Source organism: Sciurus carolinensis, chromosome 2, assembly GCF_902686445.1.
Source record: "Sciurus carolinensis chromosome 2, mSciCar1.2, whole genome shotgun sequence".
Classification (NCBI taxonomy): domain Eukaryota; kingdom Metazoa; phylum Chordata; class Mammalia; order Rodentia; family Sciuridae; genus Sciurus; species Sciurus carolinensis.
In genome coordinates, this window is record NC_062214.1 from 120233682 (window position 1) to 120305770 (window position 72089).

The following is a 72089-nucleotide window of genomic DNA, read 5'->3' on the forward strand; positions in this document are numbered from 1 at the left end:
TTTTAACTTTCCTTTTGTGTGTCAAAGTGGCAAAATATTTTCATGTTTCACAAAATTAACCTTTAAACAAGTCAGGCTCTAATGTTTAGAAATACATTTACATTTGAAATTTTTTATCTCAATGTAAAGTATAACCAATTTTACATATATCCTATTGATAACAGGTCCTCTAATAGAACACTAAATGATAGAAATTAATCCCCAATGAAATTTACTCTTTATAAGCTTAAAATTACCATTACAGACAAGTTTATCTGGAGAATAGCAGCTTGATAAATTTCCTGCTTTAAAACTTGTATACCTGAAAAATATGAACACATTTAATATACAACTAGAAACCATTTCACAATTACCTTGACACCTTTTTTTCTTACCAAATTTAGTTTTTAAAGAAAAATTTAGACTCTGTAACACAGTACAATACTTTAACAGTTGTTTAACCATAATTGTATACACCCCAATTTTTAAGACTAATTGTTCTAAAGAATAAAACTTAAGAGACTTGTTGAAACTTGTCCTTTACTTACACACAGACTTTCTTACTCAGAAACATTTCCTTTTTCTTTTTATTTACCAACCTATGAAAACACCAAGAATGTTTAAGTATGATACCCCATGTAATTTAAGAAGTTAAAAGTACTTGATGTTATTTAACAATTAGCATTTTAACTTTGTAAATTAACCAGACGTCTCTACAAACACATTTGAGTAATCCCATACATGTTAACTCCAATTTATTTATTTTATAAAAACCAAGATATCAGACAAGTGTCCTGAACAGGATCCGTTGCCTCTTTCCTGCTGAAGAAAAGTCCTAGAAGCAATTGATATTAGACATTGTTTAACAATAACATTTCATTAGTTTGACCACCTGGAGACTTGTAAGTTATTTTCAAAGATATTTTACTTTTATTAGTTTACCCAATTTAAATTGAACCTTTTTAAATCACGTGAATAAAAGTATTTGGATCCATTTTTAAATTTTAATTTTAAGAGCACTCAGTTTTGACAAAACATGACATTAGACAGCACGACATACAGATAACATAAAATTAAAGGCCTTGTAACTTTATAGGTAAATGTTCATTGCAATGAAACAGATGTTTAAAAACTTCAGTTGAATAAAAAATAGAACTGATCAAAAAGAAAAAAAATCATTAACCTAGGTATGTAGGATCAAAATTATGAGCTCAAAAATACAGCATTAAAGAAAAACAAAACAAACAAAGAATCCTAGAAAATAAGTTAGTTAAGTTTAAAACGGACACCCCTTTTTTTTTTTTTTTTTTTTTTCTTTAGGTTACCCCTCCTCCTTCCCGCTGAGACTGCTGTAATTTATAATCCATTGTAGGCTTTGACAAGGCCAGGCAGGGGGGAGGGAGGATCACCCAGGACTTTTTAACCCTTTTTTTACCTGGTTGAGAAATCAGATTAGGTTTGAATGCAGAAAATCATGAAACAATTATCTCCCAATACTTGTGGGGACTATGGCTACTATATTATGTTCCCACTCTTTTTGAAGACTGAGAACATGATCGTTCCTCTTTAATTTCTTCTAAGATCTGACTTCCTTCTTCTAAAGGCCCCTTTAAATCCCAAAAAGGGTTTTTTGATTTACCTTGCTGCATCAAACAAGATTATTAACAAGTGACCATATTGGCAGAGTTCCCATTGGCAAAGGCTCGTGTCTCTCCGCGTCACGCAGATCCTCTCCTAGCTGTTCCCACTGAGGAAGATTTAATAATCCCTCGTCTAAAAACCACGGAGAGACTTTCTCTACAGTATCTAGGAACTTGAAGGCCGTGTTTGCCTTCAATGGTGTTCTGTGATTTTTTTAAAAGTTCTCTAAGAGGCCGCTGCATTCTAATCTTAGACAGATCCGTTCCCATGACTACGAGGTAGTTTACTAGTTTAAACACACAAACAAAAGACAGGCGCGCGCACGCACACATGCTCACTCACACACGCACACAGTTTGGTACCACTTGAATCGTCCCTCCCACGGGGAACCTTTTATGATGAATCGTCCCTCCTCTGGGGAACCTCTTATGATGAATTGTCCCTCCGCTGGGGAACCTCCTGTGATGAATTGTCCCTCCGCTGGGGAACCTCCTGTAATGAATTGTCCCTCTGCTGGGGAACCTCCTGTAATGAATTGTCCCTCTGCTGGGGAACCTCCTGTAATGAATTGTCCCTCTGCTGGGGAACCTCCTGTAATGAATTGTCCCTCTGCTGGGGAACCTCCTGTAATGAATTGTCCCTCTGCTGGGGAACCTCCTGTAATGAATTGTCCCTCTGCTGGGGAACCTCCTGTAATGAATTGTCCCTCTGCTGGGGAACCTCCTGTAATGAATTGTCCCTCTGCTGGGGAACCTCCTGTAATGAATTGTCGCTGCTCCGCGAACCTCGAGACGTCTCACCTTTTGAACTCTCAAACTAATTTTTCTTGATTTGAAAACTTATGTGAACTTACCCTTATATTTTTTCTCGTTCCGGGTGTTTCGGCACCATCTATCGCGTCCCCTGCCCGCAGAGAAACACGAAACCGGATCAGGGCAAGTTCTTTATTTTCTGCAGTCTGCTTCTTCTGGCTGGCCAGCAGCGGCGGGCCGCTCTTGCAAGTGCCTTACATTACATACAACAACCAATCAGCTTATAGATCACGAGAGGAAAGCATGGACAGTAATGGAGCACAATAGTGTGGATATAGCAATCATGCAGTGTCCACGAGGACCCATGGCCAATCACATTAACTTCCTCAAAATACGCCACTTGTTGGCAGAGAGTATTAGTCTGCTGGAGGTACCTGGTTTTGTTCTCAGCACTTCCTTGGCACCTTGCCAGGCGCCATCTTGGCCACGCCGAAGGGCTGGGGGTCCGCGGCACCCCGACAATGAATGGATAAAGAAACTGTGGCATATATATACAATGGAATCTTACTCCACAATGAAGAATGATAAAATTATGGCATTTGTAGGCAAATGGACGAAATTGGAGAATATCATGCTAAGTGAGATAAGCCAATCTCAAAAAACTAAAGGACGAATGATCTCGCTGATAAGCGGATGAGGACATATATTGGGGGGTGGGAGGGGTTAGCATTAGGTTTAGGGTTAGGTTTAGGGTTAGGGATAAGGAGCGTGGTAAGAATGAAGGAAAGAAGGACTGTATAGAGGGAAAAGAGGGGTGGGAGGGGTGGGGGGGAAGGAAAAAAAAATAAACATCATTCCCTTATGTAAACGTATGATTACACAAATGGTATGCCTTGACTCTATGTACAAATAGAGAAACAACATGTATCCCATTTGTATACAATAAAAAAAAATTATTTTAATAATACAAAAAAAAAAAATCAAAGACTGCCTAAGGGATACAGAAGAAGATTTGCACTCTAAGTTGTACCACTCCACAAAGGCAAAAGCAACAATCTAAAACCAGAAATTTCAATTCCCCCACACAAAAATTTAAGTTTTTTTTTCTGACTACTTCAACTAACATTGGATATTTCCTTTGTCATTAGGAATGAGAAACAGGGAAGTACGAGGACCAAAATACATGTCTCAAGAGATTTCTGAAGACCATGACTATGCAGATGTAAATTTTTGCTGGCCTTCCAAGGCAAGGAAACCAGACCATATAATACCATCTGCTCAGGAAAATAAACTTCCCCCCATCTAAGCTGCCCTTTTGGTGTGACATGGAGGTCTTCAGTTTTAATCTCAAGTTAACTTTCATATGTGCAGAAAATAGGTAGTTTATGCAAATCAGAAAATCAGATTGCTCCTCAAGACCAAATTCAGTCACAGTTGTTTCATTTTCACCCTTATCTTCTCTTGTGCTTATTTTGTTAAATTAAGGTGCATTTGTTTAGTATGTGTCAGATATCAAGAGAAAACGATGTTGTATGAAGCCGATCCTTATCCAGCACGTGTGTGAAGATACCTGAGAAGTGTGTGATGCATGTCATAGAAGTGGAACAGATCCTTCACCATAAGTAGAATTGAAAGAGAGAACTATAGTGACGAGAGAAAGCAGTGTGGTGATGCGGCACTTGATTTATAGTCAAAAAGGATGGTAAAATTACAATACACAAATATCAGACCTAAAGAAATCATTTCAAGAGTTGGGTGAAATATTTTAAAAACAAGTAAGTTCAGGGTACACTAGGTTAATGATGAAGCAGGCAGACAGTCTACCTCATAGCAATGATGTCAAGGAACAGAGGAAAATACGATGAGAAAGATGGTTGAGATTCAATTTTGACTAACATTTGGAATGTCTCTAACATAGTTAAGAATTAATTATGTAAATTTAGGAAGACAATCGAGGCATGGGTGCAAGGAACTGACAATGAGGCCAATAAGGGGGAAATGCTCCATCTGTAAGAGATGAGTCAAATGAAGGAATGGGACTAGAGCAGTAAGGGGGCCTTAAAAGAATGCTGAACTTGAGCAGACTTGAAGGGTTATGCAGATGCCCCAGGACCATGGGCTTATCCATATGACTGTAGACACAGAAAATAGAAGTAATGAAAAGTAAAAACCCAGAGGAATCACTGGCTGATTAAAGTTGGAGTAAACATGGAGAAAAGCAAAGTCAAAGACGACACCAACATCTGAGCATGAATAGATAGGACAATAGTAGGTCCCTTTCTAAAAATATGGAAGTCGAACATGGAATTTGTGGGACTGGAGAAAACAGATGTATGTATATTACAAGCATATGAATTTTAGGTACTGCTGAGATGTCTTCGTGGATATATGAGATAATATATATTGAAGAAATAGAGATACAAGATAAAATTGTACATAAGTCAATATAAAAGTAATAGAATGCTTAAGACTGAATAAGAGCCCTGAAGGAAAGCAAATGGAGGAGAAATTTGCAAAAAGCAAAGATACAACAATGAAAAAGACCTGTGTTGATAATGTGAAAGGAGGTAAAGGAACAAAGATATGAGAAGGAGCAATTATAGAAGTAGAAGGATAACCAGTAGTGGGCTAAAAAGGAGCATATGAAGAATTAAGGAGTAGAAGAGAGAAAAAAGGAGGGGAGAAGGAGATTTTGATATGGTCAGTAAAGAATGCTAAGGTACAGGAGAAGAAATATAAGAATATAAAGATTTCTAATACATTGACATACATTTTCTACATTGTAAATGGGCAGTGTAGGCCTGTTGTATTGTGGGCACATATAAGTGTCAAATGAATTAATTAAAGAATGAATAGTACAAGGAACATGATAAAATTATCAAAGAATGAAAATATTAAAAGTCTCCATTGGAGGTGGATGACAAAGTTTTCAGAGAACATACATCAGCAATCAGCAACGGTCAACAGATTGAATGAAGAACTCCACCCATGAGACTGATGAGGGATGAGAAGGGGAGCACCAGGTAAGGCGGAAGATCAAAAAGAGGGGAAATTTTTCTAGTCATTAGACAGAAAGACCAGGCAGCTGGGCTGATCACTGAGTACAGACCTCACAGAGGCCTGAAAAAAGAAAAGGTGGGGCTAAGCCCCTGGGACAAAGTGGGGAGAAGTAGGAGTAGTCAAACTCTGCTTCTTCCCTGACTCTCTGCTCCAGCTCTATTCTCATTCTTTAAGGGTTAAGATTTTCACCCTCCCCTGCTGTCACGAGCACGTCGCAACACTTGCGGCCTGTGCTGGATCGGGAACCAGGTAGGGATAAGGTAACACTCACGTAGCCGGTTGTTGGTCCTCAGATGAGGTTTTATTGATGCTCGGTTCACAGCAAACGGCAATCAGTCATCGGAGTAACAGCATGCAGCGACCAGGGGCCTCGAGCTGGGGAGCACTATCTTGTCACTTGTCAGCGGGACATAGTGACAGACTCTGTCCGTGGAGTAGGGCCCGCTCGCTCCTGATCAGTCTGCAGTTTATATAGTCACATCAAAACAAGTTCACACATTACCTAATTTGTTTTTCAAGTCCTGGATTCTGCAAATTCATCTAGTAAATATTTTTACCAGTTTTACCATTAAAACTAATGTAAATTTGGTGTAAACAAACTGCCAAATGTTTTTCCTCAGCGGCTGCATAGTCACTATGTGCGTCACCGCTCGTCACTTTACTTATCTTAACACTACACACACATTTTGTTTTGATCTATCACAGCAAACAACATGTTTTTTATAAATTTCACAAAATGGGGGTCAGAAAGCAAAATGGGAGTTGTTTGGTTCACTTCAGCAATGTTCCATACAGTCCACCCCCTGGCACGGGAGACACCCTAAGGGGTGGCTTCCGCGCCAAAGAGAGCAGTCAGGTCTGAGGAGAGATAGCAATCACAATAAGTTTACACCCAAATGCTAGTGCACAAATACAGGAATGGGGCATATCTACATTGGAGTAGCGTCTTTCACCTTGGTAAGGCGAAGACCCCCCTTTCCAGATGTAGTCCAATAAGAGTTCCCTGGTCCTGGGGCAACGATGTTGGCAGGGGTGAGGCTAGAGTCCAGTCTGTCCTTGATAAGGATTCTGTCAGATGAAGGTGGTAGGTTGGGTGTGGTCCCGTCGAGAGGCTGGACATCCGGAGGGTAAGTTTCCTCAAAAGGGGAGCTGCGGTAAGCTCGTGGTCTAGAATTGAGTTCGAAGGTTGCTATAAGTAAGGCTTTATGCAGTGGGGTGTCAGATAATGATGATAACTTAAGTTTTAACAGTGCATTGAAGCGTTCAATGTGTCCAGATGCTGTTGGATTGTATGCCACATGGAAGTTCCATTGTATATTAAGATCAACAGCAAACTTCTGTACCAATTGTCCTGTAAAATGTGTGCCTTGATCAGAACTAATCATATGGGGGATCCCATGGTGAGCAATCCATGTCCAAAGGGCAAATATAGTGGCAATCTGATTAGGCTTGGAGGACATGGTATCAGACCCCAGGCCGGTGCAGCAATCCACTATAGTGCAAACATAGTGTTTCTGCCTGATGGGTCCTATGAAGTTTATTTGTAATGAGTGATTAAATGCTCTTGGAGATGATAAGTGTGATGGAGGATTTCTCCTAAACCTTTGCAATAGGTTAGGGCAATTAGGACAGCGCCTTATTGCCTCCTTACAGGCCCTCCAAGTGGTCTTTAGGTTTCTGTCATTACACCATTGGTATAGTCCATGGGTGCCTATATGTCCCATCTGTTTATGGAGTGTTGTAAGTTCAGGGCCCAAAATCTCCAGGTTATCTACCGGAGGTTTGTGCACCTCCCACTGCAGTTTTCTTTTTAAAGTTACTTTGGTGTCTTTATGTTTTACAACCTTCCAAGGTGCAGCATTAGTCAATCTTATAGCTGCAATTTTGGATATTTTGTCTACTAAATCATTATTTTTAGAATTTTCATCCAATCTATTTGTATGTGCATCTACATGTGTTACAAATATCTTAATACCAGAGTTTGCTAATTCCTTCCATACAGTCTGACCCCAAACGGGTTTTCCATTGATACAATAGTCAGTGCGTTTCCATTTAGCTGACCATATGGCTATGCCATTACAAACGGACCATGAGTCAGAGAAAATATGAATGTGCTTTCGGCCTTCCATAAGTGAATGTTTCACAGCCAAATTCACTGCTACAAGTACAGCCATTTGTGCAGAATCATCCACCCCCTGGTCTGTCAAGATAGTCTTATCAGCTGGGCGGTAAGCCGCAGCTTTCCAATGGGTCTTGCCATTAATCACAGAGGAGGAGCCATCCGTAAACCAAGCATTGGCATGGCTGTTTGAAGCTCCCCAATGACCGATAGGGGAGGAGGGCTTTTCCTTTGGAGAAATGGGCAACTTGGCCAGGGGTTGGGCACAAATTTCCTCAGTCAACCTGCCAATTGCAGTGTTAGACTGAACCAGGGAATCTTGTAGAGCATTTTGAAGATACCATTTCCATTGTAAAACTTTAGGTTCAATGGGAAGGCCTTTTAGTTGGTCCTCACTCATTTTAATCCAGTTTATGAGTGGGACAGGAGTTCTAATAATCAGGCGTTTGTTGATAAGAGAAAAGCCCATTGCCTGTAATGCTTGACATAAAGTCCAGATATACTTCTCAAATAGAGAGTATCTGGTGGGTGCATATGGGAAACGTTTGCAATAGAAGCCAACCGGTCGTGACACACCGGGGGTTTTAGTATATATCCCCATTACCATAATCATTCATGAACAAAATATCCAATAATAGGACTTCACCTGGTTGTGGGACATATAATTGTGCATACAGGGAAATATATTCCAAGGCAGTTGTAAAAACTAATTGCTGTGCTGGCCCCCACTCAAAATCACAAGCCTTTCTAGTTACTTTATACATAGGTTGAAGTATAAGCTGTAAGAAAGGGATATGCAGTCTCCAGTACCCAAATAGGCCAATAAGATGTTGGGTTTCAGTTTTATTTCTGGTGCTGGAATAGCCTGCAGTTTGTCCAGTACCGGGTGGGGGACGGAGGGCCATGTGGAGGACCACTGGACACCTAAAAACTTAACGGATTCCAGTGGGCCTTGCACTTTATCAGGATTTATGGTTCAGCCTTTGGATGTAAGAGTAGAAATTACCACCAGTTTAGCTTTGTCTGCTGCCTCTTTGCTATGTGCACAAATAAGTATGTCATCCACATAGGTGAAGACCTTCACATCAGAAGGAAGTGATTTCCATGGCATAGTTTGTTGGATAGCACCGTGTGCTATAATAGGGCTATTCTTATACCCCTGTGGGACTCTAGTGAACTGATACTGTTGAGCATTCCTCGTAAATGTGGTATACTCCCTAGAGTCCTCATGTAAGGGAATAGCAAAAAACATGTCAGAGAGGTCAATAGCTACAAACCACTTAGGTGCATAATCCCTAATTTCCTGAAAAATACCTTCTATGTCTGGCAAGGAGCCGGGCATTTGAGGGGACAGCTTATTAATATTTCTATAATCCACTGTAAACCGCCATGACCCGTTAGGCTTGCGGACAGGCCATATGGGGCTATTATAATTAAAGGATTGGGTGCGTTCTACTATGCCTTTAGCGAGGAGGTCTGACAAGGTTTTAGAAATATCCTCATGGCCACCTTTAAGTGGATATTGCTTCGTGAAGGATGGCGGGATCCGGGGAAAATGAATAGGTTGTATAGCCACGGTGGGTAAAAGGGTAACACTGCAGCATATAAGTCTTTTAAGGGGCAGCCATTTTCCAAAAAAGGACGGGATATAGTCCATACCAAGGATACAATGGGGGCTAGGGAGGACAAGCACAGTGCAACGTAAGGGTTGCCTGTCATAAATAAACAAGGTAACATTATAATGAAAAGCAGTAAGTATAGTGCCAGAGATGCCCTGCACCTGTGCAGGGGTTCCCTTGCCCATGTGAGCCTGAGGGATGATAGTAGGATCTATTATTGTAATCTGGATACCGGTGTCAATAAGAAAGCGGGAAGAGAAGGGAATGTTATCACAGACACCGGATATAAGAACAAAGGGACGGTTTTCATCTGGGGAAATGCTCGTGGGAAGCGGTGAAAAGGGTGGTTCCAACCGTTGGGGGTATTGGGGGCCCCAGGTGGGTTGCGATCGCGATTCTGACCCTGGGGCCTTCTCCTGATAGATTGTTGTATCCCGGGGTTTCTCCGGAAAGGATTTCTTACTTGGAAGCCCAAAGGTGGGCGAAACCTTTGCTGAGGGGGGAAGGGTTGCCCTTGGTGGCAGGGGAATAGTGGCCCCGGACAGGCTGCTCCACGTTGGCCAGACGGGGGTGCCTGAGCACCGTTTTTTTTGGAACAATGTTCCGAAATGACCTGCGAGGGACAGGGTGTGGGATGAAGGGACGCGGGGGAGTTTGCTGGACAGCTAAGGTGAATGGGGGCATCTGCTGAAAGGAAGCACGTACTGGGAAGGACATTTTATGGTCCATCTGAAGGTCTCTGCACTGTTTGAAATGTTCAAAAACCTCGAACAGGGTGTGCATTCCTGCAAGAGCCGTAGAGAGCATATATTTGAGGTTGTCTGGTGCTCCTTTCAAGATAAGACGACGAATGGAAGGAGTAAGTGGGACCCGCAGTGGGTTAATTTCGGGGTCCGAATTATATATTTTGCAGAGGACTCCAAGCTTCCGTAGCAAATTAATGCCATCGGCTGGTGTATGCCAGCGAGTACGGCTATCAAATTGGCTGAGATCCAAATGAGGAAAAGCCAATTTCCAAGCCATAGCTATCCAGTCAAACAAAGAATGCACATCTGTGGGCATAGATTCCAGTAAAGCCATAAGGGCTTCACAGACTGCTGGGTGCTCAATGGTTATTCCCGCAGTCCTCATCTCAGATGCTGAAAGGCGGATGTTATGGGCACCTTTCTGCCATAGCATGAGGAGGAAGTCTGCATCAGACAGGTTACACTGGGAAAAGTCCTGTCTAAGCTGCATAAGTTCACTTCTAGATAATTCTCTAGTCTCCACTACGTGGTCAGCGCCGGCAAGAGAAAGACCACGAGAAGGTGTAGAGGCCTTAATTGTGGAGACGGGGTCAGAGCTGTAGGTGACTTTTAAGGCCTCAGAGGTGGATCGATCTTGGGAGTCATATATGTCCTGCAGGAAAGGATTTTTAGATTTCTGAAGCGCTTCCCTTACCAAGCGTTTGCCCTTAAGTCTATCAGAATCAACATCATCTATTACTTTGCACAAAATACTAGGGATCTCTTGTTTACCTGCCCGGGCTAAAATAGGCTCGACAATGTCCCGACTGCTAAGGCAGACCTGGACAGAGTTTCCCTTATCATATTTAGGGAATTTATTTTGTACAATGCGTTCGCATTGCCTCCATGGAGATTGTGGTTTGAGTTCATGTTTATCAGACTTGCCAAATGTAAGCTTATTAAAGAGCTTATCTATCCCCAGTCCTGGAGCTATTTTATCAAGCGACTTGTACAATAAAGTTTAAATAAAATCCAATTCCACTTTAGAGTGCTAGCACTGTCGATAGAACAAACAAGTGTATGCAAAAGGCAATCGTATTTGGTAAGGAGGTGAGTACAGAGTCTAGATTTTAACCAGCACCGAGGCATAAAAGAGAAATGTAAAGCCTACCAGGTTTACAAGTTGGAGTCCAACAGGTCACAAAGTTCCTGGGTTTTGCTGTCGATGAGAATGTCGAGGAGGTCAATAATCAATTCAAGACAGTCCAGGAGCACAGTGATATGTAGGGGAGCCAGGGTGGAAGGCGTCCGACTGCCGACTACGCCAACTGTCACGAGCACGTCGCAACACTTGCGGCCTGTGCTGGATCGGGAACCAGGTAGGGATAAGGTAACACTCACGTAGCCGGTTGTTGGTCCTCAGATGAGGTTTTATTGATGCTCGGTTCACAGCAAACGGCAATCAGTCATCGGAGTAACAGCATGCAGCGACCAGGGGCCTCGAGCTGGGGAGCACTATCTTGTCACTTGTCAGCGGGACATAGTGACAGACTCTGTCCGTGGAGTAGGGCCCGCTCGCTCCTGATCAGTCTGCAGTTTATATAGTCACATCAAAACAAGTTCACACATTACCTAATTTGTTTTTCAAGTCCTGGATTCTGCAAATTCATCTAGTAAATATTTTTACCAGTTTTACCATTAAAACTAATGTAAATTTGGTGTAAACAAACTGCCAAATGTTTTTCCTCAGCGGCTGCATAGTCACTATGTGCGTCACCGCTCGTCACTTTACTTATCTTAACACTACACACACATTTTGTTTTGATCTATCACAGCAAACAACATGTTTTTTATAAGTTTCACAAAATGGGGTCAGAAAGCAAAATGGGAGTTGTTTGGTTCACTTCAGCAATGTTCCATACACCTGCCCATACCCTTAACTGCCCATACACAATGACTCTCCATAGTCGATGATTCCTGCCCCACCCTTTTCTCCAGCACCTAAAGCAAATGGCCGCACAGAAGGTCGACATCACAAGGAGTTGAGGAAAACACTTCTCAATTCTAGAAGACAGAAACCTTGGCTCACTGATTAGCTCACTATGGGTTTTATTTGTTCTTCTCACCTACCTGTTTTGTCAAGGAAACTGAGAAAACAGCATCCTTAAAGATTAAGAATGATATAGTTTTGCAAGATCAAAGAGATAAAAAAAAATCACTACAAACACACACCAATACCTATATAAACAGTAAAAGCAGCAACTGACAGCAGCCCCAGAGGGTACTGACCAAATGATGCTGCAGAGATCTGGAACTGGCTGACTGGGATCACTTGGCCTGGGGAATTGTCACCTACTTAGCTGCGGTTTTCCCAGGGCGACCAAGCAGTTATACTCTTAATTAATGGAAGTATGAGATATTAATTTTTTATGATGAAGAGAATTTTTTGCCATTTTCTATAACAACTTTAAATCTTTATATTATGATGACTAAAGATGAATTTCAGAATGACACTAAAAGACTACCCTTATCAGATTATAGTAGAATAAATCTAGAAATCAGCAGCAAGAGTAGAAACTACACAAACACAGCCACAGGAATTATATAAACACGTGGCGATTGAACAATACACTTTTGAAGGATCGGTGAATCATTGAACATATCAAAGAGGAAATTTAAAAATTCCTAGAATCAAATCAAAATGGAAATGGAAATACAATTGGCCAGAACCTGTGGGATGAAACAAAAGCAGTATTAAGAGGGAAGTTAATCCCAGAGGCTCAGGAGGCTGAGGCTGCAGGATCACAAGTTCAAAGCCAGTCTCATCAAAAGCAAGGCACTAAGCAACTCAGTGAGACCCAGTCTCTAAATAAAATACAAAATAGGGTTGGGGATGTGGCTCAGTGGTCGAGTGCCCCTGAATTCAATCCCCAGTACTCCCCCCCAAAAGAGGGAAGTTTATAGCTATGAGTGTCTATATTAGAGAAAGAGAGCCCAAATAAATGGGATACATCTAAAGGTTTTAGAAGGAAAAAAAAAAAAAAGAAAAAAAGAAAAAAATAAACCCAAAATCAGTAAAAGGAAAGAAATAATAAAGACTGGAACAGAAATAAATGAATGTGAATTAGTACAATCACTATGGAAAATGATATGGTGGTCCCTCAAAACCCTCAAAAAACGAAAAGGAGAACTACCATATGGTCCAGTAAAACCACTCCTGGGATTATATCTAAAAGAAATGAAGTCAGCATAAAAAAGAAATACCGATTTATCCATGTTTATTGCAGCAATATTTACAGCAGCCAACATATATAATCAGCCTATGTCCATCAACAAATGAACAGATAAAGAAAATATGGCATATGTACACAATGGATTATTATTCATACATAAAGAATAAAATTATGTCATTTTTTAGGAAAATAAGCCAGACACAGAGAGACATATATCACATGTTTTTTTCTCATATGTGAAAACTAAAAAAAAAAATTAGAATACCTGAAAGTAGAAGAGGAACTATTGGGGAAGCAAAAGGGAGGTAAAACAGCTGGAAAAGAGAGGGAAGGAAGGGAGAGAGTTAAGGGAAGGTTGACATGATCAAAACATGCTATATGTATATATAGAAATGTCTCAGTGAAACCCTTTAGTTTGTACAATTAACATGCATTAGCAATTTTAAAAGAACACTTGGAATCTTCAGAGTGTCGTCTCTCATAGGATAATGAGAGAATTGGAAGCCAAGGGTCCCTAGATAACTTCAGGATGAGGTTTGATCACCAGAAAGACTAAGGTATGATTAGAGAGGTCAAACTTGCAACCACATATATCCAACCTCCAGGAATGGGAAAGGGGCTAAAGTTCAGTTGATACTACTAATGAATGACCAATGAATAAATAAATCATGCCTACATGATGAATCCTCCATGGAAACTCAAAAGGAAAGAAAAAGTTGGATAAAGTCCAGATTGCTGAATCTATGGTGGTGACTGGAGGGTGGTATACCTAGAGAAGGCATGGAAGTTATGCATACCCTCCCATACACCTTACCCTATATCATTTTTCTGGCTGCTCATGGCTATCCTTTGTAATACCCTTTACAATAAATGGATAAATATATGCAAAGTGCTTCCTTCCCTGCATTCTATGAGCACTGTAACAAATAATGGAATCCAAGGATTATGGGGATCCAATTCTGGTCAATCAGAAACGTAGGTGATACTTGCAATTGGCATCTGAAGTGAAAGGGCAGATTTGTAGCTGTTCACTGTGGGATCTGACATTATCTCTGGTAGATAATTGTCAGATAGATAATTGATTTGAATTATAAGACTTTCTGTTGGTGTTCATTGAATTGCTTGTAAAACATGTACACATCTGGCCACAGAAGTGTTCTGTGTTGAATGTGAAAGCACAAGGGAAAAACAGTTCACTTTTTTCCTTCACAACCCTGAGGTGGTATTGCTGGATTGTTAGTGTTATTCAGGTTTCATTGCTAAGACCAAAATACCAGACAAGAACTTAGAGAAGGAAAAGTTTATTTGAGCTCATGGTTTCAGAAATTCAATCCATTGTTGGCTGGCTCCATTTCTCTGGGCTCAAGGTGAGGCAGAATATCATGGCATAAAGGGTATGGCAGACAATAGCTCATGGCAGTCAGAAAGCAGAGAGATCGAGAGTGAGCACTAGGAAGAAAATATTTAAAAATTACAAACTACTTCCTCTAACCATGAACTACTTCCTCTAACCATGCCCTACCTGCCTATATTTACCCAGTAATTTATTCAAAATTATTAATTCACAATCCACTGATTAGGTTACAGCTCTCATAATCTAATCATGTCACCCCTGAACATTCCTGCATTGTCTCATACATGAGATTTTGGGCAATACCTCATATCCAAACCATAATAATAGTAGTTCTTATTTTAATTTTTTGAAGGACTTTCATCAGTTTTCCATAATGGCTGTACCAATATACATTCCTACTAGCAGTGTCCAAGTGTTTCCTTTTCTCCACAACCTTTCCAACACTGGTCTTTTGTCTTTTTCATAATAGTCAGTCTTAGAGATGTGAGGTGACATCTCACTGAGGTTTAATTTGTGTTTTTCTGGTGATTATTAGTGTTGAACACCTTTTCATATGCCTGTTGGCCATTTTTAGTTCATTTTGAAAAAAATATTTGAGTTATTTTACTCACTTTTAAGCAGAATTATTTAGGGGCTTTGCTATCAAGTTGGACAAGTTCCTTATATGTTTTAGATATTAAACCCTTATCAGATATATGTTTTGAAACTTAGAAATCTCAACATTCTTCATCAGCTAAATTCCTTGTGTTCTCAAAAATCAAAACAGAAGTTTAGAGGTGCAAGCATGTGGTAATATGAAAGACATAATAATAGAAACACAAACATGGAGTCAAAGCAGATTAGAGTAAGAATGTTCAAACTAGTAAGTAGAAAGAAGAATTTGTCAAAGATAAACTTGTTAAAGAAATATTAATGAAAGAAATTGTAGATACAAGTGAAATTTCATCAAACAAAAAGCTGCAAGAAGAGAAAAACAAAGTGAAGAGAAAACATACAGAATGAGAGAAAATATTTCCAAATTGTACATCTGAAGAGAGGTTAATATTCAGGATATATGTGGAACTCAAACAACTAAATAGAAAAAAGTAAATAATCTGAATTTAAAATGGTCAAAGGCCCTGCCTAAATAGGCATTTATTAAACTAAGACATACAAACAGCCAACAGGTATGAAAAATGGTCAAAGTAACTATTCATCAGGGAAATGAAAAATCAAAACAGTAGTGAGATATCACTTCACCCCAATTAGAATGACTATTATCAAAAAGACCAAAAAATAATGCTGATGTGGTTGTAGAGAAATAAAAATTTTCATATGCAGTTGGTGGGAACATAAATTGGTATAGCCATTTTGGAAAACAGTATGAAGTTTCCTCAAAAAAATCAAAAATAAAACTACTATATGATCCAGCAATCCTACTGCAAGGTATTATCCAAATAATACAAAATCAATATGTTGAAAAGATATTTGTACTCCCAAGTTTACTGCAGCATTATTCACACTAGTGAAGATAAAGAATCAACCTATATTTCCATCAGTGGATGAAAGGATAAAGAAAATTAGTATATATGCACAATGGAATAGCATTTGTCCATTAGTACAGTAGTATCATGATAGATAACAATATCGTAGTGCATGTTTCACCAAAATAACTACAAGACAATATTTGGAATGTTTTAACTTTCCAAATGATAAACATTTAAGGTAATGTGTTTGCTAAATACAATGCTTTGATCACTAACATAAAATATGATCACAATGTATACAATTATCAAAACATCACATTCTATGTCATAAATATGAATGATTATTATGTCAAATAAAAACAAAATCAAACTTAAAGAAATCACCCAAACAATAAAATTGTAGATGACACAAATAAAGACACCCCATGTCCATGGATTGGAAGAACTAATACTCAGAATGTTCGTAGTACCCAAAGAAATCTACAGATTCAATAAAAATTCCAATAACATTTTTCACATGAAATCCAAATGAACCACAAAAGACTTCAAATAGCCAAAGCAGTATTGATAAAAAAGATCAAAGCTAAATGCACCATATTTCCTAACATCAAAATATACTATATATCTATAGCAACTAACATATTACTACATAAAAAACAACTCATAGGCAATGGAATGGAATAGAAAGCCCAGAGATGAGGCTGTGGGTTTGGGATCAATTGATTTTAGACAAAGTTCCCAAGAACAAGCAATGTAGAAAGGACAGTCTCTTTTGTAAATGGTGTTAGGACAACTAGATAGCCATAAGCAGAAAATCAGACTCTCATATTGTACACAACAAATAAACTAAAAATTCATTAAATATTTAAATATGAGCCACAAATCTTTTAAAACTACTAGAAGAAAACATAGGGAAAAATCTCCATGACATTGGTCTGGGCAATGATTTTTTTGATATGAATTCAAAAACACAGGAAGCAAAACAAAAATAAGACAGTAAAAGTCATCTATATTCTTCCTACTGGAGAAAAGTTACTATTAATATTTCAGCTTACATTCATACATTGTATTAAAAATAGATCAAATTTTAAATCTTACTTTATTCCCTTTTTTCTCTTATTAATATAACCTGGGAAACTCTCTCTCTTATTAAATATCATTCTATAATAGCTAACCTGTATGAACATAATTCTACAGTGTGTCCATAAAAATAATTTATTTAATTCAGAATTATTGTACCATGAACAAATTATTGACATAAATATAGGGATAAAATGGGAATAGAGAAATTGGCCCTAAATGAATAAATGTAACCTTAAGCTCATCAGTATGGATATTAAACCTGTTTTATGAAAAACAATCACGTAATGATTAGGAATCCAGGCTCTGGAGTCAGACAGCCTAGGTTCAAATCCAAATCTACCACCTACTAATCTTTGACAAGTTATTTGACCTCTCTGTGCTTCAGTCTACAGATCTTTAAAATGAGAATGGTGATAGTATTTATCTCAAAGACTGTTGTGAAGATTAAATGAGTTTATGGATAAAACTAAAAGCAATGCTGATGTTTGATATATGCTCTGTAAATATTAACCTTATTATTCTAACTGATGAACTGAAGAAGGAAGGAAATAATAAATCTTCAATTCTTCAGGTGACACAAAACAATGAAAGTATGCACCAGAATAAAATGAAAGCCAAGATCATGGAGACACATCACAAGATACTTCTGTATATGTGTGAGGCTTAAGACAAAGTTAATGTGTGATACAAAAATTAGAAGATAAAATGAACTTTACTTCCAAGTTGATAGACTCCAAGCAAATAATTACAGTTCAGGGAAGGAAGCCAGATGAATTTTTAAGCTGATAAAACCTTTGCAAATACCATCTGACTTCATCATCACCATAACTGTGAGTTCTATTGCCACCTGTAAAGAATTTCATTTCAGAGACGTTAACTCGGTTAAGATAACACAAGTTATTTGATGCTACTATGACCAAAATCTCTGTTTATTAATTGCAAATTTTGTGTTATAAGACACCTCCTTTCACTGCAGACTCTTACTGAGCTAAAGACTGTGATAGGGAGAATGAGTAAACAAACCTGTTGGGCACAATCTACTTCAGGAGTTAGCAGACCTGAACATTGGGTTGATCTGGCCTGCCGCTATTTTTGTGAAGAGTTTTATTGGACTTCAGCCATTAATTTTTGAGTTGTGTATGGCTATTTCCTAATTACAACAGCAAAAGTGAGTGACTACTAACAATCTAATACTTTGCAGAACATTTGCCAACACCTGATCCATTTGAGTAAACACAAAATAGGAAACACTCTTCAATGTATAGAACAAAGTGTGGAAGAAAGACTTCTGCGTTAGAATATGTAAGACATCACAAATCCTAAAGATGATTGCTACTGTTTGCTCATGACTAAGATAACAGAGCAGAACAGGTGAAGAGGAGATGTAGGACACACAGATAGGAAAGCCTGCTGTGAACAACTACACCAACAGTAGGGCAGGACACCTGAAAAGCAGTAGTTCAGATGTCCTGCAAAACAAACTTATTTACACCATCAATATAGGTGAAAGCTATTATTGGCACCATTCTTTAGGAATTAAATATAATATATGATATAGCATAACCTTTGATTTCTATGTGGTACATAAAATTCATCTTTCTCATCAAGAAAAATGGCACCCTTTCTTCCATGGGAACAAAACAGGTGCACCAGACAGTTGACGAATGCTTGTGAACACTCAATAATGCCTAGCAGAAAGTCTCATCCTCAAGAGGATTGGCTATTATGGACTTTCAACAGTCACTTTGATTTTGTTTCAACCAAGTCACTCAGGTGATCTTTCGAACACCCAGGAGCAGACTGAACACTCTCCTCATTGCTACCTTCATCTCCCTGTTCCTGAATGTGTAGATGACGGGATTTAGAAATGGAGTCAAAACTGCATCAAATACAGCTAGAAATTTGTCCAGATGTGTTGAAGGAGAAGGCCACACATAGAAAAAAATCAATGGACCAAAGAATAAAACCACCACAGTAACATGAGCTGAGAGAGTGGAAAGAGCCTTGGAAGAGCCTCCTGAGGAGTGCTTCTGGAGGGTACCCAGGAGGAAGACATAAGAGAGGATGAGCAGGAAGAATGCAGCCAGGGAGATGAGCCCACTGTCAGCAGCCACCATGGACTCCAGTTTGTAAGTATCTGTGCAGGCCAGTCTGATGAGTCGAGGTAGGTCACAGTAAAAGCTGTCCAATACGTTGGGCCCACAGAAGGGCAAGTTAACAACAAAAGCCTACTGGGCTGATGAGTGAAGGAGACCAATGGTCCAGGTGCCCACTAAGATCAAAATGCACCTCCGTGGGCTCATGATGGTCAGGTAGTGCAGAGGCTTGCATATGGCCACATACCTGTCAAAGGTCATGGCTATGAGCAGCACCATCTCAGTGCCCCCAACAGCATGGCTAAAGAAGATCTGAGCTACACAGCCCCCAAAGGAGATGACTTTCTGCTTCCTGAAGAGGTCGTAGTTCATCTTGGGTGCTGCAATGGAGCCAAATATCAGATCAATGACAGAGAGGTTGGCCAGCAAAAAATACATGGGGGAGTGCAAGTAATGGTCAGAGGTCACCACTGTGACTATGAGGAGATTTCCTGCCAAACTGGACACATAAAAGAGGCAAGAAAAACAAAGAAAAAAATCTGAGTCTCCCAGGAATTGGAGAGTCCCAGGAACACAAATTCAGACACTACAGAGTGGTTTGGTCCATTCACTGGCTCATTGGATAGGTTCACTTTCATGTTTCCTAAAGGAAAGAATGAGAAAATTAAAATTATTAGTATTACATTATTTTCCTCTGTGGAAAAGTATATAAATTATGGGTGCCAATATTACCTAAGCATTTCACAAAAATGTAAGATTCTGCTGAACACTAAATGTTGTTGTTAGGTATGTCAGCCAATGAGCTTCCTCGGGGTTCGCTAACACCTGGAATTCGAGCAGTCCAGTGGACTGGCACAGGAGTGGCACCTGATAAAACCTCAAAATGCACTGACATTAACTCGCTATGACAGTGTGATCAATACTAACCATACTCCCCTGGAGGAGGAGTAGCCAATCGTGTATTCCAGACACACAAAGAGGACTGTCACATGGTGGAGAGGTGTAGGATTCTATGACTGATTTTGTTGCTCACGACAGAAAATGTATTCTCTAATTTGCACTCTAAGGACATTATTCATTCTTTAATACTCAAATCAAATGGCAACTCATCTGTCACCCCTTCCTTATGACCCTCTTATACGTCCACATTTAATTACTGTACTTGTTGGTCATGTGTCTTTTCTTCTGATATGATTATAAACTAAACAAAACTATAAATCATCATTCTTTCAAGTTTTTATTTTGATAGTTTCCCTATACAGTGTCTTGAAAATACTAAGGGATTGAAAAGATATATTGGACTACAGAACAATAGTAACAAAAACGGCATGGTATTGGTACCAAAATAGGCAGGTAGACCAATGGCACAAAATAGAGACACAGAGACAAATGTACATAAATACTGTTATCTCATAGTAGACCAAGGTGCCAAAAATATACATTGGATAAAAGATAGCCTATTCAACAAATGGTTCTGGAAAATAGGAAATTCATATGTAACAAAATGAAATTAAATCTCTCTCACCCTGCACAAAAATCAACTCAAAGTGGATCAAAGACAGGAATTAGAACAGAGACCCCGCACCTACTGAAAGAAAAAGTAGGCCCAAATCTTCATCATGTTGGCTTAGGACCTGACTTCCTCAACAAGCATCCTAAAGTGCAAGAAGTCAAATTAAGAATCAATCAATGGGATGGATTCAAACTAAAAAACTTCTTCTCAGCAAAGAAATCAATCAATAACATGAACAGAGAGCCTACATATTGGGAAAAAAACCTTTACCACACACACCTCAGATAGAGCATTAATCTCCAGGATATATAAAGAACTCAAAAAACTTAACACCTACAAAACAAATACATCAATAAATGGGCTAAGTAATTGAACAGACACTTCTCAGAAGAAGAAATACAATCAATCAACAAACATATTAAAAATGTTCATCATCTCTTGCAAGTAGAGAAATACAAATCAAAAATACTCTAAAATTCCATCTCACTTCAGTCAGAATGGCAATTATCAAGAATACAAGCAATAAGAAGTGTTAGCAAGGATGCGGGGAGAAAAGGTACACTCATACATTGCTGGTAGGACTGCAGATTTGTGCAACCACTATGGAAAGCAGTCTGAGATTCCTCAGAAAACATGGAATGGAACCACCATTTGACCTACTTATCTCTCTCCTTGGTATATACCCAAAGGACTTAAAATCAACATACTACAATGAAGCAGCCACATCAATGTTTATAGCAGTTCAATTCACAGTAGCTAAACTATGGAACCTACATAGATACCCTTCAACAGATGAATTGATAAAGAAAATATGGTACATATACATAGTGGAATGTTACTCAGCCTTAAAGAAGAATTAAATTTTGGCATTTGCAGGTAAATGGATGGAATTAGAGAATGTCATGCTAAATGAAATAAGCCGATCCCAAAAAAACAAAGGCCAAATGTTTTCTCTGATAAGCAAATGCTGATTCATAGTAGGGGGTGGATAGGGAAGAATGAATGCACTTTGGATTATGCAGAGAGGAGTGAAGGGTGGGATGGGGCCGTGGGGATGGGGAAGGATGGTAGAAAGAGACAGATGTCATTACCCTACGTACATGTACAAAAAAAAAAGAAAAAAGAAAAAGATAAATTGAGTCCAAAAATGATTGTGGTGAAATAGTTCCTATTTATTATTAATGTATTAAAATGAATGACTAAGGCATGAAGGCGTTTGGAGGAGGAGCATTTCAGGCAGAGACAACAGCAAGAGCTAAATCCCTGAAATGGGAGTTCACATGCCATGTTCAAAGAACTATAAGGAGATTAAAGAGGCTGGACCAGAGTGTGCAAGGAACAAGTATGGATAGGGTTGAGAAGTCAGGGGAACACAGATCATGGAGACTGTTATAGGCCATCATAAGGACATTGGTTATTACTCTGAAAGAGATAACCAACAACTGGGTTTTGAACAGAGAACCAAAAAGCATCCAGCTCACATTAAGGGATTAATCTGACTGCTACGTCATGAATACACTTCAAAGCCTCAAAGATAGCAGCAGGAAGATAGGTTATAAACACATTATTTTTATCTTGACCACGCAATGATACAAGAGATGATGTTGTTCAGGTCATAGTGGCAGAGCTAGAGGCAGTGAAAGGCAGATTTGGGTTATATTGAAATGATACATAGTGAAGTGGCCTTTTGGAGACTATGAAACACTGCATTCCATAGGAGAATTTTCACATGAAAAATAAACAAAAAACCCAAAGCTACAAGAAACTATGAACAGTACTGATAAATGCACAATTACCAAATCTAATGAGGACTCTAGAATAAGGAAACGTTTGAAGCTTCAAGAAGGAGTCTGGGGTTGTGGTCAGTGGTTGAGCCCTGAGCATGCACAAGGCCCCAGTTTCCATCCCTAGCACCTCCTCCCCTCCCCAAAAAAGTGGGGAGCCTGAGGCAAACAAAAAGTAATCACCTACTCAGCCAGTAGAAAGCTATTAAATTCAGTAGCACAAGTAATGATATAGGCTGAAAGTGTTGTTAAAACCAAGTAGAAATTTGGAAGTAGAAAAGACAAAGTATTCTGTACTTGCCATACCATATTCTGAATGAGAGTTTAAGTGGATCACATTTCCTTCTTGAAGAAGTATTTTGGTTTTCAGACCAATTACACTGAACTCTTTACACTTATTTTCCTAAGTAAGAGAGTTTCTGAAGCAAAGAAAGTCATAGTCATCTCTCCTTTGGGTCACTTAGACCCCATATCTTCAGAATTTTTAAAAAGCTAACACAGAATTGTCTACAAAGTATGATGAAACTACCAATCCCAGAAAATTCAGAAAAGCAAGTAAACATCAAAATACTAGATTAATAAGAAAACAAGGTTCTACTTCTGGCCAGAAAAAGCACAGTTAGTAGAACCACCTCATATCAAGTTGAATTTAATATAATTTATTTTAATATTGCCATCAATTTTGTGACATAAACCATTATACTTGACAAATTATTAATATAAGAGTAGTTGGCATCATTTCAGTGTAAAAATATATTTTAAAAAATAGAAACGTAAGCTCTTTGCTGTTTGAAAAGAAAACCCCATTTTACTGAGTTTGATTACAAATCTCAATTATTCTCATCCCATTAGATAAACCAACCCATTTTAAATATTTGAGCATTAAATGAATTTTGTAAAAGAGCATTTCCACTGAGAGTCATTTTAATAGAAACTTCATAGAAGGAAAAACAGCAATAAAGCCTGCTTAACTGTTCAGTCAAATTTATAACAATTAGATCTATCATGTGGAATAAATAAAGTCACTATGGAGCAAAACAAGTCATAAGTTATGAGAATAATTTCCTCAAGTGTAAGTTCTCCTTTTGTTATTTAACTCATAACTACCTTGCAGAAGTATATTAGTAATGATCAGAGGTGGGGATCAGAGACAGAATACATCTGCTATACATCCCTGTGTACACACTTACTGTAGGAAATATCACAATGCAGGGAACTTATGTCCTTTTACAGTTCAAATGCAACTTAAAAGAAAAAATGTTTCTAAGCTTCTGCTAAATATTGCTGGGAACACTCAAAATCTAAAATGACCATACTTCATAAAAATGCAAAATTTTGGAGCAATTCATACCTTTAAGCAAAAAAATTGGTCGTTTAATTAATGCATTCTCTAATTTGATTGCAAATTCAGAAGTTTCCCAAACATAAAAGTAATAAATCTTGAGAATAATACTGATGTCTGCAAGGTTTTAGATAACAAGAAATGACCAGTCGCCTGAGCTGGTTCTAAAAGGGCATTTCAATCTTCTGTTCTCTAGCAAAAGAGACACACATACACCTTGCTTTCCATGACTATTATTATCTTTCCTTCTCTCTTCTTAATTAGAGGCCACTGACAATACAAATCACAATTCTTTAATATTTGCTTTCTAAATACCATTCCTTGTTTTATAAATTTACATGATTTGGTCAGCCTTCCAGAAGAGATTCTTATTCATTTTAAAGATCGTATTTGTAGAATATGGAGAAAATGAGAACCCTACTAGGAATAAATATATGAAAAGAATTTTCAATCCAGTTAATGTCAGAGGCATATCCAAATTATTTAAGACATACTACTGGAGAACTCAACATCTCTCCTTTTGGCCATGCCTACACTTAATAAATTCTGATATTCCAAATCTTCCCTGCTTCCAGTGGATTTTCTGGTTCTTTGTTTTAAATCTATGTCCACTTGCCTCTCTGTCAAAACAAAAATGTTATCAGGAACTCTCAATAAATCTTTGTTCTACTTGAATTAAGTAACCAATTAAGTTATCCCTTTCTTTCACTTTGCCTCTTAAGGCTCATTTCCATGCCCCTGGATTCCTGAATTTGTTGTTTTTCCTGAACTTTATTTACATTTACATTGCCTCAGGGTGACCAAAATTAGACTTCTCTAGAATAAAAACACCTAAATGCCCAACAGACACAGGTCATAGCAGAATTATGAACCCCCTCCCCTATGAATACCATTATAACAGCTTTTCTATGTCACAGTTGAAAATGACCATGTGGGTCTATAAACAGGCATTCAGGAAAGGCAGGTGGGGTGGGGTGTCTCAATAAAGAGAGCTTACCAGTCAGTCCTCCAAATTCTGTGTATGCTCTTTGGTTTTAGTTCCAATAAAGACCATAGAGTACTAAACTGTGTGAACTTTCCCCCTTTTCAACTTTTCAGAAAAGACAGAAATGAGACAAAGCAAGTAGTCCTAACTTTGAACTTCTCTAGGTTATTAATTTCCCTTCATTCCTGTTGAAATGGTTAAAGATGTAAAATAAATACATCCTTTACTAAAGCATTTCTTGAACTCCCAGATGCCCTGTTTATGCTGAAGATTCACATTTGCTGATCCCAGGGTTTCCCTATAGCTTTAGTATCACCCTTGAAACCAAGACACATTTTTAGTACAAAATGAAAGTCAAAGTCAGTTACTTACTTTTTCTACGATTTGTACTTGCTAGTATGATCTGTTCCTTCTTCCCAATATTATTACCTACCTGACCATAACCAAAAAGGTTATTTGACATCTGCAAATGCAGATTCTACCACTGGACTATTTTTCTGTAAGTGAATTTAATATATCAAGTCCAATTTTTTCCTATTGATATCTTCACTTTCCTTCTTTGCCCCTACCTGTTTCCAGACCACAGCATCTTCAGGTAATTAGGCTCCCTGAGTAGCTGAGTTTTCGACTTGCATGCTATTATTATATAAAAAACTAAAATAATCAAAAAGGTGGCTAAGACCAGCATTGGAGAATGACCAAGTACTTCTGCAGAAACCTGGATTTGCCAGCTTTCCATGTGGTCAGGGGAATTGTCCCTGGAACTCAATTGTTTTGGTAAGAATAAACAGAAGAAAAACCTTGTAATAAGTCACTGGAGAGGAAATAAAACTGAAACTCAGTGTTTTAAAGTATCACCTTGCTGGGAACAACCATGCATTCCTGTAATCCCAGCAAATCCAAAGGTTGAGGCAAGAGGATCACAAATTTGAGGCTAGCCTTAGCAATTTTGTGAGAACCTATCTCAAAATTTTAAAAGCCTGGGGATATAGCTGAGTAATAAAGTGCCCCTGGGTTCAATCCCCAGCACCACAAAAAAAAAAAAAAATGATGATTATATCTGTCAATTCGGACTTGCTCGTTTGTTGCTTGAAATGAGGCAGATTAGAAGTATGAACATGACTAGTCAAATTCATGTGGATTTCATTGTAAACGTTGGCTTAAGTACACATCATGCAAAACAGAAAATTTTACTTGAATTTCTTTTGCATCAAAAAACTAGCCTACAGTGTACAATCTCCAAAATAACACCAAAAACCATTTTTTTAAAAGATCACTAGATTGCAATTATTCTGAAAACTAGGTCTAGACATAGAGTTTATTCATTCAGCTCATTCTTCCACAAATACATTAGTCCCTGCCTACCCAAGGAGTTGGAGCCACACAAGCAAAGCATTTTAATCCATTCTGGATAATAGCTCTACTGAAGACGTCATCCATGCAGCAGGGTAGGAACACAGAAGCAAGAACCCTTAAGTCTCCCTGTGAGAATGTGGGCAGACTTCCCAGGGGAAGTGACATTTGAGTAGAGACTTGAGAGTTGGAGACCAGGATGAGGATGGGAAGGACAAATTCCAAGAATTAACAACTTGCAGAATGAGGTATGGTAAGGTTCAGCATGTCAGAGAAACTATGTGGTTTAGAAATAACAAGACAATAAGTTCAAGGTGGAGAGTGGTAGGAGAGATTTTACAAAATAACACACCCGATCCAGACTGTTTGAATCAAACTCTCTGAGTTTGGGCCAAGACTTGCTTTTTTTTTTTAAATTGCCTGGGGTAATTCTGATGAACAACTCACTGAAAGCTATCACTCTGCTCTGTCCCTTCTCTTTGCAGTCCCATTCTTTACCTTTCCCACTACACCAACCTCATGACGTTGAAACTCTCTCTCCACGCAGCAGAGTGAAAGATTCTCAAGGGCAGAAATATTACCTTATTTTTCTCTCTCTCCAGTGCTTTGTGCATTTTCTGCCATATGTTAGGCACTCTATAAATATTCATTTAGTTGAGAAAAACAGAAATGTGAAGAAGAAAATTAAGCCAAAGCTAAAAATGTAAAAAATGGAGTCCACATAATTTTAAAATAAAACCAAAGATGATTAAAATAGAATCAAATCATGATAGAATGTTCTAAAAATTATGAATTTTAGAGAGAAGACATTTAAAAAATAAGGTTGAAAAATAAGCAAATTACTGAATTCTTAGCACTGCCTATGCTGAAACTGCTTCCCAAAAAAGACTTCCCATGGCAGCAAAGCAGGGAAAGAGCCCCCGACCTCCTTCAGTGTCTGTCCAAAGTCACTCACATCTATGGTCCCAAATCCCTTTCCAAAACCTAGAAAAACAAAGAGAAAATGTGTTGTGATGCAGGCCTGTGATCTGGCAGCTCAGAAGTATGTGGCTCCTAACCCCAGGGTATTCTTAAGCACAGCAAATTCAGTGTAATCACGCTTCAGTTTAGCTGGAAAAAAAAAAAAAGAGAATATATCTAACATATTAGAGTTAAGAAAATCCTAACTTTAATATTAATGAATGATACATTGAAAACTCAAAATCTAGTTTAAAGTATCACACAATGGCTTGATAGCAGCAAAGATCACTACTTTTTATTTTCAAATAATTTTAATTGCATAGAAAGTGTATGAGTCTATTCTCATTTTTAGAAGTAGAACATCACAAATAAAATGAAAGACCCTTTGACAATGACCCATATTCAGGTCCCCTTCTCGCCTCTCTGGGGACAACACCACCTGACCATATTCTTCCAGACCTTCCTTATGCTTTACATTGATGTGTACTTGCCCTTGTAGACACATAGGACTCTAACTTCTTTTCATTGATTTATAGATACAGCAGGGAATTAATCAAGGTTCAGACCAGAAGAGATGTCACACTTGCCAAGCTCCACAGCCCAGTCCTGCCAGGGGATGGGTAAAGAAAGTGCCTGGAGGTTGCATGGGAGACCTAGGCTCTAGTGCAGAAGTGCCTACAGGGAAGGTCCAGGGGTGATAGCTGACCAGAAGCACCTCCGCCCTTGTGGTGCTTTGCCAAGCAGTGCCCTCTGTCCCTCGTGGCATGTTTTCCAGTGGTGGCTGGCTGAATGAGTGACAGATAACCTTTGCACAGGGTCCTCAGTTCTTCTCCAGTCACCACTGAGGGGGTCTATATGTCAGGCTGCAGGAGCAGTGACATCATCAGCATGAGCTTGCTGAGTTTGACTGTATATCTGGCATCCCAAGGGACAATGTTTTGACCTACATGCTAATAATAATAAGCAACTTTCTACAGATAAAATTAGTTTTCCCTAGTTCCCAGTGTGCACAAGAGAAAGCCATTGTCCTTCAAAACAGTATGCATCTGGACATTCCAGTCCAGGTTTGCTCTCAATGTATCCTTAACTTGACTAGATTTTTGAGGACAGAAAAGGGGCATTTAGGGACATGGTGTTTATTCTCCCCCTTTTCTTTAAATATGACACAACACTCAAATGGGAAACTGAAGAGAAGTGATTAAAGGAATTATATATAAGAGTTTGGGCAGACTTATGAGAACCAATAAGAGATGGAAAAAGAATCCAGGGCTAGCAAAGAAACAAGTTCTTAGCATCTTTAGGCTAACAGGGCTATGGAAAGGAAGGGGGTTCTAGAATCATGAGTAAGCTACAGCTGCGGAAGAGGGTGTCCCCATAGGATCCATGCACATAAGAGTAACAGCCTGATTCTGTAGCTTATTGTAGACTTTTCCTGCATCCAGAGAAACTACTTCATCATCTCAAAGTGTGGAGCCCCCAGTAGTATTGTAACTGAACTTTACAGACTATTCCACTAATCTATGGAGTCAATTGCTTGTAAGTGATAGGGCATGTGGGTAGATGAATAAGTTCCATGTGTTGTGACCTCATATTATACTTCATTTGCTATATAATGTGCCCTTTGGTCAGAAGAAATGCTGCATACATATATCATGATAGCTCACACAGCTTTTGCTCTTCTACCCCAAAACATGTACTTGATAGACTCCTCTGTGTGTACTCTCAAGATTCTGACCTCCATGAACAAACTAGCAGAGTCCTAAAATGGAGTAGAGTGTTTGCAAGTGGTAGGAGGGAGAAATAAGACCCAGTTCATCATCCCCTCAATATCCCCCAGTGGAGTGCTGCCAGAAATTTCTGTGTGTAAGACACATTCCTGTTTTTGAAAAAAAAAACAAGGAAGGTAGGTTTCCCTGTTCTAAAGATTTTAAAGTAGCCTGCCATCTTCTTTATGTCAGAGTTTTCTTCTTATAAATATTATTCCTTAGGAATTGAGGTTCAGGATTATTATAATCTTTGATTCCTAAATACTTTATATATAATTCCTTCTCTGTTTTCAGAAGTGATTTTTCTCCATTCTAACTAGAAGACAGAGTGATTTCAATATCAGTGTAGATATCATAAGATAAGAACTCCCTTTGTTCAACAAAAATATTGTTGCACAGTGTTCACAAAGCAGTCACTTAAGAGATCCTCCTATAAGTCACTAGCTGTCTGCATACTTTCCTCATTGCCACCTTCATTTCTTGATTCCTTAGAGTGTAGATGACAGGATTCAGAAAAGGGGTTAGAACTGCATCAAATATAGCCAGGAACTTATCCAAGTGAATAGAGGGATAGGGCCATGCATAGATGAATATCAAAGGACCAAAGAACAAGACAACCACAGTGATGTGAGCTGAAAGGGTGGACAGAGCCTTCGAGGAACCAGCAGAAGAGTGTTTCTGAACACTGAGAATGATGACAATATAGGAAGTGACCAGTATGAGGAAGGAGGCCACAGAGATGAAACCACTGTTAGCTGTGATCATGAATTCCAGTCAGTAGGTGTCTGTGCAGGCAAGTTTGATGAACAGAGGAAGGTCACAGTAAAAGCTGTCCAACACATTAGGGCCACAGAAGGGCAACTTTACCACAAAAGTCAACTGAACCACTGAGTGCGTAAGGCCAACCACCCAGGCAGCCACTGAAAAGAAGATGCACATTCTTGGGCTCATGATGGTCAGGCAGTGCAGAGGTTTGCATATGGCCACATATCTGTCAAAGGCCATGGCTGTGGGCAACACCATTTCCACACCACCAATGGCATGGATGAAGAAGATCTGTGTGATGCATCCTCTAAAGGAGATGACTTTGTGCTTCCTGAAAAGGTCATAAATCATCTTGGGGGAGATGACTGAAGAAAACCCAGGTCAATGAAGGAGAGGTTGGCCAAGAGAAAGTACATGGGAGAATGCAAGTGTGGCTCAGAAGCCACTGTGAACACAATGAGGGAGTTTCCCATCATGCTTGCCACATAAAACATGGAGGAGAACACAAAGAGGAGTAGCTGGATACTCCAGGAGTTGGTGAGTCCCAGGAACACAAACTCAGACACCACGGAGTGATTTGCTCCACCCATTGGTTTTTTTGGCAGTGCTTGCTACCTGAAGGAGAACAACAGAAGAAAATACAAATTATGACAACTACATTAATAGACCAGGAGGAGAGAAGTCAAAATCAGGAAAATCTATTTTTACTTTAGCATTAAAACCAACCTAAAAGACATGGCTCGCTGGCCCTCTAACTAGGCTCTGACTGAGAGCGACCACCCTCCCCACACTGGACCCAGCACCTCAGCTACCCAAGGTCTGACTAAAGTCGCCAGCAGTGCTGTGGGTTGTAGGGTGGACATAGGACAGGAAATGACAACATCGGCCCTCCAGGAAGCCACTCATCTACTGACAAAAGTCAAGAAAAGGATAAAGCCAAGAATTAGAAGGAAGCACTTCAGCTCTACCAGCCTGCAGTGGAGCACTCTCTCCACGCAATCACGTCCCAGGCTCACAGTGACAAGGCCCAGGAGAGCATGGTAGCCAAGTGTGTGCAGTATCGAGACTGGGCAGAGAGGCTGAAGGATTACTTATGAAACAGAGAAACACGGCAAGAAATCAGTAAAAGAGAATCAGAGTGAGGGCAAGCGCAGTGATGGTGACAGCCAAGGGGATAATCCAGAGGAAAAGAAATTGCAAGAGCAACTGAGGGGTGCCATTGTGATGGAGAAGCCCAACATAGGATGGAGTGATGTGGCTGGGCTGGAGCGGGCCAAGGAGGCTGTCGAAGAAGCTGTCATTTGTCAATTGAATTCCCACCCTTGTTCACAGACCAGCGCACCCTTGGTGAGGGATACTGTTCTTTGAACCACCAAGCACTGGGAAATCCTACGCGGCCAAAGCTGTGGCAGCAGAGGTCAACAACTCTACCTTCTCTGTGGTCTCCTCAGACTCGATGTCTGAGTGGTTGAGGGAAAGTTAAAAGCTAGTGGAGAGCCTGTGTGAGCTGGCAAGGCAGCACGAGCCCTCAATCATCTTCATTGAAGAGCCGGATTCCCTCTGTGGGTCCCAGAAGGAAAAGGAGAGGGAGGTTATCCCAAAGATCAAAACAGAGTTCTTGGTCCAGATGCAGGGCCTGGGGAATAACAATGATGGGACTCTCATTCTTGTGCCACAAACATCCCCTGGGTGTTGGATTCAGTTATTAGAAGGAGGTTTGTAAAGCACATTTATATCTCACTGCTGGAAGAAGCTGCCCATACCCAGATGTTCTGATTGCATCTGGGGAGCACCCCCACAACCTCACAGATGCCAACATCCACAAGCTGGCCCAGAAGACAGAAGGCTACTCGGGTGCTGACATCAGTATCATTGTAAGATACTCTCTTATGCAGCCCCTCAGAAAAGTGCAGTCAGCAACACACTTCAGGAAGGTCTGTGGTCCTTCCCACACAAACCCTAGCATAGTGATTGATGACCCCTTGACCCCATGCTCTCCAGGGGACCCAGGGGCCATGGAGACGACTTGGATGGATATCCCTGGTGAAAAATTCTTAGACCTGTGGTTTGAATGTTGGACATACTCCTGTCTTTGGCCACCACCTGGCCCACAGTGAATGAAGAAGAAATTCTCAGAGGACTTTGGACAGGAGAGTTAAAAGCTTCTTCGCCATGGGTGAAAGCGAAGGTAGGAGGTTGATTGGGACACATCTACAACATTCCCTACATTGGTGATCAGACAGGGCTCCAGGGCTCGTCCTAAAGTCACTACAGTGTCTTCCCGCTGTCTGACCACTAGCCAGGGAGCAGGAAGTGAAGGGTCTCCATAGCTGCAGATGCTGTGCTGCCATCTGGCACACAGGGGATACTGGCTCTTCCTACTTCTCTCTCCTGAATGCCAACCAGTTCCTTTCTTTGCTCCTCCATGTCCTTATTTTTTATTTTTGTTCCCCTAAATTGATGCTGCTTTGATTTGTCTTGTTTATAAGGATAAAATCCCTGGAAGCGTCAAGGAGTAGTAACCAGTCCCCAGGGCCCTGCTCCTTTTATGCCCAAGTTCAGTTCCTTGGAAACAATCTGATGAGTAGTAAGAAAAGCCATTCCCACCCTCCTAGGTTTGCATCCAGGGCCCTGTGTCTTCCTTGCAAGAGGAAGAGATGGTTTCTGTGAGCACAAAGCTGTGCTGACAGCTTTATCAGGAGAGAAGGCAGGTGCATCTTCATTGCTGCCTTCCCCCCAACCCCTCCGCCACCCACCCACCCCCAGTGTAAGAACACTAAACCCAGCCACTGCCCTGGGTCCCTGTCCTGGAAATGGTCTAATAATTCCTTTTTCCTTCTTTTATTTTTCCCCTTTTCCCTTTTTGGAAAAAAAAATCTAAAGATCAACAGGTATATGAACAAGTGTTTAACATCAATAATTATCACAAAGTGTAACACAAGAATGAAAGAAATGAAAAGAAAAAATTAAAAACAGAATTATTACATAATCCACATTATCATTTCTGGATTAATATCCAAATGAAATGACATCATTATATCCCAAAAATACCTTCCCATATTCATATTCATTCCAGCATTATTTACACTATCCAATACATGGAAACAAGTTAAGTGTCCATTAGTGGATCCCACACAGACACAGACACACACACACACACACACACACACACACACACATACACACAATGGAATATTCTTTAGCCTTATAGAAAAATGAAAACTTGTGTTTGTGACAATATGAATGAATCTGGAGGTTGGTGGACTAAGTGAAATTAAAGACACGGAAAGACAAATACTGAAAGATCTCATTTATACTTCTAAAATAAGTCATGGGTGGGGTGGGGAGGTGGAATGGAAAGATATCAGTTTAAAGGTAGAAATACTCAGTTAGGATGTTGAATTTCTGGAGATCTATTGGGCAGCATGGTCACTATGGTTAATAATAATAGTGTCCTTTAAAATACCTAAGAGAGTAGATCTTGAATGTTCTTACCACAGATAAGTATACGAGATGATGACTGTGCTAATTAGTTTGACTCAATAATTTCACTATACATGTATATCAAAACACCACATTGTGCACCATAAATTTATACAATATTTGTCATTTTTTGTTGGCAAGGATGTGGGGGAAAGGTACACTCATACATTGCTGATGGAACTTCAAATTGGTGCAATCACTCTGGAAATCATTATGGAGATTCCTTTAAAAATTTGGAATGGACCCACCATTTGACCCAGCTATCCCACTCCTTGGCCTATACCCAAAGGACTTAAAATCAGCATACTACACTGATGCAGCCACATCAATGTTCATAGCTGCTCAATTCACAATAGCCAGATTGTGGAACCAGCCTACATGCCCCTCAATTGATGAAAGGATAAAGAAACAATGGAATATTACTCAGTCATAAAGAATAATAAAATTATGGCATTTGCAAGCAAATGGATGAAACTGGAGAATATCATGCTAAGTGAGATAAGCCAATCTCAAAAAATCAAACAAGTAAATGATCTCGCTGGTGAGCAGATGATGATACATAATGGGGGGTGGGAGGGAGGCAAGAATGGAGGAAGAAGGGACTGTATAGAGGGAAAAGAGGGATGGGACGGGTGGAGGGAAGGAAAAAAGTAATAGAATGAATCAAACACCATTACCCTATGTAAATGTACAATTACACAAATGGTATGCATCTACTTCATGTACAGAGAAACAAGTTGTACCCCATTTGTTTACAATAAAAATAAATAAAAAATAAAAAAATTTGGAATGGAACCACCATTTGACCCAGTTATCCCACTCTTGGTAAGTATCCAAAGGAGTTAAAATCAGCATACTACACAGCCACTACATCAATGTTTACAGCATTTAATTTACAATAGCTACGCTCTGAAGCCAAAGTAGGAGCCCTTCAATAGATGAAAGGATAAAGGAAATGTGGTATACATACACAATGGAATATTACTCCAGCCATTAAGAATAATAACCTTATGCCATTTGCCAGTAAATGGATGGATCTGGAGACTATCGTGCTAAGTGGAATAAACCAGTCCTAAAAAAATCAAACGTTGAATGTTTTCACTCATATGTGGAAACTAATTCACAATAAGCAGGAAGAGGGGAAGAACTGATATTATTCAGTAGATTAGACAAAGGGGAATAAAGGGAAGGGAGGAAAAAAAGGAAAGACAGTAGAATGAATCCAAAATAATTTTTCTATGCACATCTATGAATTCACCATAGTGAATCCCATCATTGTGTGCATACACAAGAATGGGGTCCTAATTAGAAGAAGATATATTCCATTCTTGTATAATTATATAAAAATGAATTCTACTGTCATGTACAACTAAAAAGAACAAATAAAAATTTAAAATTAAAAAATTCATCATTTTTTAGATCTTAATGAAACTAGAAGGGGGAAAATCACCCATTAAACCTATAGATTTTGAAATTGTAACCACACAGAGAAGTTGGTGGCTGTTGTACAAAATTGTTCAATTCCATGCAATATTGTCTCAGAATTTAGTCTTTCTGCTTTCTCCCAGAGAAATTGCAGTAATGTTCCTCACAAGATAGAAGATTGGTCAACATGGGAAACTGTGATTCAACCCCAAATTCTTTTAATTTTTCCTTCAAAACGCAGCCTGGTTCAGTCACATGAAACTATTCACCTTTTCTCAACCAGCATATCTACCAAGACCACAAGATTATTCTGAAAGATAAGCCCTTACTTCCTATTCCCAATCTCTGGAAAACATTATCTTCAAAGTTTATTAAACTTTGAATAACAAATAGCTAGAAGGTCTTGCTTTATATTATTAGCATTTGTTTTACATCCTTTTAGTTTGGTGGACTGCTGACAAAACTAATGCACTAGTAAACTTCTTAGGGATAATGACCTATTCATGTTTAGATTCTCTGAAGCAATGAAGAAGGGGTCCACAGAGAGGGGCAGGGCCATGAACTGTCAATTACCAGTTTGGATCCCCTTAGAAACAGAGATGATTAATAAGTGTTTAAAGCTTCTCTAGCAATTTGGTTACAGAGAAAAACAAATGCCTGCTGTTGCAGTCTACTAAAGTGTCAGTCCATGAAGCACTGCGGGGGGAAAACCTAAGACAATGTGACAGTCACAGCCCTGGAGAACTCAGCACAGGATCTGCAGGCTTAACCCCGTGAGGAGCACTGTGGTGTACTAGATAGCATTTGTTTAAACCTCTCTGAAAGTACTTACCACATTATATTGTAATTTTGATTTTATTTAAAGAAAAACACATAACGTAGTGGACAGAATATCAGCTTTGGGTTCAGAAAAACAAGATTTATTCCATGGTACAGTCACTGACAAGTTAATATTAGGCAGAGTATTAAACTTTTGTTTAATACTCAGTGTATTTATCTATTGAACAAATTAAAAATAATGTCTTCTCATTGTAGGGATAAAATAAAGATCATACTTGTGCATTCAGTATGTGGGTATTCCATATGTAGGTTTCAGTAACTATTAATATTACTTTGCTTTCTTTCACCTATCCCTTATAGTACTTAATGCATGAAATAAATGAATAAATAAAAAGAGATGGTATTTATAAGCAAATAGCATTAAAGTACCATATCTAAAAGATATTTTAAAATATATTAACTGTCTCATTCTAATGTTATAATAGATTATAACATTTATTCTTTTAGTGATCAACAATAAACTTTTAAATGTAAATTAATTTTCTCTTCAAGAACATGGTATTTCTTTCTCATTCTGACTACAAATGTAGCCCATTGTTAAGTTCTCCTTCTTAACTAGACTACGATCCCCATAAAGTTAAAGACTGCATCTGTGTTCTCCACAGTGTTTTCCAAACTTAGAATCACAACACTACACAATAGGGACACCTAAATATTTAATGAAAGATAGAAAGAGATGTATTTGGTTTCAGTAAAAACATAAGAAAATGCATCTAATTATATGATTGAAGAAGATAGGCAACAAGACCATGCAGAGTTCTGAAGTGACAGAGAAAAACAGAAAATAAGGCATTATAAAAATGAGTAGGAGTTACAGAAAAATAAGAAATAAAAAGATTAAAAAGAAAATTCAAAAAACTATGAAAATTGGAAATTACATGTATTCTGTAATTCTGAAGACAAGAAAGAAAAAGCTCACTTTAAATTAAGTAAGAGAGTTTCTGAAATATGATCTACACTGCTTTTTGGACACATTCTTCAGAAATTATAGGATTATAAACAAATTGTAGTTCTACATCTCCAGGAGTCTTTTAAGTACTCTGGGGCTCTTAGAAGAGTTTCTTCATCAGCTGTTAAATTTACTTGTCTTTGGATCTCTGATCCCATTAACTAGGTAAGAACCAAGAAAACAGAATGAGATGTAACTATGGAATTTGGATGTGCCAAATGGATGAGACTATATCCATCCAAATATCAGGGAATATAAAAACTCATAAAGCTAGGGTCATTACAGTTTTAAAGTCACTTAACACAGGGTCAGAATCCAAATCACAATCCAGAGAAAAGTCATACAAAGGTTTCCATAGATATGACACTTATTCACAAAGAAGTCATTAATAGATTCAGGGGGAAACTCCTGAAGGGAAGAGGTTACCACTATCTTCTCTTATAGACTGGCTGTACTTCGAAATAATTTTCTTAAGTGTATTAATTGCATTCATTTTTAACTAATTAAATAACTGTGATGTAAAAGACAAGACCTCTTTACCTTGTGTTGTAATTAATCCCTTTCCTGAGCTATTTAGAATTTAGTAATCCTCCAAAACATATTCCCAGACATTTAATCCTTATAAAGAGAAAAAATGAGTAATAGGGTTTTAAATATAGAGTTATCAGGTTAAATGGAATCTATAGACATCTCTCAGATTTAAACAAGGTGCTTCTTCCTCCTCCTTCGTCTAGAAATACTGTAAGTTCATTGTTTCCCTAAGTTCAAACGTCTATATTTTTCCTCTTCAAATTGCCACAAAATCATCTTTAAATCCAAGTAAACTCTAGCTCCCCTCTGGTTTAAGAACACCTCTACTTTTTGTTTATTAATGTGGAAAATATACATAATCTGTATCCTTTCCAATAAGTGCTTATATACATGAATAAACAAAGTCACTCTATAGCTTTCATTTTGCAAGAAAACAAACAATACTTTTGACATTTACTCTTTGATTTTCTTTCTCACTTACTTGCAACCCCAGAAAAATTCCAATTTGTCAACACTCTTTAAACTCTTCTCCATTCTTCTTATAATTCAGAGATAAAATTGATACCAAAGTTGGGCATGGTGGCATACGCCTATAATTCCAGCAGCTCAGGAGGTTGGGGCTGGAGGATCGAGAGTTCAAAGCCAACCTCAGCAATTGAGCAAGACCCTAAGCAACTTATGAGACCCTGTCTCTAAATGAAAATATAAAAAAGGGCTGAGGATGTGGCTCGGTGATTAAATGCCCCTGTTTTCAATCCCCAGAACCAAAAGAAAAAAGAACTGATATGAAAACTCTAATTCTAAACCAGAGAAGAAACCAAGGAAAAATCAACCTGGTAGCTTTAAGAATTATTTCGTTTTGAAATTTTTGACATCACATTCTCAAAATTATGTTACATTGGAAAATATTCAGCTTTGTGTCTATCGTCTCCATGTCAAATTTTACTTCTGTTCAGGTGTTTCTGAGACTCTTTTGCACTGGGCAAACTTGATAAGTTCCTAGTAAATTTGCTTCTAGTTTACAAAAGATAATCAGTCTATACCCATCTCTTTTGAAAAATCAATGGAAAAAAAATATTACCTTTGTTTTTGCTTGGGGGGGTTGTTGTTTGTTTTAGTTTTCATGTGTTGTCGTGTGCCATTTTTTGCCTGTTTATCAAGTGGTAGAGGATGTGATCATTGTGGTAATCATCATTTACAACAGAATGATTAATTGCAACCTATGCAGAGTCTAAAATATTTTAAGTGTTTAAAAGCTTTTAAAATTTTCCTAATATTTTTCACACTTTCCCAGGTACGATGTGGTTCAATTCTAGCTCAAAGTCAGTTAACCTTTTCCAATATGTTCATGAATTTTTTCACAACTGTTCTCCTGTGCTGTTCAATTCCTTTTCCTGGATATGACTTCCCTTTAGGCTGGACTCACACAGACCCTTTAGGATCTGACTCGTGTTCACAGAAGTTCCTACAACAGAGTCATGTCTCAAACTAAAGCCACACTTCCCATTGATAATTTGTTTCCATACATCCATTTTACCTGTACAAAAAGAACAGCATCTTCTGGGATTTAGATTTTCCTCTGCTCTCTAACATAAAGGGCCACATAACACCCTGCCATAGAAAGACATGAAGCTATTTTATACACCAGAAGAGACAGTGACCAAGTGACACCAGAAAAATACAATAGCTCATGGCTCAGGGATTTTTCCCTAGAGAATTTTTTTTTTTTGATAAGTGCAACCAAAGGATCTAAGAATGCATCATAAAATGCTAGTGATAAAGAGGGAAATAAAAAAAATTGGGGGCACTTTTTGCTACTTTGTTGTAAATATTGATAATTTCACACCACAATCGATCTCCAAAAATAGGAAAATATTAACTCAAAAAATAAAAAAATAAAAACTACAATCAACTCCCAAAAAGCCAGTGAGCTAAATTTTTGGTATCATTTAAGTAGTAAAGAATACTTATAACTACTACATTTTACTACAATAATATATTATGGAATTAAGGATGCATATGTGCATTTTGCTGTACAGAAGCTCATAATGAGATTTTAGGCAAAAAAATCAAGTCTATTGACTTTTCACTTTGTACCCTTTTACCAGTCAGGGCCCTGCCAGGATCAGAAATGGCACATTCAAGTTAGGTACCAAGAGAAGAGCTTAATGAAGGTGCACACTAGGGCACAACAGTGTTGCAAGTGGAGTTAGGACAAATAAAAGTTATCCTTTTACACTCTGCATCTGTTCTTGTCCTTTATCCTTGGGAAAACAAGGCTAGCAAACAAAATGAGAGCAGAAGAAATTTCACATCATAGAATGGTTATTATATAATTGCATAGTAATATAATATGTATGGTATATTATATAGAAAATCATGGAAGTCTGAGCCCACTGCACATGCAAGTTAATCTTTCCTTTCACACAATATACAAAGCCTTTTCTGCTCTAGAGCCACCTCAAAACTTGTAGCCTTAAAAATTTCCCAGTGGTATACATTGGCTACAAAGTCCAGAGAAATTCACAAATAATTGAGCCTCTTTCCCTGCATTAGACATTGCAAAGTGCAGAAACTTTAAAAGAGATATTCTGGCATGTCCCATATCAATCAGAAATGATTGGAACTGGAGAATCACGCTAAGTGAAATAAGCCAGACTCAGCTTCTCTCATATGTAGAAGCTAAAGCAAAGTAGGAGGGTGGGGGGAGAGGAGTTGGCTCTCATAAGGACAGAGGGAAGATCAGTGGAGTAAAAGAAAGAGATTGAGGGGAAGGAAGGAGGGATGAGAAAGGGAAGAAATGCAGAATGAATCTGACAAACTTACACAATGTATATGTATAAATATCCCACAGTGAATTCCACCTTTATGTATATCTATAAAGCACCAATTAAAAAATAGAAGATCAATAAAATAGAGGAATGGGAATAGGAGGAGAGAAGAGGAGAGGAAAACAGGAGGAACAAAAAGTAAAAAAGAACACAATCATAGATATGGACAATGGGTGTCTGAAGCAAAAAATTACTGTAATTAAGGGATAACTTGAACAGACTGATCAATAGTGCCACAGAAAGGGAACTCATGGACTTAGGGATGCTATGGAAAGGGAGTGGGGGAGAAGTGCTGGGAACTGCTATATTGTGTGCATATATGAATATGTGGTAACAAATCCATCAATATGTACAAATATAATGCACCAATTTTTAAAAAGGTGAAGGAAAAAAAAAGGAAAAGAAAATATGCCAGAATAGAGGGTGAGTCTTCAAATTTAAAAATTTGACTGAGTTCCCACAAGAGACCTACATGCGTTAGTTTGAAATTGAGGTCTGATTTGTTTGTTTAGGGTTCATATTAGCTATACGTAACGTTAGCATTCATTTTGACATAATTATAAATACACAGGAATACAGTTTGCTCCAGTTTAGTCCCCAGTACTTGTCCTTATCCTACCCGTCTTCTCTCCCCCTGTTCCCTTTCCTCTATTCTACTGATCTTACTGCTATTTATTTACACTTGTTTTCATTTTAATTAGTATCTTATTGATATATATATAATGGTGGGATTCACTGTGGTATGCTCATGTATGTACATAGGAAAGTTAGGTCAGATTCATTCTACTGTTCTCCCCTTATCCCATCCCTCCTTCCTCCCCCTAAATCCCCTTCTACTACCCCCTGACCTTTCTTTTATTTTGATAAAATCCCCCTCCGCCCTCCTCCTCCCCCTCCTCCTCCTCCTCCTCCTCCTCCTCTCCTCTCTCTCTCTTCTTCTTCTCCTCTCTCTCTTCTTCTTCTTCTTCTTCTTCTTCTTCTTCTCTTCTCTCTCTCTCTCTCTTCTCTCTCTCTCTCTCTCTCTCTCTCTCTCTCTCTCTCTTCTCTCTCTCCCACTCCCTTATTTTAGACTAGCTTCGCAAATCAGGAAACATTCAACTTTTTACTTTCTGACTGTAGCTTATTTCACTTAGCATAATAGTCTCCAGTTCCCTCCATTTACCAGCAAATGACCTATTTTCATTCTTTATGGCTGATTAGTACTCCATTGTGCTTTATCCATTCATCTGTTGAAGGGCACCTAGGTTGGTTCCATAGTTTCACTATTCTGAATTGTGCTTTATAAATATTGATGTGACTGGCATCACTGTAGTACACTGATTTTAGATCTTTTGGATGTATAATGAGGAGTGAGGTAACTGGGTCATATGGTGGTTCCATTCTTAGTTTTTTGAGGAATCTCCATACTACCTCCCAGATTTATTGCCCTAATTTGCAGTCTTACCAACAATGTATGAGTGTATCTTTTACCCCACATCCTCACCAACACTTATTATTATTTGTATTCTTAATAATTGTCATTCTTATTGGAGTGAGATGAAGTTTCGATCTGGTTTTGATTTGCATTTGCCCAATTGCTAGAGATGTTGAGCATTTTTTCATATATTTGCTGACCATTTGTATTTCTTTTTTTGAGAAGTGTCTGTTTAGTTTTTTTGCCCATTAATTAATTGGGTTATTTGGGTTTTATGTTTTGTTCATTTGTTTTTTGTTTTGTTTTTCGATGCTAGGTTTATTTTGAGTTCTTTATATATTCTGAATATTAATGCCCTATCTGAGGAGCAGGTGACAAAGATTTCTCCCCATTCTGCAGGGAGAAAAATGACTGAAAATAATTTTATTCATATATATAAAACTGTTAAAATGTTGGTATATTTCTTCTTAAATCTTCCTTTTTGCATTTAAAACTACATTATACAAAATAGATCACATGGTTCTATAATCTTGGTCATTGATAACATGATTTGTAAGTCTTTTCATGATGATAAATGTACTAACATGTAGTTCTTGGTGGCTACATGATAACCTATTTGTGAGACTTGGTCACATATTATAAACGTGTCCCGTATAATAGTTGGATCAGTTCAAACTTGTGTCACCAACAGTGAATTAGAGCACTAGTTATTCCCACCTTTGAAAACAAAGGATATATAATTAGCTTAAATATTAGTAAACCTGAAGAACAAAACATGTTACCTACTGATCCATTAAAACTCTCCCCTACTTTTGTTATGAAATATTAGATATTTACTAAATGGAAAACATATACTTGACTTACAAAGTATCAGATAAGCACTGTGTGAGCTTATCTGTTCATATTGTTGCATTGCAGTTTGCTTATTTGTACTTCTATTTAGCTTTCCATTATGAAAATACAATTCATTATTAATTCTCTTGTGGTGGACATTTCCCTGGTAGTTTTTTCTAGCAGGGACAGTATACATTCTTGTTTGTCTCCTGATGTGCAGTTTTCAGGGTCTTTCAGAACACAGTCACAAAAAATACAGAAACAAAAGTTTTTAAGACACAGGGAATGAGAATGTTCAGACTTATAACATTAGTATCAAATTGTATTTCAGACAGGTTGCATTAATTTATATTTACAGAGATTTCTTCATTTGTGCCAATCTTTTCCATTGTGAGAGTTATTAATTTTCCCCAAGTGAATACAAACTGGTATCTCATTGTGATCCTAATTTGTATTTCCTCACTATTAATAAATACTGTGTTTATAATGATCTTTGCTGTAATTGCTCCAGGTGTGTCTGAGACTTTTAGTAGACATCTTTTTCAGGTTAAGGAAATTCCCTTGTATATCATATTAGCTAATTTTTTTCTTTTAAATCTTAATAGGTGATGAATTTTATCACTTGCTTTTTATTTATGAGATGATCGATTTTTCTCTTTAATTAATTACATCAATGTATTTTTAAATTTTTATCAATCATATAATCCTAGTATTAAACACCATCCATGTTGGATTTTCTTTTTTTAACATCACTAAAGTTTGCTGTAGACACTATATTTAATATATATTACAAATACATTTATTTTTATATCTGCGTTTATGACTGAGATTGGCTAATAATTTTTCTTTCTCACACTTTTTTTTTTTTTGAACCAGGATTCAAACCCAAGGCCTCGTATGTGCTAGGCAAAAGTTCTACCACCCACCTCTAGCCCCAGCCATTTTATTTTATGTTTTTGAGACAGGATCTTACTACATTGCCCAGACTGGCCACAAACTTACAATCCTCCTGCTTCATCCTCCCAAGTAGCTGTAATTACACACATGTGCCAATGAACCTGGCTTTTATACTGCTTTTTACTGGTTTGGGTATGAAGGTTATGGGGTCTCATAGAATAAATTAGGGGTATATTCCCTTGTTATCAGGAAGAGTTTACATAAAATCAGAATTTCTTCAAAGTTTGATGGAACTACTTGCTTTAGTACAACTCCCTGAGTTTGGGGAATAGACTAGTTATTCAATTTCTCTAAAATTATAAGATTATTTTAGGTTTACTTTTTTTCTTGAATAAATTTCAAGATATTTTAGTTTTAAAGAATTTTTTCTCTCATATAATTTTAAAATTCATTGGCATAAAAATTTTTATAGCACTTTCTCTTTTAAAAACTCTGCTTCATCAAGTAGATATATATTCCTTTCTTGTTCTGTGTGTATTTGTGTGTGTATGCATTATGTGGGGGTATAAACTTTTATTTTCCTTGATCAAGTTAACCAGAGAATTGCCTAGTAATTAGTCTTTTCAAAAACCCAACTTCTGACTTTGTTGAACTTCTCTATTTCACTTTTATTTTGAGTGGTTTCAATTTTGCTCTCTGTCTTCTTTCTTTTAATTTATTCTATTCTTTTTCTAGCTCCTCATCTTGGAAAATGGGATAATTAATTTTTTGGTTTCCTATTTTCACATATGTGCATTTTCATTTTATACTACACAAGGTGAGTTCTAAGTATTTAAAAATAACCACAAATCCTTCATTGAAACACAAATGAAGAAATTCTAAAATGTCCCTGTGGACTGGACATGGTAACACAGGTTTGTAATCTCAGTGACTCAGGAGGCTAATGCCAGAGGATGACAAGTTCAAGGCCAGTGTGGGCAATTTAGTAAGACCCTTTGTCAAAATAAAAGAATTAAAAGGACTATGGATGAACCTCAGAGGTTGAGTGCTTGCCTTAATATGTGAGGCCCCTGGTTTAATCCCCAGGACTTCAAATGTGTGGGAATTAAAATTCTATATCCCTTTATAAACCTTTATTTTGTCAATATTGTAGTCAGAGACTAAGGTCTACCTGAAGCTAATTCCTTGAATATATGTTAAGACTACTTTGTTCTCTTACTTGGTCAGATTTTGTAATTGCTCCATGTGTGTTTGAGAAAAATGTGTATTCTCTCGTTGAGTATATGAGTTCTGTATATCTCAATTATATCATGATTGTGGTTCAGTCATTAATTTTGTTCATGATTATTCAAATTAATTCATAACATTACTATTTTTGTCTGCTTGACTTACAAATGTAAGTGTAAGAAATGTATCAAGTTTTCTGTTATGTCGTATTCCATCAATGTTGCATAAATGTCACCTTTGAGCAAGTTTTTCTTCATGTGTTTTGAGATTATGAATTATATGTGAATTTAGAATGTTCTTGGCAAATCGAACCTTTTATCATGTAGTAATACTCTCTCCTCCTAATGCCTTTCAATTTAACTTATTTATTGCCTGCTATGAACATAGCCATGGTAATTTTCTTTTTGTTGTATTATTTGTTTCAACTTTGTCTATATTTGTTTTTAGATATATATCTTGTTAACAGCATACAAATTTGGATTTGGGGGGAGAAGCAGGTGGTGGGTATTAAACCCAGGGGCACTTAACCACTCAGCCACATCCCCCGCCAGTTTTATTTTTTATTTTGAGACAGGGTCTCACTAAGTTGCTTAGGGCCTCCACTAAGTTGCTGAGGCTGGCTTTGAACTTGTGATTCTCCTTTCTCAGCCTCCAGAGCCACTAGGATTACAGGCATGCAATACCAAGCTTGGCATATATATAGATTTTTAAAGCTAATTTTGACATTATCTACAAATACGTAATGACCAAACTTACTTCATTGAAGATCTTATGACAGCTGCTCATTGGTAGAGGTTGCATCTATAAATGACCAAACATTTTCATACAGGTATTGGTTGTAAAATTATTCTAAACTGTATCAGAAATCAATAACAAAGTCAATTTTTAAATTAATTTTTATTTCAATTATGCAAATTAATGGGTTGCCATGTGATAATTCAATACCTGTATATGTTGTCTAATGATCAGAGCTGGGTTATTAACATTTCCATCTCCTTCAATAATTTTTTTAATTTAGATTAACACAAAATAATTATACATATTTACAAGGTATAATGGTGTGATATTTCAATACCAATATACAATAGATACCCATCAAATCATGGTAATTAACATTTTCATCTCCTTATCATCACTTTACATTTGGAGGCTTCAAATGCCTCTCTTCTGGTTATTCATAAAATATATAGTAAGTTATTGTGAAATGTAGTTACCCTATTGGGCTACAGAACACTAGAACTTATTGTTATCTAACTATGTTTTGTTATTTCTTATTCCACCTCCATTTCACCCTTCCTAGACTCTGGCAACCTCTATTCTACATTGAAATCAAATGTCTTTAGTACCTACATATGAGACCAAACATGCAGTGTTTGTCTTTCTGTGTCAGACTTATTTCGCCTAACATAGTGTCCTCCAGTTACATCCATTTTCTTGCAAATGACAGAATTTCATTCTTCTTTATGGTTGAATAGTACTCCATTGTGTACAGAAATCAAATTTTCTTTATCCATTCATCCACTGACGGGCATCTTGGCTGATTCCATACCTTAGCTTTAGTAAATAGTGCAGCAGTAAACTTGTGTTCAGGTATCTCTTTTAAATGCTGATTTCATTTACTTTGGATTTATACCCAGAAGTGGGATTGCTGGACCATATGGTAGATCTATTTTTAGTGTTTTGAAGAACCTCCATACTGTTCTGTACAGTGACTGTACTAATTTACATTCCCACTCACCCTGGATAAGAACCCCTTTTCTCCACATCCTCATCTGCATTTGTTCTTTTTTGTCTTTTTGATGATAGTCATTCTAATGGAGACCCATATTTTTTAAAACAACTATTAAGTATTGACTACCTGTTCTGCATAGTGAGCCTGCTTTCTTGTCTTTACTGGTCAGGTTATGAGAGTGTGTGGGGTGGTCCAGTTGATCAGCCGTAGCTCTTTGTAAGAGTTAACATGAGACAAAAATCCCTGAAGAATGATGGCAATAACAGAATCAGAGGGAAAGATCACAGGACTGTGAGAGAAAAGGATAAGACCCTTTATTCAATATGGTCAAGGAAGGTTTTCTGGAAAAGTTATATTCATTTGAAAATTGTATGACCTGACAATTCCACTTCTACTCCAGTAATTAGCACTATCAGGTGCTGATGTGAGGCAAAAACTCTTTAAATTCTCTGATGGAACACTTCTGTAGTCTGAGGTTCTGGGTTTGGAGCCTTGTGGGACTGCAAAGCATCTTTAACCCAAAATTGCCAATGCTTTATGTTCATTTCTCATTTCCCAGATCCTCATTGAAGATGGTGTTTTTGTCATGAAATCTCTAGTTAGTTCTAGAATTGGTACCCTTTCTCCTTCCAGCTCTGCTTCTCAAGTATTCTAAAGTGTTGGATTTCTCACCAGCTACTTCTATTGACTTATTTTGAAACAAAAATATTTCTGTCCATCCTTCTAGGCACCATTTCATTTGGTGTCCTAAGTTCCTTTTTTCCTTCTGTTATTTTGTCCTTTTTATTCCCTGGATGAAAAACAGTGTGGACTCTGAGGTATATTTCCCAGGAGAATCCAATCAAGGGAGGACTGACTATTCCCTAGACTCACTGTTATCATTTGGTCACCAACAGTCAAGGTTGCTAATTAGAATATTTTGTACTTGAGGAAAACAACATAGGCTTTTTGTATTAGAAAAGGTTATGATCTGTCACAATGTGAAATTATCCTCCTCTAAATCTAGAAAAACACACCCACTTCAAGTCCTCTGTGTAAAATGTATGTAAATCAAATCCTTCACCATTTCTAGACATTAATTCAACCTGTTTTTGAAGAGTGGATCTACTTTCAATTATTACTCAGTAGTTATCTCCTTTCTTAATTTAACCCACAATTTAATTCTTATTTGACAGGTTTGTTTCACATGTTTTCTTCAGAAGGCACAGAGAAGAATATAAAGATGATATAATTATGGCTTTTGTTAAAGGTATTGGAGAAGATTTTTTTTTTTTTTTTTGGGGGAAGACAGTAAGTTGAATCTTGAATGAAGGGTAAAATTTCAACCAGAAAAGGTCATTCCAGAAAGAGAAAACAACATGATATTTTCATGTTTTCTCTTTCATATTCATTTCTAGTTTCCTACTCTACATTTCTTTTTAATTTTTTCATGGTAGATAAATTCATAATTGTATTTTCAGTTTCTGTGTAGTCTACACTCCCAATTTCTATTATTTAGTTCTCAACATCGCTCAACTAATCCCTATTTTTCTTCTTAGTTTTTTTTAATTTCTCCCAGATTTTTGACAAAACTGATCTACCATCTGCAGAGAATAGATTAGGTTCTTTGGTCTGACTCAGGTAAGAGAGAGAGAGGTCTGGTTCTCACTGCCTGTCTTTGCAAACTGAATGAACATTTCATATTTGAGTGTGAATCATTTGGATTCATCTGTTTTTTCTTCATCTTCTTTTTTATGTAAACCAGACAAAGCTGACAGTGAATAGTAAGCCTCAATTCTCATGAGAAATGGCCTCAAGAAGCTAGGATCTAACACAGGCAATGTTTTAGCAGTGAAGTGCTAACTCGTTTTGGGCAATGGAGGCTAGGTAAGAGAGAGATATGGCAGCCCAGAATAGTCAGGAAGCAGCACAGTTAGGAACATAAATAACTAAATTTAAATATGATGAGAGTTGAACTTGCATAAGTCCAAGCAACTGCACTGATTTCCTCCCAACACCTCACGTAGAACTGGCTCAGCATGTGAATGGTTTATCTGAAAAGAGTCTAGAAAGGATGATTCTGGAGGGTAGGAATCTAGAGGAGACCAAATCTGTGAGAAAATGACACAGTGGAGGTCTTTAGACTGCCAGAGGAAGGTCTGAAGGCGGAAAATAAATAGGAGTAGACGGCTCTGTAAAAAGGGATGGTAGAGGAGGAGGAGATGTGTTGTAGATAACAAAAACCCACTTTGCCTAGTATGAAATCTTATCAAGTTTTATCAAGTTACTCTGATAGTAAAAGACACTTCCTCAGGTACCTTAGAAGTATCTTTGACTTTAGGTTGTTAGTGACTTAGAGTAGTGTAATGAAAAACACCTGGCAACTGGAGTCAGCTTGTTCTTGAGTATTTTTCTTTAAAGAGGAATAACATATGCATATTTTAAAAATTTATAAAAGTAGAAAGTAGCAACTGTAGAAGTACAAATGCATATTAGAAAAAAAATTTAAATAGAAGACAGCAACTGTTACAAATTTTGACATTTCCCTCAGATGCTTTTTTTATCCACTTCAATTTTTTTTTTAATTGCAAGAATTGGGCTTGAGTTTAACACTTGGCTATGCAAAATCAGGCAACTAATTTTTCCTCCTTCAGCCCTTATTTTCTAGTGTGTGAAATATGGACCATTCCTCATCGATTATTTTGCAACAAAAGACATGAAAGACTTTTGGAGTCTATAAATGTTTAGGAACAAAGCAAACTGACTTTATAAATTTTAATACTTTTTATTCTGAAAGAAATGGCTTAAAGTCAAAAAATAAAAAGCAGCATTTATAATAGGGCAGAACTTTTTAAAAAATTGTCTTCATTGCAATTATGAAGGAGAATAAGAACATTCTCAATTGAGATGAGTTCCTACCTGCCAGGGCTAATCACAGGGACTAATGATATTCTGAAATACACTACCTTGATCTCCAGAAGATATGCTACCACTGTAATATATTATTAATGTTTCCTAAAGCCAACATAAGATCAGAATTAACAGAAACACAAACTATAGATTCAGGAAATTGATTATAATCAATTATTAAAATGTTTTAACCAAGATTCATTGAGAAAATGAGGTGTAGATACTAAAGAGAATCAAAGGACTACTAATATTTAAAAAGTACTAAGAATGAGATGCTATATTGCTAGAAATAAAGTTTATTTTTTTCTGAATATCATAAGATTAGGGAAATGGAACTAGTTTTTTATTAGATGGCTGTGTCAGTGACCAGAAGATTTAGTTGATGACTCCTTTGGAATTACTTCATATTAGAAAAATGTCAATATCTGGTACATAGTAGTAGTTGCCATCTCTACTGGATTTAGCAAAAGTAAATGGTCCTAAATAATCATCCTAAGTAAATTATGCCTGAAGGTATGAAGTGGAGTGAATAAAACCACTTATGAAACAGGCAACAGATTGCCTAAACAGGCTTTATCAATCAGACTTCTGCATGTATTTAGAGTTAAGTTGTACACTCAGTCCTGATCTGTTCTCTGACCTCCAGGCATTGATGATTTGTGTCCTTCCCTATATTAATGACACTAGTTAGAATTCTTATTTGAAGAGGTGTCTTCTTTAATTTCAGCCTGTAGAATTAGACATTACCATGGGGAAAGATGACAGTCTGTGCACATCCCTCCATTTACAGTATTTCTCTGGAACTAGGAAATAGAGAACAGTCAAAAATGATGCAGAGAGATCATAAGGATGAAGATTTTGCTACTCGTATTTACTGATTCTCATAAGGCTGTTTCAGAAACATAGAGGAAGCTGTCAGACTGTCAGAAATTAAGAAGGAGGTCATGGATGGGCAGTGGAGCAGATGGTATTAATGCTGAATAAGTATTTCTTAAAAATAGGAGCATACAGGGAAATAACTCTGGAAATATGGTATATAGCCAAATTATAGTAGTACAACTTCTAAACATTTTTTGATGATACTAGTTATATAATTAAAGTATTACTTAAGAAGAGTGATTTTTGGGTCATATTCATGCTAGATGGGGAAAAGTAAACTATCCTGAATTACAGGAATTCAGTAATCCATTCAGGAAAGCAAATGAGAGATTTAAAAGAAGCAGAATAGGTGAGATGCTTATAATAACACATCTGAAAGAAATGTCGTATCAGACAGTAGAGATAAGATTGAGTTTTGTTGTGGTCATATAAAACTTTACATGAATATGATTAATATACAAGCACCTAGGTGATAGTGCTTAGTACACTGTAGTAAATATGACTATATTGTTTAGGAAAGAATTAGGGGGAAATGGTACATTCATGCAGATTCAGTCAGCATTAATATGTTAGGGATATGACTAGACCTTCCATATACTCATTCCCTTTCACACAGGAATAAATCCTTTGGGGAAGGTATAAAAACTGAAGAGAAAGTCCCCTAGGAGAAGGGAAGAAGGCAAGATTTTAAATGACGTTCTTATGAAGGATGAAAACCAGGACATGCCAAAAGGAGGAATTTGGGAACTAGAACTACCAGGAGAGTTTAGTGAAACGAAGCATGTATATAATGCATCATTTTATCTAACATCTATTGCATTCTCACCATGTCAAGTACTGTTTTGTTTGTTTTTCTGTTGTTTTTATTGTCATTTTGTGAGGTTGGGTTGGACTGGGTTGAGTTTTCAGCCCTGAAGATTGAACCCAGAAGGTGCTCTACCTGAGTCAAATCCTTAGCTTTATTTCATTTTGAGACAGGGTCTTGCTAAGTTGCTGAGGATCCTGCTAAATTGCTGAGGCTGGCCTAGAACTTGTGATCTTCCTGCCTCAGTCTCCAGAGTCACTGGGATTATGGGCATGTGTCACCACGCCCAGCTCAAAGGCTGTTTTAAGTTCTTTACCCACAGCAAGTTTGTTTCTTGTAGTATTGGGGATCAAATCCAGGGCTTCACCCAAGCTAGACAAACACTCTACCACCAAGTTACACTCCCAACCCTGAAGTATTTTTCATTTCAATGTAATGGATGCATATATTGAGATATAATGAGATGAAGTAACTGGATTGATAGGGTAAGTGATGGAGTTAACCCAGCAGTTCAGATTGTGATTCTTCATTTTAAACCAATACATTACATTTGTCTTTCTAGATCATTGAATGTAAGAAAGAAAATTAACAAACTACTTTACATAAGCTGCATAGTGCCCCAAATTTAGATTTAGACAAAAGATTAAAATGAATAAATTTTGTTTTAAATTCTAGCTTTTTATCTCAAAGAGATGTCACTTGCTTTCAAGATCAGACTTCATTGTGACAGAAAATATTTGAAACGAGTTCAATTATAAGTTTGGCCTCTTAATCATATTCTTAAGATAATTTTTCTTTGAACATTTCATCACAAAGCAATAAATAAGAATATTGTTATTGGAGCTATAGTTTGCTTCCAACACTAATACCATGATCTTTATGAATTTCACAGATGTGCAGGTACTTTTCTATTGTAGAACTCAAGTTATTCCAAAAACATTTGACAAGAAGTCTACACTGTGTTAAATTGGAGAGATAAGAGTGAAAATTACCCAACCGTATATACTGAATAAATCTTGAAATCAGAGAGTTGATTTGGATGACTTCCAAAACTCTTGTGAAATCCTTTATATGCATGAAGAACAGAGTAAATACACATAGTATTAGGCTGATCTATGATACAGGACTGCTGCAAGAAGCAGATACTAATTTTGATAAAACACAACAATAGTATGTAAGGAAACTCAAGTGAAAGATGGACTAGACTCTCTGGAGCTCAACAATTCAGATATAGACTTTAAAAAAAAAAGCATGATTATCACTGAAATTCAAGCCAAGTCTGGAAATTAAGAAGCAAGTGGTATCTTAAAGTGCATATCCTTAAGATAATGAGACAGAAATTTTTCAAACAGAAAGGATAGATTCAGGAGGCATGAAGTGCAAAACCAATAGTAGTTCCAGAAAGACTTTTTAAATTTTTTTTTTATTTGAACTGAGGAGAGGAGGTAAGAAGGAGGGAAAGACAAATACTCTGAAGTTCTCAATTTGGTTGATGTGGTGGAAAGCTAGGAAAGAAATAGATCATACTGCTATGTGCACTAGTTGGTCTCTTATTTTAAAATAATAAGAGAAAATATGTAATGAAAAAAGAACAGAAAAGTACACAGGACTTCCATGTTAGTAAGAGGGTAATGAGATGCATATGGTCTTAAAGCAGCAAAAATCAAAAATCAGAAAGCTATCTATTTGTTGATGATATGATTGCAAACCTAGAAAACCTAAAATAGTTCAGGAAAAACAGAACTCCAGAATGTTGTAAGGTACCCACCTATTATGAAATAAATGAATAAATAAACAATTTTCTCCTTTTCAACAGGTTTCAATTTTGAAGCATTATTTCCATGTCAAATCAGGAAGTATAAGTCTGTTCATTCCCTGATAGCCTTCTTAAATTCTTAAGTAACTTGTTCACATTCTACATTCCCGATGATACACTAGAGACCAAGCTAAATCTGAGGCTACATGTTTAAATGACACCCAAGACCAAGACATGGGAAAAGTTTCTGGGCTTAGTTCTCTGTGACTCGAGCACAGGGTAAATGGATGGAACTGGAGAATAATATGCTAACTGAAATAAACCAATCCAAAGAACCAAGGCTGAATAATTCAACTTCCCTTTGTATTTCTTTTCTTCATTCTTCCATCCATTTCTTTCTGTTTTTATTTATTTTTTCTTTCTGGTTTTAAAAATACATTTAACTTTTAAGAAATGTCTGTTTGCTCTTTGCCTAGGCTCTGTCTTTGTGTAAACTTTATATGGAATCTCATAGTTTTTTCCTCTGAATGATCCAATAAATTCTCTTTTGGTTTTTCTCTTTTCCTTAGAAATTTGTTTAGTCAAGTGCACCATCATTTCTTTTCTTATTCTTATCTGTCTTTGTTTTTGCTATCAGAATTTCAATTTGGAGGAAGCATTACTTATAATCCTACTTCATAGTTTATTCTCATTGTTCCTACTTCATGGGAACCTTATAAAATTTTGGTTAGAAGCCTATTTTTTCACCTTAGTGATAAAAAGAGATTCTTTTACTTCAGCCCATTTTTAGAGGTGTTTTGACTGGTTTATAGTTCATGACATAGAGATGTGGATACAAATCATAAATTGGTTTTTACAGTTTTTAGTTAAAATTGTTCTGAAGAAGTCTAACCAATTATGCTATGTCCATGTATGAATAAACCACATGAAATCTGTGTTTATATATAATTAGATGTATAAATTAAAAATAGTAATAGAAGGGAGACCAGTAGAATAGAGCAAGGGGATCATGTGAAAGGAGGAGAGGAGGGAAAGGGAAGGTACTAGGGAATGAGATTTTTTCCCATTACGTTGTGTGCATATATGAACATGTCACAATTTACAACACGATTATGTTTAATTATAATGCACCAATAAGAAAATAAATTGCTTTAACATCCTTAGGGTTTTTTAATTCTTACTTTGATATATTAAATTTCTTATTCCATTCATTTATTCCACATAACTGCTATCTAGTTTTTTCACCTTCATATTATCTCAAATTTCAACACATCAGTCAGCACTTTTGTAGAAACAGCGTAAATATTTGTTGAATGAACGAGTGAATAAGTATCTTGCCATTTTTGATGCATTTATCACTCCTTTTTTGAATCCAGTCATCTATACATTCAGGAACAAATACATGAAAGTGGCAATGAGGAGACTGTGCAGTCATCTGGTGCATCATAGAAAGATTTCATAAATGGGTTGCCTATAAAGACATAGAACTAGATTCTTCCTCATGGTGGCTGCAGAAAAGACATTATGCAATTTCGGATAAATACTGAAGATGTGTGCCATGTTATATGCCCAGAAATCTACTAAACACTAAAATGTGATGTCCATTTTACCATTAAATTAGAAGTGATGCTACTGTTTGATTCTCTGTACATTAAAGTGTTAAAAATAAAATCATATGTCTTTTGTAATCCACCATGTTGAAACCTGTACTCTAGGATGGTGTCATGTAATTGAGCAGATAATAAATAATATCTTATCTTTTTCCTATATTGGATGGATTAGTCTATAGATAGACAAACTATGTGTTTATATGATCTTTAATCTGTTTATTAGCTATCTTGATTTCAATCCTTTTGTTCCTAATTTTTTTTTTTTGCTTTCTATTGCCCCAGTGGGTACATCTTTATCCTCTTTGTCAGGTTCCTCTGTCTCATAGTTGGGAAAATTGTTATTTGTATATATAGACTATTGGAATTTAAAATTGGAATGAATCACTGACAACGTTACTTCTGATCTCCTCGAGTTATACATGTGAAAAATTAAAAAAAAAATAAGAAGAGGAATGAATGCATTTTGTCCAAAGGTACATCACTAGAAATCATCAGGGAGAGCCAAGCACCAGAAACTGAGTCTGGTTACTAGGTAATCAGTGTCCTTTCACTTTCAAATCAATTTTGTATTTGAATTTATGCTCACATTTCACTCTCACAGTTTTTGGAGGCTTAATTTTGAGAAGTAGAGCTGTATACACCTTTTTTTTGGGGGGAGGGCAGTGTACTGGGGATTGAATTCAGGGACACCTAGCAACTGAGCCACATCCCCAGCCCTATTTTGTATTTTATTTAGAAACAGGGTCTTAGAGCTTAGTGCTTTGCTTTTGCTGAGGCTGGCTTTGAACTTGTGATTGTCCTTCCTCAGCCTTCCATGCCATTGCCCTCAGCTATATGCCTCTTTTTAATTCCTTCCTCTGAGTAAGTTGTCATTAGCTTTTCTTTTTTAAAAAATATTTTTAGTAGTTGTTGATGAAACTTTATTTTATTTACTAATTTAAATTTTTGAAAATTTGTTCTAATTTCTTATACATGACAGTAGAATGCATTTTGACACACTGTACAGAAATGGAGCACAACATCTTATTCCTCTGGTTGTACATGGTGCCGAGTCACACCAGTAGTATAATCATACATGTATATAGGGTAATAATGTCTGTCTCACTCTACCATCCTTCCCATCCCCACATTCCCACCACCTTGCCCCTTCCCTTACTCCCCTCTGCATAATCCAAAGTTCCTTCATTCTCCCTGCCCATGCCCCACTATGGATCAGCATCTGCTTATCAGAGAAAACATTTGGACTTTGGATTTTGGGGATTGGCTTATTTCACTTAGCATGCTATTCTCTAGTTCCAACCATTTACCTGCAAAATGCCATAATTTCATCCTTCTTTAAGGTTGAGTAATATTCTACTGTGTATATGTACCACATTTTCTTCATCCATTCATCTGTTGAAGGGCATCCAGGTTGGTTTCATAGTTTATCTATTCAGAATTGAGCTGCTATAGACATTGATGTGGCTGCATTACAGTAGTATGCTGACTTTAAGTTCTTTGGGTATAAACTGAGGTGTGGGATAGCTAGGTCAAATGGTGGTTCCATTCCATGTTTTATGAAGAATCTCCATACTGCTTTCCATAGTGGTTGCACCAATCTGCAGTCCCACAAACAATGTATGAGTGTACCTTTTCCCCCATATTCTTGCCAACACTTGTTATTGCTTGTATTCTTGATAATTACCATTCTGACTAGATTGAGATGAAATTTTAGAGTGGTATTGATTTGCATTTCTCTAATTGCAAGAGATGATGAACATTTTTTCATTTATTGTTGATTGATTGTATTTCTTCTTCTGTGAAGTGTCGGTTCAGTTCCTTTGTCCATTGATTGATTGGGTTATTTGTTTTTATGGTGTTAAGTTTTTTGAGTTCTTTGTATATCCTGGAGGTTAGTGCTCTGAAGTGCATGTGGTAAAGATTTTTCCCATTCTGTAGGCTCTCTTTTCATATTATTGATTGTTTCTTTTGCTGAGAAGAAGCATTTTAGTTTAAATCCATCCCATTTATTGATTCTTAATTTTACTTCTTGTACTTTAGGAGTCTTGTTAAGGAAGTCAGGTCCTTAGCTGACATAATGAAGATTTGGGCCTACTTTTCTTCTATTATGTGCAGGGTCTCTGTTTTTAGTGCCTAAGTCTTTGATCCACTTTGAGTTGACTTTTGTGCTGGCTGAGAGATAGAGGTTTAATTTCATTTTGTTACATATGGATTTCCAGTTTTCCCAGCACCATTTGTTGAAGGCTGTCTTTTCTCCAATGTATGTTTTTGGCACCTTTATCTAGTATGAGATAATCTTATTTATGTGGGATTGTCTCTGTGTCTTCTATTTTGTACCATTGGTCTACCTGTCTATTTTGGTGCCTATACCATGCTGTTTTTGTTCTTATTGCTCTGTAATATAGTTGAAGTTCTGGTATTGTGATGCCTCCTGCTTCACTCTTTTTGCTAAGGATTGTCTTGGCTGTTCTGGGTCTCTTATTTTTCCAAATGATTTTCATGATTGATTTTTCTGTTTGTATGAAAAATATCATTGCAGTTTTAATAGGAATTGCATTGAATCTGTATAACACTTTTGGTAGTATGGCTATTTTGACAATATTAATTCTGCTACCTGAGAGCATGGGAGCTCTTTACATCTTCTAAGGTCTTTTTCAATTTCTTTCTTTAGTATTCTGTAGTTTTCATGGTAGAGGTCTTTCACCTTTTTCGTTAGATTGATTCCCAAGGATTTTATTTTTTTCGATGCTAATTTTTTTTTTTTTTTTTTTTTTGTGATGCTGGGGATTGAACTCAGGGTTTTGTGCATGCCAGGCAATCACTCTATCTACTGAGCTATATCCCCAGCCCTTGAGGCTATGTGAATGGGGTAGTTTTCCTAATTTCTCTTGCAGTAGATTCATTGCTTATGTATAGAAATGCACTTGATTTATGGGTATTGATTTTGTATCCTACTACATTGCTGAATTAATTTATGAGTTCTAGAATGTTTCTGGTGGGATTTTTCAGCTCCTCTAAATATAGAGAATCATGTTGTTGGCAGATAGTGATAGTTTGAGTTCTTCTTTTCTTGTTCGTATCCCTTTAATTTATTTGGTCTGTCTAACTGCTGTGGCTAGAGTTTCAAGGATGATGTTGAATAGAAGTGGTGATAGAGGGCATCCCTGTGTTTTTTCAGGTTTTAGAGGAAATGTTTTCAATTTTTCTCCATTTAGAATGATGTTGGCTGTGGGCTTAGCATAGATAGCCTTTACAATGTTGAGGTATGGTTCTACTATCCATAGTTTTTCTAGTGTTTTGAACATGAAGAGGTGCTGTGTTTTGTCAAATGCTTTCTCTGTGTCTATTGAGATATTCATATGATTCTTGTCTTTAAGTAGTTGTTGTGTGATGTATTACATTTATTGATTTCTGTATGTTGAACCAACCCTGCATCCCTGGGATGAACCCCACTTCACCATGCTACACTATCTTTTTAATATGCTTTGTATGCAATTTGCCAGAAATTTTATCAAGAATTTTTGCATCTGTGTTCATCAGGGATATTGGTCTGAAGTTTTCTTTCCTTGATGTATATTTTTCTGGTTTTGGTATCAGGGTGATACTAATCTCCCAGAATTAGGTTGCAAGGGTTTCCCTCCTTTTCTATTTCATGGAATGATATAAGGAGTATTGGTATTAGTTTTTCTTTGAAGACCTCATAGAACTCGGCTGAGAATCCATCTGGTCCTGGGTTTTTCTTGATTGGTAGGTGTTTGTTGGCTTCTTTTCTTTCATTACTTGAAATTGATTTGTTTAAATTGTGTATGTCCTCCTGATTCAGATAGGGTAGGTCATATGCCTTTAGAAATTTGTTCATGTCTGGGGGGAAGGGAAAAAATAACAGAATGAATCAAACAACATTACCCTATGTAAATGTATGATTACACAAATGGTATGCCTTTACACCATGTACAAACAGAGAAACAGCATGTATCCCATTTGTTTACAATAAAAAAAAAGAAATTTGTTGATGGCTTCAAGATTTTCTATTTTATTTGAGTAGAGCATTTCAAAATAGTTTCTACTTATCTTCTGTATTTCAGTAGTGACTGTCATGATATTTCCTTTTTCATCACAAATTTTAGTAATTTGAGTTTTCTCTCTCTCTGTTAGTATAGCTAAGGTTCATCAATTTTATTTATTTTTTCAAAGAATCAACTTTTTGTTTTGTTAATTTTTTCAGTTGTTTCTTTTGTTTCAATTTCATTGATTTGAGCTTTGATTTTAATTATTTCCTGTCTTCTTCTTTTGGTGTTGAATTGTTCTTTTTCTAGGGTTTTGAGGTGTAATGTTAGGTCATTTATTTGTTGACTTTCTATTCTTGTAATGAATGAGCTCAATACAATTAACTTTCCTCTTTGCACTGCCTTCATAGCATCCCAGAGATTTTAATATGTTGTATTGGTGTTCTTATTTACCTCTAGGTATTTTTTAATTTCTTCTGCTATTCATTCATCATTCAATAGCATGCTATTTAGTCTCCAGGTGTTGGAGTAGCTTCTATTTTTTATTTTATGTTTGATTTCTAATTTCATTTGTTAAGATCTGATGGGATGCAGGGTAGTATTTCTATTTTTTTTTTTTTTTTTTGTATTTGCTGAGTTGCTTTGTGGCATAACATATGGTCTATTTTAGAGAAGGATCCATGTGTTGCTGAGAAGAAAGAGTATTTGCTCTTTGATGGATGAAATACTCTATGTATGTCCATTTTTAGTTCACTGCTCTAATAATATCATGATAACTGGGCTTGACGGCCTGGAAGTAGTAAGTATCCTAGATGCCTTAATAAGACATATGTGTTCCAGATAATGGAAGATGAATCCTGCATATATTCAGGGATCTCCAACACAGTGACTTCTACTTTTTAAGTGGTTTGAGGCATGCCATGCTGTCTTTTCTAAAGTTGCCACAGAGAAAGAAACTCAGTCTTCACCTAATCTCTTTGGATTTTGGAGGCAATATGTACTGTACTTGTGTACTGTTCTCCAAACTATTTATTGGGGGAATTCATAGCTTGCAGGTTTGAGTTGTGCCTGGAGCAAGAAAAGTCTCTCTAGACAGCCTGAAGGCAGAAAATAATCTTTATGAGTAGCAGACTCAGATTCCTATGGTGTCCAACTCCTTCAACACCTCTTTCTGTCCCAGTGAACATGTTCTATATGACCAATTAACAGTGAGTTTGGATTATGAATGGATAAACAGATCATGCAAGTGAATGTTCACTGCATTATTAAAAGAGACTGAGGTTGCCCTGAGAAAAATTGTGAAGTGAAACCCTTTTAATCCAAAGCACTTCAGGGAATCCATTGTATACTTACAACTCTTTCTAATTTGTAGATAGGGCAAATGATTGGTTGGTTTGGTTGTCAGGGTCAGAGAATGAAGATCATAAAATTACAGATATGAGGTTCTGCAGAGGCAGGGGCAATGGTACATGCCTGTAATCCAAAGACTCAGGAGGCTGAGACAGAGTGATTGTAATTTTAAGGTCAGCCTCAGCAACTTAGCAAGGACCAAACAACTTAGTGAGCCCTGTTTCAAAAACAAAACAAAACAAAGCAAAACAAAACACCCAAAAAGCCCCCAATCAACCAACCAAACATACAAATGAACAAACCCCCCCCTCCAAAGGACTGGGGACTTAGTTCAGTGGTAAAATACCCCTGAGGAACAAAAAAAGGAATGAGGTTCTGTAGAAAAACTATACTGGAGTTTACAGAAAGGCTGGTAAATTAAGGTTAGGTCCTATGAAAAATGATATTAGAAGTTGTTCTCTGTATAAGAACAAGATGATTCATTCCTGCAATGTCAGTCAGCTGCTTCTGTATCTATCCTAGGACTCATGACACTAAGTATTACTTTGGTATCTAATTGGTGCTTAATCGGTATTAAATAGTGACCATAAAGCATAGACAGACTCTATGCTGTATGGTATAGAGTTTCCCCTCACTAAGGGTAATCTGGTGTTGTTATTGGAGATGGGGGTCTGCTGAGAGTGAGGACGAACAATGCCTCTCAGTAAACAGACATCAGAGACCAGGCTTAGAAGGCACAGATCTAATTTTACTTAGGATTGTACAAGACATATGTAGGCACATTATCCAATCAGGTTAAAATGCTTGTTAAAATGTAACAGAACCAACCTCTAGGAAAGCTATAGGTCATACTAATGTAAACAAACCAAGCATCCCTAAGTGATTCTGTCTGGCAACAAGACTGAGACAAAGGAGTGGGGGAAGGCAAGTTCTAGCACACAGCATGAGGCGAGGGAGCACAGGCGAGCTCACACCACAGCTTGCTGAGTGAGGCTTCCCCTCAGCTGGTATCTCAGCCTCAGTAACTGCAAAGGCCTACAATCCATGGCGAGTCTTTACCATTTCCTCTGTTTCTCTGTCCAGACTGTTTGGTTTATTTAGACCATGGTGTCAGTGACTGCTGACAAATAGCTTGAGGAATGTTCACTACAATCTGGTACCATCACCATTGTGTCTCCAAACTACCAACATGAAGGTAAATCCTTTGACTACCATGGGGTACCACATTCATCATGCCTTTGCCGGACTTGCTGTTCGTGTGTGGCAAGGGGAATAGAGTTAAGCCCTTATTTTCTGGAAGGCTTAAAGATATGTTTTCATAGAGATATGCATTTATTCTAGGTCCTGATTTTTCCTTCCTATCCATAATGCTTCTTCCAGCACTACAGTTTCATGAACTTGTAGAATACCTCTCCTGCCTTACCTATTACTAGTGTGTAAATTCAGTTCTGGATACATTTTTATAGGAAATGAAATATAACAATGGACTGATACGCATTGAATTCACTGTCTTTATTTTTGCTCCTTAAGTCAAAACCACCCACTGATAAATTTTTGCATATTCTCTAATTGATTTGGTGCATCCTTTAAATCAGTGTCGATATATATTGACATTTGTACTGTATCTATTTATATGGCCAGACTATACAGAAGGTGAAAAAGTCATAATGTAAAACTGTACAATGTATGGGCAAAATTTATGCTTTTTTTTTTTTTTTTGCTCTGTAAGACTTTTAATTCCTCTATGACATAGAAATAAAATAACATACCATAAATGCTATGTAAACTCCAATATTCAGTAAAGTCTATGTTACTTGACTTTAGCCTATGGTCAATATAAAGTTACTAGGATAATTTTTATCATTTTTCTATACATATTATGTGTCTTGATTCTAGGGAAATCTTACATAACCTCACTTGTGGCTAATGCCTCTTGTTCTACAGCACCCAGACCAAGGCAATTAACTCTTTTATATCTGCATAAAATTGATTCATAGTCTATATACTGGGCATCAAGAGGGCACTTTCAAGCCACTCTAATACACCCTTGCCTTAAACTATGTGTGCCAATCCCTAGGTAGAAGAGAAGCTTCAGGTGAAAAAGAGATGCTCTGTTGAACAGCAGATCCTCCTGCCTCAGCCTCCTGAGTTTCTGGGTTTATAGGTGTACACCACAGTGCCTGCATGCCTCCTATTCTTGTGAACTCTGTTTAGTGGGATTGGAGGTCCTTGGGCCCCAGGGAAGAGACTTCCACAGGGACACAGCTGATAATGGCTTCTGACCACTTCATATCATGAACCAAAGTTCAAAACTTATTTGTATCTGATAGTTTGTGGTCTGAGGAGAGTTAAAAGGGAATCTCATGAGTCATTTGTTGAAATATTTTAAGTTATGCATCAAGGTAATTAAATCTTGGGTATAGTACGATCTATCCTGTGTTGATAAATCTATGTTATAATGACATATGCATATTTGTGTGTAATCCTGAAAAGTCCCATTTATATATTTGGTGATGTTTGGGGATTAGAAAAAAGGTTAATAAGGAGGGAAGTGGGGTTCCAGATAGGTATCTCTATTTTGCTTCTCAAAATCTCCTTTCATGTTGAAGGGCAAGACAGGAGAGAGGTCACTTTAGGGCCTTTATGACATGGATCCCAGGCAGTAAATTTTTTTTATTTGTTTGGGTAAAGGATAGTACTGCCTATTGGGATGACAAATCCCAATTACCAGGGAGTGATTTGATTTCTCCTGTATACCAGGAACAAGGGATATTAAATGCAGAACTCAGGGGATTCATGGGATGCTTCTTAGCACTCCTTTCCCTAATAGTTCTCACAACTAGAACAGTGGCATCCCATCAGTGAAGGATCATGTCAAGACTACTATCCTATAGGAAAGAAACTTTGTTCATTCCACCAAGTAGAGTGCAGTCTCTAGGTAGGTACTGATGGAAGATAATGTGAAAGGAAAGAAATTCTCTTGTCAGCATAGCTCCCATGAATAGCTACACAGGGCTGGGGATATAGCTCAGTTGGTAGAATGCTTGCCTTGCATGTGCAAGGCACTGGGTTCAATCCCCAGCACAACAACAAAACAAAACAAAACCAAAAATAAAACCAGATACACAAAGTGGTGACTAGGACAAATATGTGCTATGTTAATTATATTTTCCTCCTTGCTAAATTCATAGGAAGTACACTCATGATGGTTCACTTTTTTGGATTAGATCACTAATAATTCTTCTGCTTCCTCTTTTTTCCTTCTTTCTTTCTTTCCTTCCTCCCTCCCTTCCCTCCCTCCCTCCCCCCTTCCTTCCTTCCTTCCTTCCTTCCTTCCTTCCTTCCTCCTTCCTTCTTTCCTTCCTTCCTTCCTTCCTTCCTTCCTTCCTTCCTTCCTTCCTTCCTTCCTTCCCTTCTTTTCTTTCTTCTTGTAACACTGGGAACTAACTCTGGGCTCCTCTACCACTGAGCTATACCCCCAGTGCTTTTTAAAATAATATTCAAAGGCAAAGTCACACTAAGTTGCCCAGTCTGGCCTTGAGCTTGGGATCTTCCTGCCTCAGTATCTCTCGCTGGGATTACAAACTTGTGCTGTCATGTCTAACCAATAATTTATTATGTTACTCCGTTTCCTCTTTTCTTTCTTGTTCATTTCCTTGATAAAAGAGGAATGAGCTGCTATTAACATTGATGGGACTGCATGACTGATGTGATCCTATAATATGTACAATAAGAAAAGTGTGAAATTTTACTGCATTTATGCATGATTTATCACAATGTATAAATGCATTCTACTCTCATGTACAACTAATTAGAACAAATAAAAAATTAATTAAAAAAAGAAGAATGGGTGCAGATATTACGGATAGCCTCCATTGTTCCTCTAGTTTCAATCTCAAAACTTCTTTCTTATGTGCCTTGGGAATCTGACCTCACTGGGTTGCATAAACAGGCTGCATTATCCTCTGTTTTCTGTTCAGTTTGGTCAAAGTCTAACTGTTGCAAGAGATTTGAGATCCAAGATCACATCATTTTATTTATTTCTTCTCTTCAGGGACACAGTGGGCTGACAGTGTTACACTTTAATGACCATCTCCATCCACAAATGCTTTATTTCTAATTTTTTTCAACTACTCTTTGCCTCTGTCCCTTTATGCTCAGAAGAGGTAATGTTCCCCCTGCTGTCTTTAACCTAGGACCCCTCATTTTTCCTTATGCCTTTCACAGATTTGTGCATATTCTCTTTATTAAACTCTCTCCAGTTATTTAATTTGACTTTGCCATCTCTAGTCCTGGTGGGATCCTGACTGATACAAGTGTACAAAATTGAAAGTCACAATCCTTGTTTGTTCCCTTAATAATCCTACTGTGCTGAATTATTTATTGAAAAAATTATTCTCTTTGTCCAGAAAAATAAATATTAATTAATTAATTAATTAATTAGCCATACTGGGGATTGAGCCCAGGGCCTCACGCATGCTAGGCAAGAACTCTACCACTGAGCCACACCACAGCCTTTTTAAAAAAAAATCTAATTTAAGTCAGGGTCTTGCTAAGTTGCCCAAGCTAACCTTGAACTGGTGATCCTCCTTCCTTAGCTTCCTGAGTAGCTGGGATTGTAGGCATGGACCAGAGTGCCTGACTCAGAGGAGTAAATATTTACATGCCTGGCAACATAGTATCCACACTGGTTTGCTCTCCTCTGTTCTACTCAATGGTGTGTGGTTGAGTTTTAGAGTCTGAACTTTCTTTGTAATGACTATTTTAGGAATTGCTTCTAATAAGCCATTATCTAGATTTGTAAAATGTTGAACAAAATAGTACAGATATATTTAGAAGGCAATAATCTACTCTCATTTCCTCTTCTCTAGTGTCTCATTATGAGTTGTTAGGACCTTTGTTTTTTTCTGGTAAAACCAAATGGGTCTCTGGGGACAAAGGTCCTTTGACCCATGAGGATGGTCTCCACTCAGGTCTATGCAATGTCACTTGGCCACTGTCCTTGAGCTGTAATCAGCTTCATTTCCACCCATGGCAGAGTGTAATGGCCCTTAGTGTTAGAGAACTCAGGAAGATCTCAGACTCCATGAAGATGCCCTTTTCTTTCTGTAGGTTAAATGGAAGATCGGAAATAAATTTAATAATAAGGAAAGCAGCTTTAGCTGTCTAGTCAGACATGGTTCTGTGTAGGAATTCCTGTGGACATGCATCATCTCCTACAGTGCTAAGTGTCATCTGAAAGCAGAGGAGATAGTGTCTAGCATGACACACTGAACTACTAGAGAATCATTGTGATGAGAGGAAATAATTGTGAAAATTGAAAATGGTGAACTCTCCTGGACTTTGAATTAGACCCATATTGGGTTGGAGTTATGTCAAAAATATTACAAAAAGTCAAACAGCTTTATGATGTTTTGGTTTCATTTTGATGTTAATTAATCACACTGTTTCCAGTGATGACTGTATGAATGACGCTCATTCTCTGTAAACAGGTAAGAAATTTTTTGTGGCACAGGAAACTAAGAAAACAAAGGTTGGTATAACTTTGCCTTCCTTGTAACTTCAAAAGAGTTGAGGTATGTATGTCTTGTCACTTGTATGTGGAATGTAGAAAAGTTGAACTGACAGACACCGAGAGTAAAATTGTGGTTCTGGAGGTTGAAGGTTGAGGGTTTGGTGAGGTATTGGTTCAAAGGACATAAAATTTAAGTTAGAGCAAAGAAATAAGTTTAAGAGATGTGTCATTCATCAGGATAACTATAGTTATTAGTGATATGTTGTACCTATAAAAAAAGAGTAGATTTTAATATTTCTCACTTCAATAAATAAGTACATGTGCTAATGTGTATGTTAAATAGTTTGATTCAGTCATTCTACAATGTATCCAAACATCACATTGTACATTATAAATACATAAAATTTGTATTAGTCAACTAATAATGAAAAAAAGGAGATGAGGCACAAACTGTGAAAACAGAAGTAAATTTATTAAGACATGTTTAAGTTTGCAGGATGGAAGAGACACCCAAAGAATAGAAGAGATATCCAAAATTCAAAGATGATTTTGCCTTTTCAGGGTGGGGGTGGTTTATAGGAGATTGTACTCAGGGGCACTTGACCACTGAGCCACATCCCCAGCCCTATTTTGTTTTTTATTAGAGACAGGGTCTCACTGAGTTTCTTAGCACCTCACTTTCTTTCTTTCTTTCTTTTTTCTTTTTTTTTGCTGAGGCTGGCTTTGAACTTGTGATCCTCCTGTGTCAGCCTCCCAAGCTGCTGGGATTATAGGCGTGTGACACTGTGGCAGGTCCAAAATTCAAAGATGAATAAATTGCTGCCAGTGTAGATGTTATTTAAAATAAGATGTGGAAGATTAAAATAAAATCAAATTATCATGAAATTGAAATAGTTCTTCTGTTTTCTTATGTGCTTTTGAATTTCAAAGGGTTTTTGTATCATTTTTTGGTCTGGAAAAACTCTTTGAAAACATACTTTTCCCTATTATTTTTATTGGTGCATTATAGCTATACATGTTGGTGGGATTTAATGTTACATATGTGTATATGCATGCACTATAACAATATGATTTGGCCAATATCAATCCACAGCACTTCCCCTCCTCCCTGCCTCTTACCCCATGGTCCCTTTCCTCTATGGATATTCCTCTGATATTCAGAAGATTCACCCCCACCTTTCTTTTCTTTTTTCCTCTCTAACTTCCCCAAATGAGAGAAAAATGACCCCCGAACTTCTGAGCTTGGCTCATTTTGCTTAACATGATGGTCTCTAATTTCATCCATTTTCCTGCAAATGCCATAATTTCTTTTTTCTTTATGGTTGAATAAAAGTCCATTGTTTATATATATTACATTTTCTTTATCCATTCATCTGTTGCCAGGAATGTGGGCTGATTTCATAACTTGGCTATTGTGAATTGTGCTAATACAAACATTGATGTGGCTTTATTACTATAGTATGCTGATTTTAGTTTTTTTTGGATAAATATGAAGGAGTGGGATAGCTGGGTCATATGGTCGTTCCATTCCTAGCTTTTTGAGCTATCTTCACCTTATGGCTTTGCAAAGTGGTTGTACTAATCTGCAGTCCCACCAACAATGTATGAGTGTAACTTCCCACCACCACCTTTTCAGCAGTTATTATTATTTGTAATTTTTTTTAGAATTTATAATGCTCTTTATTGAGTTTATTATTCAGAATATTAGGATGAGGGAAGAGGGGCTAATATTATTTGAATAATATTTTTTCTTTTCTAAAAATTTAATTTTTTAAAAATTAATTATTTTTTAAAATATTTTACAGACTGCATTTTGATTCATTGTACACAAATGGGGTACATCTTTTCATTTCTAAGATTGTACATGTTGTAGATTCATACCATTCATGTGATCATACATGTACATAAGGTAACGATGTCTGTCTCAACTATTTTTTGTATTCTTGATGACTGCCATTCTGAGAAATGAAGTCTCAGTGTAGTTTTGATTTGCATTTCCCTAATTGCTAATTATGTTGAACATTTTTTTATGTATTTCTTGGCTATTTGTATTTCTTCTTTTGAGAAGTGTCTGTTTAATTCATTTGCACATTTATTAATTGTCTTATTTGATTTTATTGGTGTAAGGTAAAAATATTCTTTCTTGAGAACAGTCGATCTCTAAGAACTTGTTTCAGAGCATAATCAACAGGATTGTGAGGGAGTTTCCCATCATGCTTGCCACATAAAACATGGAGGAGAACACAAAGAGGAGAAGCTGGATACCCCAGGAGTTGGTGAGTCCCAGGAACACAAACTCGGACACCACAGAGTGATTTGCTCCGCCCATTGGTTTTTTTGGCAGTGCTTGCTACCTGAAGGAGGACAACAGAAGAAAATACAAATTATGACAACTACATTAATAGACCAGGAGGAGAGAAGTCAAAATCAGGAAAATCTATTTTTACTTTAGCATTAAAACCAACCTAAAAGACATGGCTTCTTGCCCTCTAACTATGCTCTGACTGAGAGTGACCACCCTCCCCACACTGGACCCAGCACCTCAGCTACCCAAGGTCTGACTGAAGTCTCCAGCAGTGCTGTGGGTTGTAGGGTGGACCCAGGAGAGGAAATGACAACATCAACCCTCCAGGAAGTCACTCATCTACTGACAAAAGTCAAGAAAAGGATAAAGCCAAGAATTACAAGGAAGCACTCCAGCTCTGCCAGGCTGCAGTGGAGCACTCTCTCCACGCAATCACGTCCCAGGCTCACAGTGACAAGGCCCAGGGGAGCATGCTAGCCAAGTGTGTGCAGTATCGAGACTGGGCAGAGGGGCTGAAGGATCAGTTATGAAACAGAGAAACACGGGAAGAAGTCAGTAAAAGAAAATCAGAGTGAGGACAAGTGCAGTGGTGGTGACCGCCAAGGGGATAATCCAGAGGAAAAGAAATTGCAAGAGCAACTGAGGGGTGCCATTGTGATGGAGAAGCCCAACATAGGATGGAGTGATGTGGCTGGGCTGGAGCGGGCCAAGGAGGCTGTCGAAGAAGCTGTCATTTTGTCAATTAAATTCCATTGTGTGTATATACTATATTTCACATGTGGATTCCTTAAAAAATATAGAAATGATAGAAATAATTGTTATTAGATCTTGTAAGAGCTAAAATAGAGATGCATTCAAGGAAGACACACTTAGAGCAATTAGAGCTTGCTGGACCCTCTCTAGAGGTTTTGGTTTCCCTAGAGACAGAGGGTTGAGTATTAAACTGGCATTTTCTGTTATGAACCTTTCCAGTAACCCATCTGTTTCAAATAAGAGTATTTGCTTGAACAGTGAGCATGATAACAAATATTTTAGCAAACGGTCATATTTTTCAAGACCCCGAGGTATATTAGAAAGCTGAGAGTTCTTTGGGATGGTTAATTTTGGTGGCCAAAGCAGCCCTCATCAGCGTCATTAAGTGGCAGTGAGGAGCTGTAAAATGGGTTTTCTTTCCCCAGCAGTTTGTTACCACCTGGGTCACTTGGGTTCTAGGTGAAGCTCTATCACAAAGTAAGTTTATTGTTTTCTTCAAGTTATTTAATATTTTGGGGAATGATTTCCCTGATATGAAATGATTAGAGATTTTCCTAAATTGGTGATCTTTAATTTACCCATATGTCCTAAAGCTGACCTCATTGATTTAGGTCTTCTAGATGAGGCTGAAGACTTCCTTTAGTTCTATTCCAACTTTTGGTAGGACAAATATTTCATTCCACCTTTTATTCTATCCTCATCTGGTAAATACATAACTGCAAATGAGGATTTTATTCATCTTTTCAGCCAATATTTATTTGCCATTTTTATATCAAGAATGATTCTTAATTTTTGTTACTTTGGGCAGAGTAGGACAGATATGGTCCTTAGTGTTATGTCTGTAGACTTTTAGGGGATGAGAAATTAAACAAATAATGAATTTTATTTGTAGTAAGTACTAGTAAGAAGTACAGTGCTTTTTGAAATATCATGTACTATGATACATGATAGTCTATGTATAACTAGAAGAGTGTGAATATTTATATTAATCATATTATGTTTTTTGTTATCTTTAGATATATGATAGTAGAGTGTATTTTGACATATCACACATACATGGAGTATAACTTTCCATTCTTTTGGTTCTACATGATGTTGGAGTTACACTGGTCATATGTATGAAACTAGGAAACTTACGTCTGATTCATTCTACTGCCTATCCCGTTCCTGTCCCCACTCTTTTCTTCATTCCTCTTTGTCTAATCCAGTGAACTTCTATTCTTCCCTCCCTCTCTCCCCCTTTTTGTGTGTTGGTATACACATATCTCTACCCTTCTACCCTCCTACGCTTTCCAACCTTTCCCTATTTTGGGCTAGCTTCTGCCTATCAGAGAAAACATCTGAACTTTGACTTTTGGGATCTGGCTTATTTCACTTAGCATAATAGTCTCCAGCTCCATCCATTTACTGGCAATTGCCATAATTTCACTTTCTTTATGGCTGAGTAATATTCCATTATGTGTATATACTATATTTTTTTTATCCATTCATCTATTGAAAGGAATCTAGGTTGGTTACATAGCTTGTCTATTGTGAATTGAGCTGCTATAAACAGTGATGTGGCTGCAACACTATAGTATACTGATTTTAAGTCTTTTGGGTATATGCTGAGGAATGGGATAGCAGGGTCAAATGATGATTCCATTGCAAGTTTTCTGAGGAATATCCATACTGCTTTCCATAATGGTTGTACCAATTTGCAGTTCCACCAGCAATGAATGAGTGAACATTTTCCCCCACATCCTCACCAACATTTATTGTTAATTTTATTCTTGATAATTGCCACTTTGAGTGGCATGAGATGGAATCTCAGTGTAGTTTCAATTTTCATTTCTCTAATTGCTATAGATGTTGAAACTTTTTTTATATATATATTTGTTGATCGATCATATTTCTTCTGTGAAGTGCAGCACTTCTCAAATTACCTGTAGCAGGAGACCAAATAATTTCCGTATTAATTTGCAGCCCTTCATGAATGGAGATTTTTGGAAAAATACAAAATCAGAAACATTGTTGTCATTGTAATGCTATTTGCTAGAGAAATTTTTTAATATTTATTCTCAATTTTTTAATCTCATGTGATGCAAAATGGTAACAGTTCATAGAACTGCACTTTTCAGTGGATCATTTTCATTGTTTTATGGATAAATCATAACTCCTGCCTTCAGGGAGCTTATGGTCTCCTTGATGAGTTAGATTTGTACCAAGTTCATCATAATATAAGGGACAACAAAATAAATACTAGTAATAATAAAGGCAGATTTCATAGATGTGGCAAATGTAAGTTAATAGTGAAGATAACCATATCCCCAGAGGTAGGGTTAGAAATAAAGAAATAAAAGGAGTGTTTTCCAGATTAAGGATTATTGTCTTAAAAGTGTATGCATTAGTGATTAGTTCCATGTGACTGGTGCTGACCAGAATCAGAGGGGTTTGGTGTGAGTTCTTATTACTTATGTTCGTCATCTTTTTTTCATATGAGAAAGATCATCTAGCTGGGAGGAAGCAGGGTGTTATATTAAATAGAGACAGAACATTAGTGATAAAGAGGAGATCCACACAATAGTGATCGACTTTATATTTCAAAGACTGTCAGCATATGAACTCAGGTTTAATACTAAAGTATAAATAAACTTTCAAAACTTTGACTTCTCTCCTCCTGGTCTATTAACATAGTTGTCATAATTGACATATTCTCCTGTTGTTCTTCCACAGGCAGCACATCCAATAAAACCAATGGAAGGAGCAAATCACTCTGTGGTGTCCCAGTTTGTGTTCCTGGGACTCACCAACTCCTGGGGTATCCAGCTACTCCTCTTTGTGTTCTCCTCCATGTTTTATGTGGCAAGCATGATGGGAAACTCCCTCATTGTGTTCACGGTGGCTTCTGAGCCTCACTTGCATTCTCCCATGTACTTTCTCTTGGCCAACCTCTCCTTTATTGACCTAGGTTTTTCTTCCGTCATCTCCCCCAAGATGATTTATGACCTTTTCAAGAAGCACAAAGTCATCTCCTTTAGAGGATGCATCACACAGATCTTCTTCATCCATGTCATTGGTGGTGTGGAGATGGTGCTGCTCATAGCCATGGCCTTTGACAGATATGTGGCCATATGTAAGCCTTTGCACTACCTGACCATCATGAGCCCAAGAATGTGCATCTTCTTTTCAGTGGCTGCCTGGGTGGTTGGCCTTATGCACTCAGTGGTTCAATTGGTTTTTGTAGTAAAGTTGCCCTTCTGTGGCCCTAATGTGTTGGACAGCTTTTACTGTGACCTTCCTTGGTTCATTAAACTTGCCTGCACAGACACCTACTGACTAGAATTCATGGTCACAGCTAATGGTGGTTTCATCTCTGTGGGCTCCTTCCTCATACTGGTCACTTCCTATATTGTCATCATTCTCACTGTTCAGAAACACTCTTCTGCTGGTTTCTCGAAGGCTCTGTCCACCCTTTCAGCTCACATCACTGTGGTAGTCTTGTTCTTTATTCCTTTGATATTTGTCTATGCATGGCCATCTCCTGCCACACACCTGGACAAGTTCCTGGCCTTCTTCGATGCAGTTCTGACTCCTTTTCTGAATCCTGTCATCTACACACTAAGGAATCAAGAAATGAAGGTGGCAATGAGGAAAGTATGCAGACTGCTAGTGACTTATAGAAAGATCTCCTAAGTGATTGGTGGCGTTGTGAAGAGTGTTCATAGAATACTGAAGTTCACTGTGATGGTCAGACTCAGATAAAAGCTTCCCTTTGTCCTCTTTTGATTTGATTATCCATATTGTATTAGGTGCATTTTATCTTTCACTTAAGAGAGAGGGACATTCATTTCTGAAAGCAGATGAGGAATCACATACAAAATATTTAGGAACCAAAGACTATGATAATTTTGAGGCTCAATTCCAAAGGGACAACATTACTTGAAGTAATTATTAGAAATACATAAAACGGCGCTCTACCTTGAGGCCTTCTGAATAGGGAGAAGTTTCTCCTTAGAACTCTGTAATCTACTATGGCCTCATCTTAATTTGACTCCATCTGCAAAGATCCTATGTGCAAATAATCTCACCTTCACAAAACTGCCAGTATCTATCTGGTGGACACAAATCAGCCCAAAGTAGTAGTATATTAGTGAAGCTATAAGGGAACTGAAATGGTTGAGGTATAGCTACAGAGTGAAAATGGATTTGAAATCAACATAATAGAAGTAACTTAGAGAAAACTGAATTCTAGTCTTGCTTTAGTATGACATTTGGTAATTAAGCATTACTAAGTGCTTTTTATTTTAGTAAATTCATCAAACCTGCATTCTATAAACTTTGCCCAAAATTTAACATATATCATTGCCATTCTTCAGTCTCATTATTTGAAGTTATATCTATACAACAAAGGAAAAAGAGAATTTACTTCCTAAACTTTCTATATCCTTGAGGTTTTATCTTTTGCTAAAACTGGGCTGTG

General features: G+C 37.3%; 4 pseudogenes; 2 read left to right on the forward strand and 2 right to left on the reverse strand.

Moving 5' to 3' along the window:
* Positions 1–18800: 18800 nt before the first annotated feature.
* Positions 18801–19765, reverse strand: LOC124976431 (olfactory receptor 4F15-like; annotated as a pseudogene).
* A 9482-nt stretch (positions 19766–29247) lies between these two features.
* LOC124977399 (olfactory receptor 4F3/4F16/4F29-like) lies at positions 29248–30185 on the reverse strand (annotated as a pseudogene).
* Positions 30186–30468: 283 nt separating this feature from the next.
* LOC124978158 (vacuolar protein sorting-associated protein 4A-like) lies at positions 30469–31754 on the forward strand (annotated as a pseudogene).
* A 38609-nt stretch (positions 31755–70363) lies between these two features.
* On the forward strand, positions 70364–71302 carry LOC124977338 (olfactory receptor 4F15-like; annotated as a pseudogene).
* Positions 71303–72089: the final 787 nt, after the last annotated feature.